Source organism: Mus caroli, unplaced genomic scaffold, assembly GCF_978045245.1.
Source record: "Mus caroli unplaced genomic scaffold, Mus_caroli_1 scaffold_16, whole genome shotgun sequence".
NCBI lineage: Eukaryota > Metazoa > Chordata > Mammalia > Rodentia > Muridae > Mus > Mus caroli.
In genome coordinates, this window is record NW_028227271.1 from 34,004,934 (window position 1) to 34,077,022 (window position 72,089).

Consider the following 72,089-nt stretch of genomic DNA (forward strand, 5'->3'; position numbering starts at 1 on the left):
CTTAGTATGTCTTGAAGAAGAAAAGATGTTTTCCAAGAGCAAAAGGGAAAACTAAGTATGTGAGAAGGACCACAACAAATTGTGGCTTTTCTTATTCCACCTCCAAATAAATTTTGGCAAGGATGTAGACTAACTTATTGAACACGTCTAAAAACATATCAGTTTTTAACTACTGATGTTTATGTTTGAAGCATCTGTGTGGTCAAGCTTGGCCCTCAGCTTGCTATGGGTTGACTTTGCTTGCCCTTCTCAGATCCAAAAATAAACACATGGAGCTACAGAATTGCACGGAGATTTTTTTATTAGATATTTTCTTCATTTACATTTCAAATGAAATCCAGAAAATCCCCTATACCCTTTCCCTGCCTTGTGCCCTAATCTACCCACTCCCAATTCCTGGCCCTGACATTCTCCTGTATTAGGGCATATGACCTTCTCAATACCAAGGGACTCTCCTCTCATTGATGGCCGACTAGGCCATTCTCTGCTACTTATGCAACTAGAGACACAACTCTGGGGATCACTGGTGAGTTCATATTGTTGATCCTCCTATAGGATTGCAGACCCCTTTAGCTCTTTGAGTACTTTCTCTAGCTCCTTCATTAGGGGCCCTGTGTTCTATACAATATATGTCTATGAGCATCTACTTCTGTATTTGCCAGGTACTGGCATAGCTTCACAAGAAATAGCTATATCAGGGTCCTGTAAACAAAACCTTTCTGGCATACACAATAGTATCTGGGTTTGGTGGTTGTATATGGGATGGAGCCCTGGGTGGGGCAGTCTCTGGATGGTCCTTCCTTCCATCTCAGCTGGGCACAAATATGAAAATGTCCATGTCCTCTTTAGATAAAACACAGCCAAATGTGCACAGAAAAGTAACATTCAAGTCATAAATGAGTATTCTAAAAACTGTCTTTTGAGGCCAATTGACTAAAACAGCATGTCTAATGTTTGATAAGGTATCTTTGGAATTTGTTTTGTAGCAATTGTCAAGGGAACTGTAACCCATTACCTTAGGGCAAGATTCATATATATTAACCTTACAATCAGATTGTTATCTGTCTAAGGAATTTGGAAAGATTTCTTTTTCTGACAAACCTTCAAACTTCCCTTTGCTTGAGGAACAAGCAAGAGGCCATCTTAGCCTGTGTGTGAGTTCCATATATTGCAATCTTACTATTTATTCATATATAAAAGCTCATGGTTGAATAATCTTCTCTGTATGTTCGATTAACTTTGACCATAATAAAGACTAACAAGAAAGCATAGTTGCCATCTGACTTGTTTAACACAATCATTAGTTCTTTATGAAAATATCTTCATTTTTTTTAAGACGATACAAACAGAAATCTGAGTGCTTCATTTTGTTGTACTTCATTTTGCTTGGAAGAGATTAAGTCAGAGTGAAGTATAAAACGTACCCTAGGCTCCACCCCATGAAGTTATACACTCAGAGGTTTCCCCAAAGTCTCAGGCAAAGATCACTGATTCTCTTAAAGGGATCATTTTAGTAGAAAAAAATCACTCTGAAATGATCCATAATCCATGCATAGCCACTAACTGGGGCATGGTGGCAAGGAAAGGAAGTAATTGTGCTTTAAACCATAAACAGAAAGTAGAAGACAGATGATTTGAAAATATGCAATGAGAAAATATGATAAATTAAAAGTTTCAAACTGGAGACTCAGACTGCACCAGATGGTTCCTAAGAATAAAAAGTCTAAAATGACTTAGAGAGGATTTTCCATACGGCAAAGTGAGGTATCCTCAAATTTCTCTGCTTGGTAAGTGTGAATTGAATGCAAAAATAGATTTTTTTCATAACTTGGTCTATGTAATCCTATACAGTTCAAACTTTAGGAGAAAACTGGATAATATTAAGTGAAACTATCAAAATGCAGACTGAGCCTGAAGCAATCATGAGTGAGTTAGAGAAATTGCCAAGGGTAGCATGGGCATGTCTTTTATCTTTACAGTCATTCCTCAGAGGACCCCTCTGAATCCTCTCATCCTATACCCACAGTACCTCATCATCAGAAACTATGACCTTCCTGTTTCCTTGATGCTGAAAAAAATCCCATGAGGCAACTGGTCCTCACCACATTTCTTACTTCCCTTTAACTACAGACCCCTTGTCTTTCACTTACATGTAAACTATCTAGACCGAATGATATGTTACATTTTAATTTCTTTTTCTTGTTTCCATATTTCAATCAAAACAACAATATTTAATATTTATGGTATAATAAAATACATATCACCATGTTCAGGGTTGTCCTAGAAAATAGTTATGACTAGGGATTAGAGAGGATGTGCAGAGTTTAATAAGACATTGACCTTGATTAATCTAGTAGGAAAATTATTTAAAATGAGCTGGTAGGTAATGCAATAATACAACTTAGATATGAACCTGAAGTCTGATTTTTACATTTTCCATGGTTAATAATATCCATAATCCATGTTCATTATAGGTGAACAGAGACCATAATCCTGACATAGGAGAGTTATGGGAAATGCTAAAGACATTGTGGATTATACATTTACAAAAGCATATAGCACACTGTAGACATGAAAAACAAAACATGTTTTATTAACAATTCAAGTAAGGTGAACTACAAAAAAGCATTCTTTCTAAGAGCATTGTGAGAAATGGTATCTTAAAAGTACATACAAACAAGATGCTATGAAAGTCAGTGAAGGACGGCTGTGTTAGGAAAGAGGATTATAGAAAATATAGTGGGAAGGAAATTCAAATATCACATATAAGTTAGAGACATATTCAGGTCGAAAAACACATGAACAAAATAAGGTGTATGGAAATGCTGAAATGCCTTATGGTGTTAACAAAGTTTGATTTCCAACTGAACTGATAAAAGGTAAGTGAGAAGGAACCTAGACAGATGGGTCACCTGCTAAGAACAGTTACTGTTCTTGTAGAGGGTCCATATTTACTTATTAGTGCCAATACACGGTGGTTTTCAGCTTCCTTTGAATCCAATTAAAGAGGTCCCAGTAATTACTTCTGGCCTTCCTGCACATGGTTCCCAAAAATCTTCAGAATCTAGATGGTATAATAGAAAAGATAGCTGTTTTGATTTTAAAGTTCAGGTGACTGTGTAATTACCTAGAAAAGGGAGAATGATTTTGAGGCAGAAACTGCAGGGATGCCTCTTTGTAAATGCTGGGGGCCATGCAGCTGCAAAAGCACCTCCTGCAGGAGGACCTAACTGAAGACTGCCTGCGAGACCAAGGATTGTTGGTTCAAATAATACCAGCCAATCAGGAACTGCTGTTTAGAATAGATACTTTCTTGGAAACAATGGGTGTGTGGGTAGAAATGTCTTATGTCTTAATGTTTTAATGTCTGAGTTCATATTCACACATAAATACACATTATTAAAGGAGCTTGCAGCAGTGCTCAAATGAGCTTGCTGCAGCATTTCTCACCTGCTCCCTGGAGTCTGTGCCCTTGACTCTGGACCAGCTCATCTCCAACCCCGAAAAGAACGTAGGCACAGCAGAGAACTGTCCAGGGCACAGGTAACATGACTAGATCTTTAGTGCAGAAGCAAATTTACTACATCTCTATTTTGGATGGAAATTTGCAAGTATCCAATTGACAGTAGTCCCTTGGAAACACACAGAAAAGGAATAGAGGTTTCAACAATCCAGTTGGAAACAACTGTAGAAAAGAAACAACAGTATAAAATGAAGAGTCCTATTTATGCATATGAGGTAACAAATACTTCAAATGTATTTTTCTATCTCATATGTGATGTTTAATCTGTATTTTACAAACATAGGTGCTAAGCCAGGTTAAGGTTAAAAGTGATCTACTAACTAATTAAGAGTACACTTGGATCCAAATGAGGCATTCTTAATGTCTGAATTCATATTCACACATAAATACACACTAAAAATGACAGTGAAGAGCTGAAACTAAAGAAGATCTGGGGGCAATTTTTAGGTATTTTTAAACATCAAAATATAACAAAATAAAATACAGTAAGATAAAACAAAAAATTATCACTTGGAATTTGGACAAGGCAAACCAACAGACAGAAAAGAGCACATGATAAGGTACAAGAATCAAAGGACCACTCATCCACACACTAAGATGTGACATACATCTTATAAAAATACTGAACTGGAAATACATATATATGATGACCTGGTCCATACCTGTGTGTTCCCTGTACTTGCTGCTTCTGTTTTGTTGAGGCCCAATGAGATTTGCTCAGTAGATTTAGAGGGCTTTAAATTGGGTTAGCTCCTGAGTATTTTCATTTCCCTCCACATTTTGGAGAATGTATTCCAAGAGGCAAGCACACAGAATGGACTGCACAGTATGTTCATTTCTTGAATGAGTAAATGAAGCCCAATGGATAGGATTCTTTTTTAAGCTCTGTTAGGGATGGGAGCCATCAGCATCAACAACATTTTCCTATAGCTTAGAATTATCCTCTGCCACCATGTTAGGAGATGCAATTGAAATTTTTCTAGAGCAGCAAGACGAGTTTCCCCATGTTTATTGAGTAATAATGCTGTGCTGATTCTCCATTGCACAAGATTACTTCCAATCTCAAAAAAGATAGAACAGGTCCTTGTGATATACATCTTGATGGCTTTCAAGCCTTGACAGTCTCTAATTCTCCTCACCTTTGGGGTTTCAGTACCAACAAAGTTGTCCCTGAAATACTATCATGTACCTCAGCTTTCACTTGTCAATCCTCTGGCTAGACCACATTAGAGCTTCTTTTTTTTTTTTTTTTTTTTTTTTTTTTTGGTTTCTCTGTATAGCCCTGGCTGTCCTGGAACTCACTTTGTAGACCAGGCTGGCCTCGAACTCAGAAATCTGCCTGCCTCTGCCTTCTGAGTGCTGGGATTAAAGGCGTGCGCCACCACGCCTGGCTCCACATTAGAGCTTCTGTGTGCAGACAAACCATCACTCCTCTGTGGCCTTCAGTGAAAACTCTTTCTCAAACCTTAGTCCAACTCAGGCTCTCTCTTCAATTTACTCCTCTTCCCTCAGTGTACCAGGAGCATGCTGCTCTGCAACTAACCTATGGGAATCACATACAAATATCCCAAGTCTGAATGTCACCTGTAGATCCCTGAATGCTTCTTCTTGTTCTAATTTTTGTTCTGTTTCTCTGATAAAAAGCAATCTGGCCAAAAGCAACTTAGAGATGGGAAGAATTTATATCAATATACAGGTTGGAGTCCATTAATGAAGAAATTCTGGGGGAAACTCAAGCAGCAACATCAAGGAGAAACTATTGAGGGATGTTACTTGCTCACTTTCTCACATTCCCATTCTTGGTTATCTTGCTTATATAGCTCAGGATTACCTACCCAGAGAATAATGTCACCCAGAGTGGGCAGGGCCCTTCCAGTTTAATTGACAATCAAGAAATTTCCTTACAGACATGGGCACAGGCCAATCTATTCTGGGCAGTCCTTAAATAAGGACTCCTTCTCAAGGGACTCTATGTTGCATCGAGTCTAGAGTTAACAGTATGATTCTTATAAATGAATCTGTCTGTGTAAATATGTTTTCTCATATGACAATAAAACTCTGTCATAAAACCCTGCTCAGCCCAGTATCTGTTGTTTGCAGATGCTTGAAACTATTGATTTATCACATGCATGAAAAGGAGTCTGCTCTGAGTGATAGCTGCTCTCTGAAGTCTTAGGATTGTGCTCACTCACTTCATCTTAGCATCACAGTAACATCTGTCACTGGACAAACACTAGCCTTATCACATAGAACCTCTCCAGTGTAATTCTTAGGTAGAAGCCAGAGAACAAACATTGTCCTGCATAGTTCTGAACTGTACGTATAATAATATCAATGAGATATGGATGTGAGTAATCAAATTAGAAAGCAGTGTATCTTTGGTTAAGAACATAGGGAGGATAAAGTTAAGTTGATGTATATAGTCCTTTTGTTCAGTTCATGCTGCTTTCTCAAGTAGATACCCAAATCCTGTCTCAGAATTAAGAAGCAACTCGTGTGTTTGGGGATCACAGGCCTATTATTACAAACATAAATGAGGAAATTGCATTAGTCATATAAGATAATCCTGAGAATTGATGAAAATACACTGCTCAAAATTGAGTCAGAAGGTAGATTCACTGTCCTAGAGCTTTGTGCCTAGAACTTCAGAGGAGCTGTGTAAGAGATGCTTAGTGATTTCCTTTTTGTAACAAAAATGTCTAGGATGAATAACTTCCCTTCTTTTCCTCATAGAAATATCTGTATCTAAAATACATGTAGGGGTTCTAATTAGCATGAAGTACCCTTCCTGTCAGGTTGGTCAAGACAGGCAGGGCCATTATTATTGAGCCTCTTATAACCTAGTGCATCAGCAAAGACAGTCTCCAACATAACTCAAAGTTTTGGGGAAACCTAAGTTTGCCACATAGAAATAAGTCTATTCATTTTCTAAAACTAGCATTTCATGAAAATGATAGGTACTAGCTTTGAAACAATGTACTAAACACTAACATTTTCTATAAATTATAGGTTCCTGAGTTCAGTGTCTCTATCTGAAAATATTTCAAAGCAAATGTAATTTTTTTAGGATATGGTGTAAATGTATTTCCACTGATGAAGTAATAAGATGAGAGAGATGCAAGTGCATGGCTTGGGCTGAGACCAGTATTTCATTCTCTGTTCTAACTATCCCTAGGCCTAGGCCTAGAAGCTTCTAGGCTCCATATAATGTAATCTTTATAACTAAATGACTCAATCTGGCTTTTCTTGACTTCTGACTCAATTGCTCTGCCTGGCCTCATACTAACTTTGGAAATAACTTCTAATGTCCTGGCTTCTTCTTGTTCTCTGAAGTAATGATGAATGGAATAAAGAAAGTGGTGACCTCAGGAAGTTGATACCTCATTTAGCTAAGCTTCCCACTTCTGAAAAAGAATTCAGGAAAAGGTTAGGACTTTGTTCATGGTATGTATCTTTAACCTTAGCACTCTGGAGGAAGAGGTAGAGTGTAGTAGGATCTCTGAGTTCAAGGGAAGCCTGGCCTAGAGAGCAAGGTCTAAGACAGTCAAGCTTAGTGAAGAAAAACAGAAAGTTGATGCAGATGTAAATGCAATGAAAGGGCCATATTCCAGGTCCTGTAAGCTACAGAGCTTGGCAGCTTTGGCCATATAATTCTAGCTTTAGAGTCAAGAATATAAGCAAAAGGTTATGGAATCATCCTCTCCTGCTAACAAAAGCTGCTGAGTCTAGTTTATCCTCTCCTTGTAAAATTTTCTCCCATTTAGAATGGTAATGAATTCTGTGCCACTGTATGTTGGAAGAATGTAATCTGCCCTTTTTTTTAAACTTTATAGAGGATTACAGTTTAGAGATTGACATGAGTCTTAGAAGAAATCTTGAACTTTGGTCTTTTAAACAGAGTTGAGATTGTGATAGATTATGGAAGTTTTTGAAGTTGGATAGAGTGCAGCTTTGTATTTCGATATGTTTATAAGCCTATGGGGACCAGGAGATGTGATATTGTGGACTGAATAGAAATGGCCTTTATAAGCTCATATATTTGAGTAAACACTCAAAAACTCGTCATTACAGAGTGGTGCTACTTGACAGTTATTATGAAGGTTAGCCTTGTTGTGGTAGGTGTGGCTGTAGAGGAAATAGTTCACTGGAAGTAGACTTTGGGACTTCATATGCCTAAGCAATGTTCAATGTCTCCTTTGAATTGCTGCTTGTGAATCCAAATATAGAACTCCCAGTTACCTCTCCAGCACCATGTCTGGCTGTGTGCCACCAAGCTTCTCACCATGATGATAATGAAATAAACCTCAGAATATAAGCAAGTTCTGAGTCTATGCTTTCTTTTATGAAAGTTGCTGTGGTCTTGGGGTCACTTTACTTCAATGGAACAATGACTAAGACAGAAGTCAATGTAAGAATACTAAAGCAAATATATGTGAAGAAACATCTACAACGAAATGTTTAAGTCATCTGATGATTAAATCATTGCAAAAACAATCTTCAGATTCAATGTAATCCCCATCAAAATTCCAACTCAATTCTTCACAGTGATAGAAAGCAATTCTCAACTTTGTCTGGAGTAACAAAAATCCAAGAGAGCAAACCCAATTCTCAACAATAAGAGAATTTCTGTGGGAAATCACAATCCCTGACCTCAAGCTGTACTACAGAGCAATAGTGATAAAAAACCACATCATACTGGTACAGAGACAGACAGGTAGATCAATGGAGTAAAATTAAAGACCCAGAAGTAAACCCACACACCTACGGTCACTTGAACTTTGACAAAGAACCAAACCCATACAGTGGGAAAAAAGAAAGCATATAACATACACTGCTGGTTCACCTGGCAGTCTGCATGTAGACAAACACTATTTTTTCTTTTTTAACCCCCTGTACAAAGTTCAAGTCCAAGGGGATAAAAGATCTCAACATAAAGCCAGATATGCTGAGTCGAATAGAAGAGAAAGTGGGAAAGTGTCTCGAACATATCTACACATAGGGACATTTCCGGAACAGAATACCAATGGCTCAGACTCTAAGAACAACAATTGACAAAGGGTACCTCATAAAACTGAAATGCTTCTGTAAGGCAAACAAACAAACAAACAAACAAAACACTGTCAATAGGACAAAACAGCAACTGACACATTGGGAAAAGATCTTTACCAACCCTCCATTAGATAGAGGGCTAATATCCAAAATATACAGAGAACTCAAGAAGTTAGTCTCCAGAAGGTAACTCAATTTAAAAAATGGGTACAGAACCACACAAAGAATTCCCAACTGAAGAATCTCAAATGGCTGAGAAACACTTGAAATGTTCAACATTCTTAGTCATCAGGGAAACACAAATCAAAATTTCCCTGAGATTTTTCCTCATACAAATCAGCATGACTAAGATCCCAAACTCAGGCCACAAGAGATGCATGAGGATGTCTAAAAAGAGGTACACTCTTCCATTGCTGGTGGGATTAAAAGCTGTTACAACCCCCTGAGAATCTGGTGGTTCCTAAGAAAATTAGAAATAGTTCTACCTGAAGACCCAACTATACCACTCCTGGGCATATCCCAAAATGATGCTTGAACATATAACAAGGACACATGTTCCACTATGTTCATAGCAGCCTTATTTATAAGAGCCAGAAGCTGGAAACAGCCCAGATGTCTTTCAACGCACGACATCTGGATACAGAAAATGTGGTACATTTATACAATGGAGTACTACTCATCTATTAAAAATGACAACTTCACCAATTTGGGGGGCAAATTGGTGGAACTAGAAAATATCATCCTGAGATGGGTAACTCAGAATCAAAACAAAAACAAAAACAAAAACAAAAACAAAAACAAAAACAAAAACATACATGGTATGTACTGACTGATAAGTGGATATTAGTCCAAAAGCTTAGAATACCAAAGATAAAATTCACAGACCATTCGAAGATTAACAAAAAGAAAGGCCAAAGTGTGGATGTTTCAATTGCACGTAGAAGTAGGAAGAAAATAAACAGGGGAGGTAGAGTGAAGGAGGCATCTGTGTGAGAGGAGGGAAGGCGAAAGTAGGGCAGGATCAGGTATAGGAGAGACAGGAGATAAGGCCAGGGGGTCATGAAAATGAATAGAAATATGTAGCAGTGGTGGGTGGGGAACCACTAGAAAGTTCTAGATGCCAGGGATGCAAGAGACTTCCAGTACCCAATGAGGATGACATTAATCTAAATACCAAACAGAGGGGAAACAGAACCTGAAGAGACCATCTCTAGTAGATAGACATGGCCTCCAGTTGAGAGATGGGGCCACCCACTCAAATAAAAAATTTTAACCCAGAATTGTTCCTGTATAAAGGAAACATAGGGACAAAAACAAATGGAGCAGAGATTAAAGAAAAGGCCATCCAGAAACCACCCTACCAAGGGATCCATCCCATCTGCAGACACCAAACTCTGACACAATTTCTGATGCCAAGAAGTACTTGCAGATAGGAGCCTTGTATAGCTATCCTCTGAAAAGCTCTGCCCACACCTGACTAAGACAAATACACATACTCAAAGCCAACCATTGGACTTAACGCAATGGAAGAGTTAGGGGATGAACTACAGGAGCTAAAGTTGATTGCAACCAAACAGGAAAAACAACATCAACTAACTGGACCCCTCAGAGTTCCCAGGGACTAAATAACCAATCAAAGAGTATACATGGGCTGGTCCATTGTTCCTGCAATGTATGTAGCAGAGGATTGTCTTATCTGGCATCAATGGCACAGGAGGTGCTTGGTTCTGTGGAGGCTTGTTGCCCCAGTGAAGGAGAGTGCTAGAGGGGTGAGGCAGGATAGAGTGAGTAGACAGGAGCACACCCTCTTAGAGGCAAGTGGGAGGGAAATGGGATGGGAGGATTATTGAGAGGAGACTGGGAAGGAGGACAAAATTTGAAATGTAAATAAATAAAATAATTTTTAAAATTATGTTAAAATATTGTAGAAAAAACAGAAAAAGTGAGCTAAACATACAGAAAGTTATTAAAAGTTTTTTTTATAAGCTTCCACATTTTTATGCAATTTTACTTTGTATTTATCTGGTGATTACTTCAAGTGAGAGCAACTATGTTTCACAATTTTGTAATCCTCAATTTAGAAGAGATTCCATTGAAAATTGCTCTTCAGTAAGAAAATTATAATGAAGACCTTTTCTTTTAATAATAGAATATTTCAGTCAAATAAAAGAATAAACATCAGTTACACTGTAAGAGGAATTTTACATAAAATTTCTCAAGAAGAGGGATAAATAATGCCAAAAGTCAAACACTAATAATAATTATGGAACTGTTCAGTTGTAGTTTTATCATATTCAACAATGAACAGAAGTTACACACCTTTTCCCTTTCTTTAAATTACATGTAACACTACACATCCTGTAATCACTGAATACTTGTATCCTAGAAGAGTGGAAGGACTTGAGGATTCCTGTTTACAAACACTGGATTCTCATGCTCTAGTGTGACAGTTGATTGTTATGTATCAGCCTTAATAGCAAAGAATGAAATAAAAGTGTTACAAAGACACAGTTCCCAGTCACAGAGAGATAGAGTGCAGGAAATTTGTATTCATGAGAATAACTTCATTAACTGGGTGAACTTTTGGAAAAGCTGTGTATGAAATCACCCTAGAGAAGCAAAACCTGTAAGACATGAAAGGAAAGTCATAAAAATAAAAGATATCACAGTTTAGTAAATATATGCAATGGCTTTTCTACACGTGAAAATCATTAATCCATTAGCAATAACAGGGATATGTATAAGGTAGAATTAAGTAAAATACTGAAAATCTAAGATCATACAATAGCTTGTCAGATGTGCAACACATATGTTAAAGACCTCTATGAGGAAAGTCTGCAACAAATGCAGGCCCTCCCCAAGAAAGGTTTATATCGTAGAATGAGTGAAAAGAATGGAATGAGACCCCACAAGGACTGCAGTTCAATTTCAAATAAGACTCATATCCGAATCAATGAAAGAGGATCTGATCCTAACCTGAACTCTTCAGAAGAAGAGAAAATAAACTCTAAGTGAGGAAGAAGACAGCATCAGAAATTTCAAATAATCTGCAGATAATTTCATGGCATTCAATTAAAATTTAGTCAGCATATCAGAAAAATATATAACACATTAAGTTTAAGGGAAAAAAAACCCTACACTAGCAAAAATTCTCAGGAGAGTCTGGTGATGCTGGTGTGTGCCTTACACCCCAGCACTTGTGAGGCAGAAGCAGGTGAATTTCTAGAGGCCAGCCTGGTCTACACAGTGAATTCTAGGACAGTAAGGGCTACAAAGAGAACTCTTGTCTCAAAAATCAAAAGAAAACCGAACTCTCTCAGGAGATATAAATATTGAAGTGCCAATGCATTGTGATTAAAATGACCATGGGGATCTGATGGTTCATGACAATAAACATTACAAATCAATAAAACCATGCTTAAGCAGAAATTTGAGCACAGAAAATAAGAGAACAAAATTAAGAATTCAGTACATGAAAAGTGTTAATGAAGAAGATTATAGATCAATATGACCATGTTAGGATGGAAAGAATGAGACTGTATTTTCAGAGGGAACCAAGCAAATATAGTAAGTGCATGGTTGCCATGACTCCAGGCACCTAAATGGAAGAAGGAGTTGAAGAGAAGGAACACCTTTGGGCTACACAAATCTGATGTCAACATAGTGAAAGAAATACCTAGAATTTTACTCTGGGGAAATTAAAATGAAACAATGCATATCGTCACAAAGATGTTCAGCTGTGATTTCTATTTTTTTTAATTTTTATTAGATATTTTCTTCATGTACATTTCAAATGCTATCCTGAAAGTCCCCTATACCCTCCTCATGCCCTGCTTCCCTACCCACTCACTCCCACTTTTTGGCCCTGGCATTCCCTTGTACTGGGGCATATAAAGTTTGCAAGATCAAGGGGCCTCTCTTCCCAATGATGGCCAACTAGGCAGCAGCCAGAGACATGAGCTTTGGGAGTACTGGTTAGTTCATATTTCTGTTCCACCTCTAGGGTTGCACACCCCTGGTAAGTGGATATTAGCTCAGAAACTCAGAATACCCAAGATACAATTTGTGAAACACAAGAAAATCAAGAAGAAGGAAGACCAACCCAAGAACAGGGAACAAAATACCCATGGAAGGAGTTACAGAGACAAAGTTTGGCGCTGAGAAAAAAAGAGGGACCATCAGAGACTGCCCCACCCAGGTATCCATCCCATAATCAGCCACCAAATGCAGACCCTATTGCATAAGCCAGCAAGATTTTGCTGAGAGGAACCTGATATAGCTGTCTCTTGTGAGGCTATGCTAGTGCCTGGCAAATACAAAAGTTGATGCTCACAGTCATCTATTGGATGGAACACAGGGTTCCCAATGGAGGGGCTAGAGAAAGTACTCAACTGTGATTTTTAAAAATGAGAATTACTTTTAAAGGATTTAGTACATTTTTCTTGTTTGTTTTCTACCATTATTATTTGCAAAATATAACAAAACCTTTGCATGCAAAATTGTTAGATGTAACTAAAATCAATTAAGGCAAGAGTGTGAAAATGGAGACTATTGCTGCATTCATGAATTAATTAGAGACTCGATTACGGAAAGCACTTTTTGTGCTCACTTGATCTTCCAAATCCAAACATTTTCATACAGAACATCTCTTGTGAAATCAATGGATAACTGAGTTGAATACAGACCTGAAAAACTAGACTCTTTAGCCATGTATAGAGATTGCAATTACAATATTCAAGAAAATTTGGTATTAGAAATAATGGACATTTACAATTTAGAAATAAAGATATTGTTGTGAAATTTTAGTACTATAAAGGTTAAGTGTGCACAGAGGGACCAAATTAAACTTTCAGTGAAAATTATTGTATCATGTGGCCTCTGGTTGTAGAAAAAACAATGCAATGTTCTGTTTCATTTAGAAACATGATCCAAATACAGAAAAATTAGATGAAAACATTAATGTGCCAAGAGGAAAACTGGCACAATGTAAATGTTTTTCAATTGTAAGATGTACAATAAAGTATATAAGGGAATATCTATAATATATATGAACTATTACTGTATTTAACAGTATCAAAATTTTAACCCCAATTTGTCATTAAATAGGCAAAGTCAAAAAGCCATTTCCACTACTGCTTCTACCTGATGCATTCTTTGAGTTTGAAGACTCATATAATGGACTCTACACGCACAGATTTGATGCTTTTATAGTCTACTTTCCTTTTGAATACCATTGTTATTCAAAGGTGTAAGTGTCCACTAAATCAAATACAAGTTTAATTTTCTGTTTTATCCTTTTTTCTTGCTTTCATTATGCTTTATGATTTTATTGAATTATTTTTCAGACAATATATTTTGATCAGTTATACTCCTCCTATTCCTCCCAGGTTCTCATTATCTCTCTATACAACTAGCTTTATATTCTTTTTCTATCATTCTCTCTTTCTTTAAAAAAATGCAGAGAGAAGTCAAAGTCATGTGCATTTTCTTGTAAAAATGCATTCTGTAAAAATGCATTCTCTTTTTACTTAGAATTTGTTTACCTCTTTCTAGCTCAAGTTAGATGGGTAGGTAGATGCATAGATACATACAGGAATTCTAATACATCATATATACAAATGTCTATGTAAATATACATGGTTTAATGTACTCAAACTTCGGTAACATATTCACTTGACTATACATAAAAATGCACATGAAATTCTGCTTATATTTAACTGTCTTCTCATATTTAGGGAGGGCCACCCTTTGATTCTATATGTGTCTATGGTCACAAGTCAGTTCATAATGGAGTCAACTCTTTCTAGAATCAGTTATTGTTAAATAAGAGAAGTTAGTCTGGTTTTACACAGTGGCATTTTCTTCATTTTGATTTGACATGTTCTAGGCAAACTACTGATATGTGCTTCATATGCAGAGTTTTGCTCATTCTTTTTTCTGTGGTTAGAAGCTCACCTGTGCTACAGATTCCATCAAGTGCATTCATGCTTAATTTGAACTCAGGAAGATGCCAAAACAAGAAGGTAAAATACCTATAATTAAATGTACTTCAAAATATATTAAAAGGAAACACAATTTATTCTTTTTGAGACTTCTGGAATCTGGAATGATACTTGCCTTGGCCCAACAAAATCTTATGCGTAGAGCAGCCTATCTAGATTATATGCATCTCTACTTCTCTGATCACTGCTTAGGACAGAAACTATGTTCTGAAGGAGATTATCTACATATGTCAGAAAAAATATTCTCCTCACCATGACACCATGTTACAATCCTACTAGAAAATTCTGGAAAGAGGTCTGACAAGATGCAGAATACTTTTTTGTACTGATTGATTGCTGTTTAGAGAAAGAAGTTAGGTTCTTCCTGCTCTGTCCTGGGAATAGCACTGAAGGGATGGTCAAAAGGATTTTCCTTGGAATATATTTAAACAGAGTTATACACACAAGGAGAGACTGCAAGTATTTTTTAAGAAAACCTGAAGCAAATGTTACTTTCATTCATGGAAAAAAATGAAAGTTAACAAAATAAAACCAAGAGGATAGATTCAGTGATTGTATGGTTGAGTGAAGGAACAGATAATGTTGGATGGAATACTATGTCACAATATGTGTGGGTTTTTTTTTTTTTTGCAAAATATTAAATTCTTTTATATCTTACTCTCTTTCATCACAATAGTGAATGATCCCTTGAGATATTTGAAATCCAAGAATACATCATGAAAACCAGTGAATATAACTGTTCTGGGTAAAAGGAAGATGCACAGTATTCTCATCTTCCTTTTAAATGCATTTAAAATCCTTGACTATTGAATATACAGTAATCCTCAAAGATCTGAAAGCCAAAATAAGTCATTGATTCAGAGGTGTAGAATGTGGAAACTTTAGCCACGACAGAGTACAGAGTTACCTGTGATTACCACAGCCTTCAATACATCAAACTCACAGCAGAAGTACAAACTTTGAAATACCAAAGGAAATAGATAAAGGGAGAGAGAGAGAGAGAGAGAGAGAGAGAGAGAGAGAGAGAGAGAGAGAGAGAGAGAGAGAGAGAGAGAGAGAGAGAGAGAAAGAGAGAGAGAGAGAGAGGATGGAAAGGAAAGGAAAGGAAAGGAAAGGAAAGGAAAGGAAAGGAAAGGAAAGGAAAGGAAAGGAAAGGAAGAAAGAGATTAAAACCTTAGGTCTCCATATAAAGAACCAGAAAGATACAGGCTAGCAATACAGAAAAGTGGTAGATAATAAGGCCTATGTTTCAGCCAAACAGCACTGAAAAAGTTGGGCCTTCACAAACTTTGAGACCATGTACAGCACTGACATCAAACTTAACACCTCCCAGAACAGAGCCAACAATCTCAAAACTTCAAACCTGGTAACACTTAACTCAAAAGGGTTTGTAGTTATAACTTCAACTTTGTAGACAGATACATAAAGGAAAAAATTTTCTGTGATGTGGGATAAGTAAAAAGTTTTTAAAGACAACAGTAAATCCATGATCCATAATAGGAAAAAATGGTAAACATGTCTTAATAGAAAATTCTGTCAAAATATTTGTTCCACGAAAAATATCTTTAAGTGCTCCTCAGTCATTGGATATTCCTCTATTGTAATTTCTGTTTAGTTCTATAATCAATTTTTTCTTATTTTTAGTTATTTGTATATTTTACACTCCATATTTTATTCACCCCCCCATCCACTGTCCTACTGCTCCACATACCATAACTCCTACCACCCCCTATCTCCACCTGACCTCTAAACACCCTGGGACCTCTAGTCTCTTGAGGGTTAGGTGCATCATCTCTGGATGAACACAGACCTGACAAGTCCTCTGTACTATGTGTGTTGGTGACCTCATATCACGTGATGTATGCTACCTGTTTGGTGGTCAAGTGTTTTAGAGGTCTCAGGGGTCCAGATTAATTGAGATTGCTGGTCCTCCTACAGGGTCCCCCTCCTCCTCAGCTTCATTCTTTCCCTAATTCAACAACAGGGGTTAGCTCCTTTTGTCCATTGGTTGGGTGCAAATATCTGCCTCTGACTCTTTCAGCTACTTGTTAGGTCTTCCGGAGTACCCCATGATAGATTGCTTTTTGTGAGTGCTCCATAGCCTCAGTGATAGTGTCAGGCCTTGGGACCACCACCACACCCCTTGAGCTGGATCCCTCTTTAGGTCTGTTGTTGGAACTTCTTTTGCTCAAGCTCCTCTCCATTTCTATCCCTGTAATTCTTTCAGACAGGAACAATTGTGGGTCAGAGTTGTGACTGTGGGATGCCCCCATTTAATACCCTGCCTTCCTGCTGGAGGTGGGCTCTATAAGTTCCTCTCTCTACTGTTGGGTATTTCATCTAAGGTCCCTCCTATTGAGTCCTGAGAGTCTCTCACCTCCCAAGTCTCTGATGCATTCTGGAGGGTACCCCCAAACTCTTACCACCCAAGGTTACCTGTTTCCATTCTTTCCCTGGCCCTCTGGGCTTCAGTCCTTTTCCCTCACCCAATACCAGATCAGGTTCACCTCCACCCCCAACTCCCCCTCCCCCCCAGTGCACGTTCCCTCCCAGAACCCGCCCTCCTTCCCTACTTCTAAGAAAGCTTCTGTAGTTCTTTATGTATTTTGGATATTACCACTCTATTGAGTATGAGGTTAGTGAAGATTTTTTCCCCCCGACTATGTCCTTTGACTTACAGAAGCTTTTGAGTTTTATGAGGTCCCATTTATCAATTCTTGTTGTTTAGAGACTGAGCCATTGGTGTTCTGTTGAGGAAATTTATCCCTACACCCATGAGTTCAAGGCTCATGCCCACTTTCTCTTCTATTAGATTCAGTGTATCTGGTTTCATGTTGAGGTCTTTCATCCACTTGGACTTGAGCTTTGTGCAAGGTGACAAATATGAATTTGTTTTAACTTTTCTACATACCAACTGCCAGTTAGACCAGAACCATTTCTTGAGGATTCTTCATTTTATCCATAGTATATTTTTGGCTTTTTTGGTCAAGATCAAGTATATATAAGTATGTGGTTTTATTTATGGGTCTTCAATTCTATTCCATTAGCCAAGGTGTCTGTCTTTGTACCAGTACCATGCCATTTTTATCATGATTGCTCTGTAGTATAGCTTGAGGCCAGGGATGGTGATTCCCCCAGAAATTCTTTTATTTTTAAGAATTGTTTTTGCTATCTTGGGATTTTGCTTTTCTATATGAAATTGGGAATTGCTGTTTCCATGTCTTTGAAGATCTTCAAAGAGATCAGTGATCACTGAAATGTGATCAGTGAAATGAAAATAAAAATGACTCTGATTACCACCTTACACCAATCAGAATGGCTAAGAACAGAAATTCAGAAGACAACACATGTTGTCAAGAATGTGGAGAAACAGGAACATTCATCCATTTCCAGGAGGATTGCAAACTGGTACAACCACTCTGGAAACCAATCTGGAGGTTCCTCAGAAAATTAGAAATATATCTACCTGAAGACCCAGCTCTACCACTCTTGGGCATATATCCAAAAGATGCCCCACCATGTCACAAAGGCACATGCTTCACTATGTTTATAGTGGCCTTCTTTGTGATAGCCCAAAGCTGGAAACAACCCAGATGTTCCACAATGAAAAAATGGATACAGAAAATATGGTTCATTTACATAATGGAATACTATTCAGCTACTAAGAAATAGGAAAACATGAGTTTTTTCAGATTACTTGATGGAACTAGAAAACATCATTCTGCATAAGGTAAGTCAGACCCAAAAGCACATGCATGGTAAGTACTTACTAGTAAGTGGATATTAGCCATAAAAGCACAGAATACCCAGGATTCAATCCACAGAACTAAAAAGGTTAAAAAGCCACAGGGCCCAAGGGAGAATGCTTCAATCCCACTTAGAAAGGAGAACACTACACATTTTGTGTTTCACTTATGGAAAATATCTCGGTTGTTTACTGGTGAAAATATTGTCAGTGAAGCTACTGCAGACATTTATCTTCAAATATTTTGTGCTTTCATAGTTTTCTTTGAGATGTATATTCAAATGTGTAATATTATGTTGTATGTTAGTTACATATTTAGTTTTTAGGAAATGCTGCATACACTCTAATGTGTATGAACACTGAATTCCCAGCTTGGTAGGATATTTTAAAGGCTGTAGAATTTTTTGAAACCTAGGATTGGGCAGTATTTGTCAATAAAGCAACTATGTTAGCACACATATGATCCTGGCAATCAACAAAGGATTATGCTGAGTTAAAGGCATAATTTTGAAATGTGAGATTTTTTTTCATTTATTTAAAGTATTTAATCAAGTCAACCACAGGAATCCATCACTTATATTTTCCAGGGCTAATGGAATTGGTGGTTATGGCTGTGACTGTGTAAATAATCAGTGTTTGCCCTCAGTATGTTATAACCTAACTTTAATATGGCTGGATAGTTTTTCAAGAAACTGCGCAATAGCAAATTAGACAAAAGGAACAAGAGATATTGTTATATCATTTATCATAACTCCATATGAATCTATAATAACCTTAAAACAGAGAGTTAGATATTTCCAAGGGTAGATATACAATTGATTTTTCTAACTCCCTAGAACCATACACCTCTCCAAGAATGAATCAATGGAAGAACAGGTTAGATGGCACCTGTGTGTCCAGACAAGGTAGGGTGATAAGTGATGACTGTCCTTTTGTTATAGAAATATACCTGGTTCCAGAAGTGCCAGTGATGTAAATGTCAGAGAGAGGGTTTATAATTTATCTTTCCTTGTGGTTTAGTGTTCCTCATCTACAAGGAGTTTATCTCTTTTAAATTGTTGTGTCATGAATCACAGTGATGTATTATATCCAATAACACAAAAAATACACACATTAAAACACTGAATATTTTAATTTATAATTTTACTAATCAAAACACATATTTCTTGAGTTTACTTTTCTTCCAATGTACCAAAACCTTTTCTTTGTAGTTTGCCACAAGCTCACTATTTTACCCAATGAAAGAGTATATCTGGTCTACATTAGATTTTTATTTTTTTTTAATATTTGAAATAGTTCAACAACATTTTAGTTCAGTCATATTTGTATAAACTATAAATAAAGTACAAAATTTCAAAAATATTAATATGTAATGCACCAATTAACCCTTTGCTTCCCCTACTTCATTGTTGTGCCCTCAACACCAGAAAATCATTCATTTGTTATGTATCACTCAAAGTTATTTTTCATAGTCCTCCATAGTACTTTGAATACATCATCATTTACCCGACAAGTCTTCAGTTTCTTTTCTTTCACCCAGTACCTCTCAGTATCATCTGTGCATTGGGTTTTTCTGCTAATGTCCCTCTTCATTTAACTGCCGCCACATATCAAATTTGATAGTTCCATAATCTCAGTGATAGCTCATACTTTGTGTCCTGTTTTAACAACTTTGCAGTAGCTTACTTTCCCACAGCAGATAGAATCTAAATCCTAACAAGGTGTTTCTGGTGAGGGCTTTGGCTCCAGGCCCACTCTTCTCCCTGGAAACCATGGAGTCTCCTGATTTCTACTGAGCATCCTTCAGACACTGTTGCCAGTGGCTGCGATGCTCTGTCCTCAGTCTTCTGTGACCTAGCTTCCTCTGACTTTCTGAACTCATCCAAAATTGCCACCTTTACAGAGACCTGCACACATCCTGTCTGTCATAGGCTATGGCATATTCTAGCTTATGCTACAAAATATTCTACTTAGCTTTCTTTATAGCACACACTCCTTTCAAATAACTTTATTTATGTACTGACTTAATTTTAAATCTAAATCCTCTCTAAATTATGCAGGTTCAGTTGAGACCAAGACAAGAATTTCTTGTCCTGATGATCAAAGGATTTTTTTTTTCAGTTTCTGAAACAGGGAGGTATAAATAAAGGTGTGTGTTTGACATATAAAATAATTCATTTTTTTCACTGGGAAATTATATTTTAATTCATAGAGTTGCCACAAAAATGATTTTGTCAAGCTAGTACACCTTTATTTTAATTATTCTTCTCTCACTCTTCCCCCATATGATTCCTCAGCCTCATCCCCAGTTTTGCAAAATAATACCCATGACAACTTTTCCTACTGCTACAAGAACCAGCTCCCATTTTCTGTGGCTCCAATATATCTTCCCTTTACAATGCTTCCTCCCATTACTTTTTCCCAGCCCCAATCCAACAGGCACTTCCAGCTAACGCACAGGTCACTCCTGCTAGGATTTCCCATAGATTGCCTGCGGACCATCTCTTCTCTCTCTGTCCCCCCAAATACATGTCCAGTTCTACAGCAGGGCACTCTTGGTAGCATTCCTTGTACCCCTGCTCCCATATCTGGTATATGCCATGGACTTTTCCATCTCTAACCTTTTTAGCCCTACTTGTTACTCTGTCACAGACTCCAACTCCAGAGGACAATCGATGCTAACCCAAGAGCTGCAGCTTTCAGGGCAACAAATAGGCTGAAGGTGGGCCCACACTTCTACTCCTCCTGAGATTCAATCATTCCCATTTTGATAGCAGAAAAATGGTTTTGGTCTTCCTTTTTCCTCTGACCCCATCCCCAAGGAATCAACAAAGACCTCCTTCAAAATTGTCTTTTCAAACTCATCCCAGTATCCAATTCCAGCAGGAATTTACCATGACACACCAGCTGACAAAGCCATAAAACAGGCAATTCATAGCCATCACACTCCCCAAAACTTCAGTGAGAAAGCAAAATACAGAAGTGTCACTACCCTGTTTACTGAACCCTGTTTACTGTGCTCCATATCCTTGCCTATGGCTATGCCTGCCTTTTCTTATGCCTGCAAGGATCAAGGACATCCAGGTGAGTCATTTACCCTCCAATCCCCTGCATACGTGGTCACGCTATGGCACCCAGGAGCAGTGAGGTGTCCCCAGTCCCTGAGGTCCATCTCTTGGCCCGAAACTCTGTCTGAGGTCCTTCCAACTTCTGGAACAACAGATAGGACTCTGTGCCAGGACCCTTGCCTCCCAGGTCCCCTTAGGCACACCCAGCAGCAGCAGCAGCAAATTGTGCCTTGTCACCTGCAATACATGTGTACTCCACAACGCTGCCTGCATTCTCTAAGAATTGCTTGCAGTAGTAACATCCAGATTATGTCCTCCTTCAATCCAATCCCTTGCTGCCCCAGCCTGAGGCATAGTCAAACAGGGTCTGAGGAACCACCTGTAGAGAGAATGAGAGGCAACAAACACAAGAACTGACAGCAAGTCTGATTGATCCAGCTGTCAAATTTTTATTAATCCCAGGCAGGTTTTATGCCCACAGAAACAGGGTATGGGGAGGTGGATGACACAGAATTGCTTTGTATTGGGGAGAACACACCTGTTCCCAAAAGCAGGATATTGGCCAGGTAAAAAGTTCAGCAAGAGAAACAGAACAGAATGGGTTGGAAGGTACCTGTCCACAAGATCTATAGCTATTTGTTCTTAACTGGGGAGTAGTAATTTCCCATAGAGGCCTCAACTTTATCCCACAGAAATCTCAACTAAGCTAGTACTTTTCCACTAAGGCCAAGACTTTGTAAATAAGCACTTACGGCTGACAAGACAGTTAACATTCAAACAGGGTTGCTCCCAACACCTTGCTACCTCTTGGGACATTTTCAGCAGATATGAGCTGTGCCCTATCCCTTGAGCTCTATTTCCCAGCCATCAACACTGCCTGCCATCATGGAGGCCTGAAGCCACCGAGGACTACCATGTAAAAGGGCCCATACCAGTCGGCTGCCTGCCAAGTCCCCCGAAAATATACCCAACTGCACCTGCTCCCATTCATTACATTTTCAGCCCATAACTCTACCTGTATCCTCATCTACCTGAAAGCACCACAAAATGATAAATAAGCTGACAAAGAACTCAATGGAACAACACCTTTTAGAAGTGTCACAAATAATATAAAATACCCTGGTTTAGATCTAATCAAGCAAGTGAAAACCCAGTATGAAAAGAAATTCAAATCTCTTGAGAAAGGAATTGAGGAAGATATCAGAAGAGGAATAGATTTCCCATGCTCATGAATCAATAGGATTAATATAATAAAGTGACCACCTTCACTAACACCACATCATAGGATAGATGTGGGCTAATATCCAAAATATATAAAGAACTCAAGAACCTAACTACCAAAAAACAACCCAATCCTAAAAAGGGGGGAAGGGGGATATAGAACTAAACCAGAAATTCACAACAGAGGAATCTTGAATTGCTGAGAAACGCCTAAAGAAATGTTCAAAGTCCTTAGTGATCAGAGAAATGCAAATTAAAACCAACCTGAGATTCCACCTTACACTAATCAGAATGGCTAAGATTAAAACCTCAGGTGATAGCACATGCTGGCAAGGATGTGGAGAAAAAAGGATTCTGCTGGTGGGATTGCAAACTGGTAGAACCACTCTGCAAATCAATCTGGTAACCACAGAAACCTCAGAAAATTGGAAATAGATCTACCTGAAGACCCAGCAATACCACTCTTGGGAATATACCCAAAATATATCCCACCATGCCACAGAGGCATGCGTTCTACTATGTTCACAGCAGCCCATGTTTGTGAGAGCCAGAAACTGGAAAGAACCCTGATGTCCCACGACAAATGATTGATTACAGAAAATGTAGTTCATTTTCACAATGGAATACTCATCTATTAAGAATGAGGACATCATGAGTTTTGCAAGCAAATGGATGGAACTAGAAAATATCCTGAGTGATGTAAGTCAGATCCAAAAGGACATGCATGGTATCTACTCACTAATAAGTGGATAATGGAAAAAAAAAATACAGAATAGCCAAGATACAGTCCACAGAAGTAAAAAAGTTCAACTAGCTGAAAGACCAAGTAAGCACTCCTCAGTCCCACTTTGGAGGGAGAAGAAAGCAATCACAAGTGAGGAGGGAGGGAAGGACCTGGGAGGAAGAGTGGACAGGGGTGAGGAGAGAGAGGGGATCATGATCTGGTATTGGATGAGGGAAAAGGACTGAAGTCATGAAGGCCAGCAGAAAGAATGGAAACAGGCAACCTTGGGAGTTAGGAGGTTGGGGGTGGGGACCGTCTAGAATGTACCAATGACCTGGGAGGTGATAGACTCCCAGGTCTCAAAGGGAGGAACCTTAGATGAAATACCCTACATTGGGGAGAGGGAACTTGTAGAGCCTACCTCCAGCAGAAATACAGGACATCATATGAGGGATGGTGTTGCCATCCTGCAGTCAGAACTCTGACCGATAATTGTTTCTGTCTGAAAGAATTTAAGGATGGAGATGGAGAGGAGCCTGAGGAAGAGAAGATACAGTGATAGTCCCAAAGTGGGTTCCACACAAGGAGAGGCCCCAAGACCCAACACTATTCCAGAGGCTATGGAGTCCTCACAAAAAGTGACTTATCATGACTGCCCTCCAAAATACCCAAACAAGCAGCTGAAAGAGTCAGATGCAGATATTTGCACCCAACCAATGTACAGAAGCTGCCTATCCCTGTGGTTGATTTAGAGGAAAACTGGAAGAAGCTGAGGGGGACGGTGACCCTGTAGGAGGACTAGCAGTCTCAATTAATGGACCCCTGAGATCTCTCAGCTACTGGAACACCAACTAGGTAGCATACACCAGCTGATATGAGGGCCCTAACACATATATAGCAGAGGACTGTTGAGTCTGGAGTGAGTGGAAGCCCCAGCGTGTTTAAAGGTCTGGTGGATGGCAGTAGGGGTAGGGGTGGGGTGGGGACCTCCTTGTGGAGACAGAGTGGCAGGGAGGAGGTACATGATGTGAAATCGTCAGAGGGTGAACCAGAAGGGGAATAAAATCTGGAGTTTAAAGTAAATAAATAAATAAAAATAAAAATATAATGTTCAAAATCCTTAAACCAGGGCGTGGTGGTGCAAGCCTTTAATCCCAGCATTTGGGAGGCAGAGGCAGACAGATTTCTGAGTTCAAGGCCAGCCTGGTCTACAGAGTGAGTTCCAGGACAGCCAGGGCTATACAGAGAAACCCTGTCTTAAAAAAACAACAAAAACAACAACAAAACAAAACAAAATAAAAACAAAAAAAAGAAGAAAATCCTTTGTCATCAGATAATTGCAAATCAAAATGACGCTGAAATAATAACTTATACCTGACATAATGGTTAAGGTAAAAACCTCAGTGACAGCGTATCCTGGCAATGTTGTTGTGAAAGAACAGTCTTCCATTGTTGATAGGGGTGCAAACAACTTTGGATATCAATTTGATGGTTTCTCAGAAAACTAGGAATAGTTCTAATTGAAAGACCAACTCTTCAACTCTTGGACATATATAGAAAGGATGCTCTACTATACCACAAGAACACTTGCTCAACTATGTTCATAGTTGCTTTATTTGTAATAACCAGAAAATAGAAACAATTTAATGTCCATCAACTGAAGAATGAATAAAGAAAATATGATACCTCTACACAAAGGGATATTACAGAACTTTTAAAAACAAGGACATCATAATATTTGCAATCAAATGGATGGAATTAAAAATTATTATCCTGTGTAAGGTAATACAGACCCCAAAAGACAAACATGGTATGTACTCACTTATTAAGTAGATATTAACCATAAAGTATAGGATAATCATGCTACAAACTATAGCCTCAGAGAATCTAAGCAACCAGAAAGAACCAAGGGAAGATGTTTGAATCTCAATGAGAAGGGGAAATAAACAGACATAGAAAGTGGATATATAGAGAGAACTGAGAAAATGGATATGGAGGGAAACAGGAGCAATCGAGTGTGGGGAGGATGGAGGGAATAAGAACTGGGAGAGAGAAATGGGCTGAGATTGGTGGAAGAGGGCATCTCTGAAATAAGCTAGAAATCTAGAATTAGGGAAATTCTGCAGGAACCGGAATCACCCACCTCCTGTGATGAGCCCAGACTTCTAATGAAGGGAACCAAACTACGAACAAAACCTTCAACCCACAATTTTTCCTGCCTATCAGTAATAAAGATGGTGCAGAAATTGAAGGAATGAACAAGCAATGACTGGCCCAGCTTGAGACCCATGGTTTGAGAGAAAGCTTACTCCTGAAACTATCAATGATATTCGGCTTCATCCAGCTGCTGATGGAAACAGACACAGAGACCTACAGCCAAATATCAGGTGGAGCTCAGGGAGTCTTTTGGAAGAGTGAGATTAAGAATTGCCTGAGCTGAAGGGGTCAAGTACATCAAAGAAAACCAAAAAAGTTGACTAGCCTGGGGCCATAGCATCTCATATAGACTGAACCTCCAACAAAAGAGCAGGAGTGAGATGGACCTAGGACCCTACATAAAGGTAAAAGATTTACTGCTTGGTCTTCATGTTGGACCCCCTAATAATTCAAGCAAGGGCTGTCTCTCACTCTTTTGTCTGGTATTGTGTCTGTTTCCCCTAGCTTGGCTGTATGATCTAGCCTCAAGAGAAGATGTGTTTAATCCAAGCCAAGGTAGATTGATATTCACAGAAAGTCTCCCTCTCTGAGGAGAAAGGTAGTGGAGTCATGGAAGGGGATGTTAGAAGGAGGTGCTGGGAGGAGAGTAGGGAATGGAAGCTATAATTCAGATGGAAAGGAAAAATGTATAAAGCCATTAACAAACAATCAAAGAAACTAACCAGAAACCAAGCAACAAAACCTCTAACCAACTAAGGCAATCCAGAAATCAGCATCTAGACCTATATTCACCTCAAACCCAGTTGCCTAGATCCCAGTGTAAAAACACAATCAATGCTATATCTGGCAAAATATCTCTAACTGAACCCAGCTATTTTCTGAATATTCCACCATAGCTGATGCATGAGAAAAAGACCTTAAATCCAACTAAATGAAGATGAGATTTATAAATTCCTTAAGGAAAACTCAAACAGAAACTGGAGAAAATAAATTCATACTTTAAAGAAATCCAAGAAAACACAAACAGACATTTGAAATAAATTAATAAAATTGTTCAAGACATGAAAATGGAAATACAATCAATAAAGAAAACAGAAACAGGAAATTATGGAAATGAAAACTATAGGAATTGGAACAAGAATTACCAAGAAAAACTTTACCAATAGAATACAAGAGATGAAAGAGAGAAACTCAGGATTGAAGATATGATAGAAGAAATAAATATATCAGTCAAGGAACATGTCATAAAACATCCAGGGCATCTTTGACATAAGGAAAAACAAAACCCAAGATTAATAAGAATAGGAGGGGAAAATGTTAGCTTAAACACCAAAAGAAATATTTTTGACAATATCACAGAAGAAATAAACTTCCTAACCTAAAGAAGGAGATGCTTATAAAAATCCATGAACTATACAGAACACCAAATATATTGAACCAGAAAAGAAAGTCCCCTTCTCATGTACTAATCAAAACACTAAACACACAGTATAAAGAAAGAATATTAAACTCTGCTAGGGGAAATGGCTAAGTAACATATAAAGGCAGAACTATTACAATTTCACCTGACATATCAATTGAAACTGTAAAATCCAGAAGTTAGTGGACAGATGTGGTGCAGACTCTAAGAAACTATAGATGCCATCCCAGACTACTATACCCAGCAAAACTTACAACATAATAAATAAAGAAAGAAGATATTCCATAATAAAGTCAAATTTAAACAAAAAGCTGCAACCTAAGCAAGTTAACTATACCTATGAAAACAGGAAATAAATAAGCTCACACCTGGAAAAACAAAAAAAGGGAAGTACATACATCACCGCCACCATCACCACTATCACCATCACCACTATCACCACCACCACCACCACCACAATCAACAACAAAATAACAGGAAACAACAATTGATTATTGTTATTTATTCATTCATACCTCTCAATAGCAATGGTCTCAATTCACCAATAAAAAGATGCAGACTAACATAATGGATGCAAAACAGAATCCAAGAAACACATCTTTATCTCAGAATAAAAGGAAAAGATATTTCAAGCAAATGGAATTTAAGAAGCAAGGTGATATAGCCATTCTGATATCCAACAAAATAGACTTCAAAACATAACTAATCAAAAGAGAAAAGGAGAGACACTACATACTTACTAAAGGAAGAAGCCACCAAGATATTTTAATTCTTAACATTTATACCCCAAATACATGGGTTGTAAAAGAAACATGATTACAACTTAAATTACATATTGATCCATAAACACCAATGGTAGCAGACATCACTACACCATTCTTATCAATGGAGAGTCATCTAAGCAAATACTAAATATAAATAGTGGAATCAACTAAGCAAGAGTGCATATGGGCTCACAGAGTCTGAAGCAGCAAGCAGAGCATACACAAGTCTTCAACATGAGTGCTGTATCCAAAGAGGACAGAAGAGGATATCAGATCTTCTGGAGCTGGAGTTATAAGTGGTTGTTAGTTGCCTCATATGGGTGGTGTGAACTTAACTCAGGATTTCTGCCAGAATGGTGTTTGTTCTTTACTGCTGAGCACCTCTGCCACCCCATATTTATGAGTTTTAACAGATGATATTAAAAGTGTGTTTTATGATTCTACATTGCATGCTTTCTGTTGAAATTAAGAGAGCACAAATTAAATATTATACTTAGAGACTTGTACAGCAAAAAAAAATACTTTTTTCATAAAAATTGAAAGAATATAACATTCCATTAAAACTGATAATATTAAGTTCTTTATATTATTTAAACTATATACATGTGTATGTATAAATATATTAATTTTATATAATTATTAATTATATAATATTATATAATATTATATAATATTATATAATATTATATAATATTAATTATAATATTATTAATTTATTTAATATTTATATTAAGTTCTTTATATTATTTAAACTATATACATATGTATATATATATATATATATATATATATATATACACACACATACAATTTCTCTAAAGCTTAGGAATGTGACAAAAAGTAAAGGAAGAGTGAAGAGGAACATGAAAAACAAGAATGAAGAGGAAGTAGGAAAGAGAAAGAGGGACAAAGGGAGAGAGAGAAGAGATGAGATGAGAGAGGGGAGAGGGGAGAGGGGAGAGGGGAGAGGGGAGAGGGGAGAGGGGAGAGGGGAGAGGGGAGAGGGGAGAGGGGAGAGGGGAGAGAGGAGAGGGGAGAGGGGAGAGGGGAGAGGGGAGAGGGGAGAGGGGAGAGGGGAGAGGGGAGAGGGGAGAGGGGAGAGGGGAGAGAGAGAGAGGAGAGAGAGCAAGCACATGAGCAGCTGGGGAATCAAGTGAAAGATATTTCCTAAACAATAAACCCTGCAGGTGTAACTTGAATAATCACTGAGCCTGTAAGCATTCATTCACTTATTCAACCACACAGAGTTAAATTGGAGTTCTCGCTGAGGCAATGTCAAGGTTTTCACAAAATCTGACATGTGAACCTGTAAATTACAGGGTTGTTAAATAAAAAAATATAGACAGTGATTTGAGTGACAGCTTAGATAGTTTTGAAAGGACAAAAGAATAACAAGTTACTTATTGGAGGCCTGTGGTACTCTTGCTGGGTTTATAAGCTAAAGTCATATAACAATGTATCAGCAATGTAGTAGAAGATAATCCTTGTCAAAATTCACTTAGCCAAGAGCTTCTGTAAGTTGGGTGTTGATGTTTTATGCTCATAGAGTAACAATAGAACTGTAGGTTAAAGACAATGGCAAGCACTTAGTCAAAATAACAGCATGTCACACAGCTGCATTCAACCTAATCTTTAAGATCTCTGAATGCATTCAGGAACTGCTAGTCAAATTGTCATATCATCTCTCTCTCTCTCTCTCTCTCTCTCTCTCTCTCTCTCTCTCTCTCTCTCTCTCTCTCTCTCTCTCTCTGTCAGATACCACTCTAAGGATGCTGCTGATAGGTAAGTTGACTTTACCATTTCTTTCAAAATAGTGACTCTTCAAGACTTAGTAGACCCCCAATGTATCTGTTTGTATTTGACAAAAATATGATTTGATTCTAAATATGACCACTTTTGTTTAGCTGAGATTGTTTCTTCATTTATTTCCTTCAGGATTTGCAGGCACATGAAAAACTAAAAGACAGTTCTGTGGAAAGCATACTTTTACTGTGCAGTTTTACACAAAGAATAACAGGTAACGGTCATAGAACATTTGTTTGTTTTTGTTTTTTTAAGATTTTTTGAATTATGGGAAACTTATCAAAAATACTTAATCTTATCATATAAACTACTTCAATGAGATCTAGGCTGTCCATTTAATATGAACATTAATTGAAAAGTTGACATTAGTTGGTTTATTTCTATTTCCCTTCTCAATTTGAAATTGGGGAAGCATGTTATTAGTGGAGCAGCCATTTAGGTACTTTATCTTGTAAAAATATACTCTAAGTACTGTAGTTTCCCCTAGATTTATTTTTCTTTTATTTATTTATTCTTTAAATATATTCTTTAATCTCTTTTTACAGTCAAGACTTTGTCTGCCTCCTGGTCTACCCTCTGATGGTTCCACATTCCACACTTCCTCCCCTCATCTCCAAGAGTATGTCCCCACACTACCCTCACTCCACTAGACTCCCCACTTCCTGGAGCTCCATGTCTCTTAAGGGTTAGGTACATCTTCTCTCACTGAGGCAAGACCAGACACTCCTCTGCTGAATGTGTGTTGGAGGGCTCATATCAGCTGGTGTATGCTGCCTGGTTGGTGGCTAGGTTTTTGAGAGATCGCAGGAGTCTATATTAGTTGACTGCTGGTTTTACTAGAGGGTTGCCCTCCTCCTCAGCTTCTTCCAGCTTTTCCCTAAGTCAACCACAGGCGTCATCAGCGTCTGTCTATTTGTTGGGTGTAAATGTCTGCATCTGACTCTTTCATCTGCTTTTTAGGCCTTTCAGAGAACAGTCATGGTAGGCTTCTGTTTGTAAGCACACCATAGCATCAGTAACAGTGTTAGTCCTCCTGAGCTGGATTCCAGTTTTGGCCTGTTACTGAACCTCCTTTTCTGCAGGTTCTTCTCCATTTTTCCCCAGCAGTTCTTTCTGACAAGAACAATTCTGGGTCAGAGTTTGGTGTTTGGAGGAGGGAGGGAAGGACTGAAGCCCTGAAGGCCAGCAGAAAAATCAAAACAGCCAACCTTGGGAGGTAGGAGGTGGTGGGACCCTCTAGAATGTACTAAAGACCTGGGAGGTGATAGACATTCAGGTCTCAAAGGGAGGGACCATAGATGAAATGCCCTATATTGGGCAGAGGGAACTTATAGAGCCCATCTCCAGTAGAAGGACAGGGCATCAAGTGGATGAATGGTGTTGCCATCTCACAATCAAAATCTCTGAACATCAGATTTTTTTTTTTAAATAAGAAAATTGTCATAGATGAACTTCAATGATGGTCTGATTTATAATAATTACTTGTTACTTATACAAAAGAGTTGTTTCTTTTGCAATTACATTAAGCTGCTATTAATAATGTGCCATGGTTGTAGTGAAGGCACATGCCACCTATCTCAGCATTATGATATGTTCTGCAGAGTGGAGTGGTATATCAGATTTGCTCCTTTATATAAGATGAATGTTGCACCATTTTTCTGGAGTAATATCAGTTCATGTTCCTTTTTATATCCTACAAGAAGAATTATTCCTCTCATTGTAAAAGCCTCTGGATGTGGAAGGCCAATCATGTTTACCATTTTCTTGATTAGACTTCATTAAGTGTATCTAGGAGCATCTGACAACATATTCATTTTAGAGTGTTTTCATTTTTTATCTGAGGCCTTGGGCATTGCTTGGCCTGCATGCAAAGAAAAGAAAAAAAAAGAAAAAAGAAAAGAAGAAGAAGAAGAAGAAGAAGAAGAAGAAGAAGAAGAAGAAGAAGAAGAAGAAGAAGAAGAAGAAGAAGAAGAAGAAGTTAGACTTAGGCAAATATTTTCACTACTTACTAGCCACATTTTTTTCACAAGTTAGTGGCTAGACCCTCTTTCTGATTCCCAAACATTTACAAAATTAATACTACCTTGTGATTAGGGATGCTCATAAAGATACTGTGCTATTCTGTATTACAAACTTCTGAGTTTTGCTATGCTTGGTAACTTATTCAATGAAGCATATTTCAAAACATGGGGAATTGAGAATATTCCATTCAAAGATGGCAATGTATAAAGGATTTCTCTATACAGTGTTTTATTTTTGAAGTATGCCAATACTCTTTGGAGATTTCCTGACCTCGCATTACACCCTCAGCTATATAATAAAATTACTTCCATTTTCTCCCTTTTTCAGGGGATATGGGATGGACTTCATCACAACACAAACACACACACATGCATGCACGCATGCATGCACACACGTACACACTCCAATCAAGTTGTTGGCATTTAATTCTAAGTAGGGTTCTGGGAGCATTCATGCTTTAGCATTGGCTCTTGATTATCACAGGCTGGAAGAGAAAAGTCAAAAGATCATTTCCTGTTGAAATGTCCATGATGCACCAACAAAATATTACTTTCATTAAATTCTAAGATATGTCTACATATTGTTTTATCATGCAAAAAAACTGATAAATGTATCCAGAGCACTTCTTTGCTGCTTGATGTTTTATCTTATCAGGTTTTACTTTTGAGACATATTGTTGCTATGTAGCCTGGATTGTTTTGAATTTTCAACCCTCCTGCCTCAGCATAAGAATTGCAGTGAGAGTTACTAAATCACTGTATATACAGCATTAACTGTACAGGACTACATACTGAACAATGTTGGTATTAAACATAAATACTGCTTTTTCACTTTCCCAGCAAACCCTATGTCTCTTTTCCTTCAATAGCAGTTGTATTTAGAATATCAGTGACGTGGACCAAGCTGTGTATACCCAGATCAGTATGTGTCAGCAGTCACTGAAGAATAAGCTAGGTGAATCTGTCTTTTTAAATGGAAGAATCCACAGACATTTCCAGTATTGATATGTGAATTTTCAAATATAGTATGGGAAAGTATTTATCAGAAGACAAGCTATATATCTCAAAACATTAATTTGTTATGAAATTATTGACAATATCTACAAAAATTTTCCATGTTTTATAATCAAAACTGTTACTGGTTGGAAAGATGTGTAAATCTGTAGGCTAATGTTTTTAAATGATCAGCGCAGGATCCTAGGAAATCCTGCATGGGTTAAAACTGTATTCCACATATAAAATAGAGTAGTAGACACATTTGTGACCCAATAATATTGCCTATACATTGTTGTACTTAACATGATGTTAGGAAGTTCATGATTATCTAAAAAGTTCTTAAAATGAAGTGTTCCTTTGAACACATATATCTTCTCAATATGAGGTTGAGTGGATATTTTTCTCATAATACAAAGCTGGCAGCAAACTGGATACAAAACATACATGAAAGTCAATATACTTTCTGTTAAGTATTACAAGTTAATTTAAAAATTAATTAAATGTCAGTCCTATCTCAAAGTACATATTTTTCCAAAAATTATGAAAATGGAAAGCACTGTTTAAAAATACAACAGATACATGTAATTAATATAATGTTTAATATGATTAACACACAATGATTTTTCAGTAAATATATGGCAAATTAAATTAAATTTTATTATTCACTAGTTTTCAACAAATTAATCTTATGTAAATTTAATTCTTCTAGGACACTTACCAAAGAAATTTTGAGCTTATACTATTTGAGAAACATGATGCTACTTTAAAGCATATTATTAAATTTAAGAAATATTACCTTATCTTTTTTCTTATGAGTATGCAGCCATTAAAACACAGAAGATGAAAGTAGGGAGGCATATTTTTCTACTTACTGCTACTTTCTTATCTAATGTATGAGAATTGATGATCATAAAGATTTAGAAATTTGTCAAAAGTGTTCAAAGATTCAATCAGTCTTCAGATTGGCTCATTTTCCCTCCAAATTAGAGAGTAATGATTGCTTCAAGATATCATAGGTTTTACTGGCTATTGCAATATAAATTGACATGCTATAAAGTGAACATTAATTTAGTTGTCAAAAAGGCTTATATACACTCATATCTCTGTACTAGGTCACATCCATTGTAAGATTCAAATATGCTGTAAATACAATTTGGAACTAAAACTAACAGAAGTAAATCTAATAAAACTAACAACTACAATGTTGCTCACAACATTATTTTGAAAACTAAAAAACTGGGAATATATCTAAATATACTCTGGGTGGTTGATTGATGCCTCAGTGCTTGAGATAGCTTGTTATACTGGCAGAGAACCTGAATTACATACCCATCAGTTCCTATATCTTAAGATAAGGTGATGTAACACATACTTCTGGCCACTACACTCAACTACACACACACAAACACATTCACAAATATATGCACATGTACACATGCACTCACACATCAGAAATGAAAGTAAAAATAAATCTTTAAATATGAAAAATATTTTGCTATATATGGAAAGTAAAATTTGTGTTTACCATCAGAAAAATTATACCTGCAAAGTATTTATTTAACCCCCCCCAAAAAAAAAAGTTATATTAAGTTCAAAGGTGGTCATGGTTAAACAATACTCAGAGAAAATGCTTCTTTGAAAAACCAGAAAAACATTAAACACATTATACATTAAACTTAAATATTTGAAGAAAAATATCAACATTAAGGAAACAATTTTAAGGAAAAAGGGAGTAAAGGAATGAAAAAGAGGCATTGATGAATGAATGTCATTTATGAATGAATACAAATTTAAGGAGTCAACCTTCAGGGAGGGCTCTAACCCTGGGACTCAGGTGAGAGCACCATCTTATATTCTGGGTCTCTCAGAGACCAGTCTGCTCAGGCCGGCTTGCAGACCCCAGAAGCAACAGAACTTCTTGGACAGGGTGCTCTTGGGCCTTCATCCTCAGCCAGGAGGCAAAGCTGGGACCCAAACCTCTGGGCACCTTCACTGCCAGAGGAAAGTCTGCCTCCAGGGAGGGCTCTGATCCCAGGACTCAGGTGAGAGCGCCATCTTGTATCCCGAGTCTCTCTGCTCTGGAGAGCATGCAGGCTGCAGAAGCAACAAAGCTTCTTGGGCAGGGTCATTTCGGGCCTTCATTTTCAGTCAGTAGGCAGAGCTGAGACCCAGACCTCTGTGCACCTTCTCTGAAAGAGAAGAGTTTGCCTGCAGAGAGAGTTCTGACCACTGGGACTCAGGAGAGAGTTGGACTCCTAGGAGTACTGGCAGAGGCTAAGAGAATCACAGGAGGAAAAAGCTCCAGCCCCAGACAGCTAGAGCATCTAACTCCAGAGATTACCAGATGATGAAAGGCAAACATAAGAATCTTACTAACAGAAACCAAGACCATTCAGTATCATCAGAACCCAGTACTCCTGCCGAAGACTGTCTGGGACGCTTGTCTGCTTGGAACGGATCTCTGGGTGTAGATGGGCAAGGAGTCAGCAAGTGACAGACAGACCAACATGCAAGATTGTGTAGAATCTGAATGTATTTTTTCAGGTCGAGAATCAAACTTTTTAATACAGCAGAATAGCAAGAAACCAGACGAGATACAATCCACTACAATACAAAAGGAATGTATACATCAAAAGAAGGTAGGGACCAGGCTGCTGCCACTAAGAAGGGAGTCAGGTGCAAAGCTAGTCAATTGTTAAGCCCACCACCAGGGTTTCTGCACTAGCACACCTTCTCATGAATACTGCAATACCACACACCCCCCTATTTCCTGGGTCTTCAGAAGAATTCACCAACTTCCTTCTAATATGAAGTTTGCTATACCTGGCTGTAGAGAAGATCCCTGTCTCAGTGGGATTCCGTAGCTCTATTATGGTATTCCCTTGTTTGGGTGAGATTTGCTACTGTCCTTAGTAAATACTTTGCAGACCAGCTCTGAGCTGCTGGCTTCATCTTTTGTAATGCTTAATTAGTTACTGAATAGGTAACTTCCTTACTGCATTCCTGCTAGATTCCAAGCTCTTAGGCTTCTGGAACCTTGGAACACTGGTGAAGGCTCTGGCACTTATAATAAGATAATATTAAAGGGAGCACGTGAATCCATGCACCAGACTAACGCAGGTATAGGGTATGAGTATACAGGTTAATGAGAATGATAAAGCTCCAGGAGGTGAGGTTCCATGAAACTCTTTGCCTTGTGAGTGCTTCCAGGCTTCTCAGACTGTCAAACAGACTTCACTGGAGTGTGGGTGGCATACTCCTACAGCAGAAAGTCCTGGATACCCCAAAACACCTGAAAAGCAAGATTCAGATTTAAAATCATATCTCATGATGCAAGTAGAGGATTTTAAAAAGGGCATTAATAACTCACTTAAAGAAATACAGGAGAACACTGCTAAACATTTAGAAGTCCTTAAAGAGAAAGCACAAAAATCCCTCAAAGAATTACAGGAAAATACTGCTAAACAGGTAATGGAATTGAACAAAACTATCCAAGATCTAAAAATGGAAGTAGAAATAGTAAATAAAACCCAATGGAAGGCAATTCTGGAAATAGAAATCCTAGGAAAGAAATCAGGAACAATAGATGAGAGCAACAGCAACAGAAAACAAGAGATGGAAAAGAGAATCTCAGGTACAGATGATTCCATAGAGAAGATGGACACAACAATCAAAGAAAATGCAAATGCAAAAAGATCCTAACTCAAATCATCCAGGAAATCCAGGACACATTGAGAAGACCAAACCTTAGGATAATATGTATAGTTGAAAATGAAAATTTTCAAATTAAAGGGCCAGTAAATATCTTCAACAAAATTATAGAAGAAAACTTCCCTAACCTAAAGAAAGAGATGCCCATGAACATACAAGAAGCCTACAGAACTCCAAATAGACTGGACCAGAAAAGAAATTCCTCATGACCATTATAATCAGAACAACAAATGCACTAAATAAAGATACAATATTAAAAGCAGTATGGAAAAAAGGTCAAGTAACATATAAAGGAAGACCTATTAGAATTACACCAGACTTCTCATCAGAGACTATGAAAGCCAGAGAGATGTTATATAGACCCCAAGAGAATACAAATGCCAGCCCAGGTTACTAAACCCAGAAAAAACACTCAATTAGAGTACATGGAGAATCCAAATTATTCCATGACAAAACTAAATTTACAGAATATCTTTTCATGAGTACAGCCCTTCAAAGAATAATAAAGGGACAACTCCAACACAAGGAGGTAAATTACATCATAGAAAAAGAAAGAAAGTAATCCTTCAGCAAACCTAAAAGAGGATAGGTACAAGAACAGAATCCCAACCTTAACAACGAAAATAACAGGAAGAAACAATTACTTTTCCTTAATATCTCTTAATATCAATTCCCCAATAAAAAGACATAGACTAACAGACTGGTTATATAAACAGGACCCAACATTTTCCTGCAGACAGGAATCCTACCTCAGGGACAAAGACAGACACTACCTCAGAGTAAAAGGCAGAAAACAATTTTCTAAGCAGGTGGTCCAAAGAAACAAGCTGGAGTAGCCATTCTAATATTATATATAATCCACTTCCAACTCAAGTTATCAAAAAAGACAAGGAGGTGCTCTTCATACACATCAAAGGTAAAATCTTCCAAGATTAACTCTCAGTTCTGAATATCTATGCTACAAATGCAAGGGCATCCACATTCATTAAAGAAACTTTAGTAAAGCTCAAAGCACACATTGCACCTCACACAATAATAGTGGGAGACTTCCACACCCTACTCTCATCAATGGTCAGATCCTTGAAAGAGAAACTAGACAGAGACACATTGAAAGTATGAGAAGTTAAGAAACAAATAGATTTAACAGGTATCTACAGAACATTTTATCCTAAAACAAAAGAATATACCTTTTTTTTCAGCACGCTTATGGTATCTTCTCCAAAACTGAGCATATAATTGGTCACAAAACATGCCTCAACAGATATAAAAATATTGAAGTTATCCAATGCTTCCTATCCGATCACCACAGTCTAAGGCTGATCTTCAATAACAACATAAATAATAGAAAGCCAACATTCACATGGAAGCTGACCAACACTCTACTCAATGATAACTTGGTCAACTTCTTTGAAGAAGAAATAAGAAAGAAATTAAAGACTTTTTAGAGTTTAATGAAAATGAAGCCACAACATACTCAAAATTATGGGACACAATGAAAGCAGTCCTAAGAAGAAAACACATATCTCTGAGTGCTGCCAAAGAGAAACTAGAGAGAGCATACACTAGCAGCTTGACAGCACACCTAAAAGATCTAGAACAACAACAACAACAACATCAAAAAGCTGAATTCACCCAAGTGGAGTAAAAGGCAGGAAATAATCAAACTCAGTTCTGAAGTCAACCAAATGGAAACAAAAAGAACTATACAAAGAATCAGCCGAAGCAGGAGCTGTTTTTTTTTTTTTTTTTTTTTTTTTTTTTTTTTTTTTTTTTTTTGAGAAAATCAACAAGATAGGTAAACCCTTAGCCAGACTAAATAAATGGCACAGGGACAGTATCCTAATTAACAAAATCAGAAATGAAAAGGGAGACATAAAAACAGAACTGGAGAAAATCCAAAACATCATCAGATCATACTACAAAAGGCTGTACTCAACAAAACTCAAAAACCTGGATGAAATGGACAATTTTCTAGACAGGTAACAGGTGCCAAATTTATTTCAGGATCAGATTAACTATCTAAATGGTCCCATATCCCCTAAATAAATAGAAGCAGATATTAAGAGTCTCCCAACCAATAAAAGGCCAGGACCAGATATGTTTAGTGCAGAGTTCTATCAGACTTTCAAAGAAGATCTAATTCCAATTCTCCTTAAACTATTCCCCAAAGTAGAAACTGTAGCCTTCTCTAGCCTTGAGTAGGCTGGCTCAGACCTTGCTGCCACTGTGAATAAGATCACCTGGTGTGGAGCTTTCTGACCTAGATGGCTTTTATTGTTCTGTCACATGCCACTGCTCTTCTACAAGATACTGCTACTGCTGAGAGGCTAAACCTGTTTCCTGAGATATTCCTGAGATAGCCAACAACCTGTGGACTTGGTGACCTAATGCTAATAGCTCTGACAGACTAGTGCTAACAACTTAGCAACAAAGCATCGAGAAGCCTGGTATGATATGCCAGCAAGATTTTGCTGAAGGGAACCTGATATAGTGCCATGGCAAATACAGAAGTGGATGCTCACAATCATCTATTGGATGGAACACAGGCCCACAATTAATGAGCTAGAGAAATACCAATGAGCTGAAGAGGATCTGCAACCCTATAGGTGGAACAAAAATATGAACTAACCAGTATCCCCAGAGCTTGTGTCTCTAGCTGCATATGTAGCCTAAGATGGCCTAATTGGCCATCAGTGGGAGGAGAGGCCCTTAGTCTTGCAAAAATTATATACCCTATTACAGGGCAGTGTGGGGGTCGGGGAGTAGGGCAGGAGGAGGGTATAGGGAACTTTTGGAGAGGAACCTAGAAAAAAGGGATAGCATTTGAAATGTAAGTGAAGAAAATATCTACTAAAAAATTAACATTAAAAAAATTGGAAATTGTTTTACCTGAAGACCTAGCTATACCACTCCTTGGCATTTTCCCAAAAGTTGCTCTACCATATCCTGAGGACACATGGACCACTCTGTTTATAGCATCTTTATTCATAAAAGTCAGAAACAGGAAACAGCCCAGATGTCCCTCAACCAATAAATATATACAGAAAGATGTGGTACATTTACACAATGGAATGCTATTCAGCTATTTCAAACCAGGATATCATGAATTTTGCAAGTAAATGGATACAACTATAAAACATGATCCTGGGTGAAGTAACACAAACCCAAAAAGATGTACATGATATCCACTCACTGATAATGGTTATTTGCCAAAAAGTTCAGGATATCTCTGATACAACCCATAGACCCAAGAAGTTGATCAAGAAAATAGGTTCAAGTGAGGAAGCTTCAGTCTTCCTCACTTGAACAAAGTAGTCATGGGAGACTGAGAGAGATTGGGATCTGGGTAGGTGAGGGGATGGTTTGGGGAATAGGGGAGCAAGATCAAGCATGGGGATAGAGAAATGGGAGTCTGAGACTGCCAGGAAAATAAATGGAATTATGCAGCTGCCAGAAGTTGGGGATGGGGGGAATTCTCTAGGAAGTACCAGAGACCCAGAATGATAGACTCCCAGAAGTCAATCAGGTAATCTTAGCTGAAATGTACAACAGTTGGGATAGGGAAGCTGAAGAGACCACCTCCACAAATCAGACATGACCTCCAGTGGAGAAATGAGGGCACCAACCCACCCACAAAACTTTTGACCCCAAATTGGTCCTGTCTAAAAGAAATGCAGGAATAAAGATGGAGCAGAGACTGAAGGAATGACTGAGCAGTAACTGGACATGTTACCATGGGTCTGCCCAGCAGCTAACTGAAACAGATACCCACAGCTAAACGTTGGGTAGAAGTTGGAAACTCTTACAGAAGAGTTGGGTGAAGGATTGAAGCCACTGAAGAGGATGGAAACTCCACAGGAAGACCAACAGAATCAATTAACTTGGACCATGAGAAGCTCTCAGAGTGCATGTCTTTTACCCAGTAATGGATAGCCGTTTACATAGTTTGAGCAGTGTGTGAATATGAGGATGAGTTGTGGAAATATTTTGTCAGCAAAGAGAGTTTGATTTACTATTTTCACAGTGACCCAGTAAACGGTGGACTATGATTATTATCAATAAAATATGCAAAATACTTCACTCAATTTAAAACCAAATAATTTAGATGCAGTCCTCATTTTGCATAGAGAAAAGAGATAATACTCTGGAAATGGCTTATAGGGATCTTGTAGGAACAGCAGTTCCGTTTACATAGATGCCAGTATTAACACTGGTCCCAGTCTGGAGAACAGGAATCACACACTCTAAGTGGCCACCAAACCACAGAAATGACAGATACCATTTGGCAGAATCAAATAGGAAGAAAAGTCTTGACATTTAGAATGAGATGTGTCTGTGTTCCCTAGCCAATATGCACTTGCATACAATCAAGCAATGCCTCTGTTCACTAGCCTGCTCTCTGACAGAATTTATTTTTATGTTTGGTCATTTGGCTTCTCTTATTAGCGGAGATAGTGCCGTGATGAATTATCAATGTGGTTCCCTGGATTTTATGTCTCATTTCTTCTAAAATGCATGTATCCCTGCAACAAGTAAGTGAGAAATCCAATACAGTTCCTTTCTGTTAGGGATTGTTGAAGGGATTTGATGGATTTTCTGGTAAGTCAAAGGAAAATACCCTTTGAGAGGGTTTCCCCTGCATTTTTCTCTACCCAGATTTTCTCTGACTTCATCCCTAAGTTCTGATAAGTTGCCATCAGTGTCACATGATCTGTCTACAGTAGGATAAGACCTGAAGGGATGTAATACCACAGAGTTATTTACTAGCTGGATACTCATGATGCCTAGAAGTGGCTCAGAAGTGAGGACAAGGGATTTAAGTAAGAAAATGGAAGAATAGTGCTCAAATAAAAATTCTCTATGTGCAAATGCTATAAGAAATGGGTATTGCTCAAGCACTGCCCTTTGGACACCTCTAAGTTCTCAGATAGAAATTTTAAGTGTGAGCTCTGGTATTCTGATCGAATTGTAAATCATTCTGAAATAATTGTAAGACTTCAAACTGATAAAATCAACAACTTAGAGACCCAACCTTGAATACTCACTGATGTACAGGCATGCCCATGGTGGTGGTCTTGGCTCCGGGGTATGGTTGTTGTATAGAATTCTGGAATCAAAGAACTACTCCTGCAGCAACAGAAATCAATAGTAGTGCATAGGTGCCAGAGTTGTTGTGAGAGCTCTTAGCTGATTAAGACTCTTGCTTGGGTCATAGATGCTGAAGGCATAACTAGAGGTTGAGAGAAAAGTTTCTATTTCATCTTCTGCCTTCCTACCAAGTCTTACCATGGAAAGGACCTGAGGAATATATGTAAGCATTTCTACTTCCCTGAAATTGAGAAATCACAAAAATACACAACTGAGACCTAAGATGACAAGCTAATAATTAACACAGTTCCTATAAAAAGGCTGATTGAATTTCTTGTACTGTTGTTAACTTTGCAAGCCACTACTACTATTTAAAAGAGCATTCTGAGGCCCCTAGTCTACCATTCCAAATGCCAAATGTAATAAAAGGCACTATCTTAAATTTCAATTAGTAGAAAAATAATCATTTTTTAAAATAAAAAGCACCAAAAAAGTAAAGTATGTGAATAAAATGTGCATATAAAATATGCAGGCATCCAAAGTCCAAGTAATGCATACAACATGTTTATTAAGTTATACCTTGTTGCTTCTCAGAAAATCATATTGTAACTGGGCATTCTGTAGTTTCATTTTCTAACAGCGTTGATGGTATTCCATAGAGGCTTGTGAATATTGCAAAGGGTAATGATTTCCCCAAAGATTCACAATAATATTTTACCACAAATTTCAACTTCAATAGATTTTGCTAAAGACACTAGAATCTAACTCACTAACTACTTATGTGTGCCAGGTACTAAGAGAAACCCTGAAGATCTAATACCATGGCAAATGGTGAACACTATAACACTCTATCCTGTAATTTATAATCGAAATGTTTGTTTCTTTATCTCTCAGAATGTTGGAGGACATTAGATCTTAAAAAAAACCTTTACCTTGAACTATAAAGAGATGCCTGGCCCATGCCATGCTCAGTCAAGGAGTTTATGGACCCCACCTTCACTGACTAAATAACAGAAAGATACACACCAAGCTCCTTCCTTGCCACCAACAGGATGCTCTGAAGGGATACCTTAGTAGCAAAACTGCTTAGAATCAGTTGGGCCATTGTTATGAAGGTTTGCAAGATCAGCCTCTTCCTTTGCTGAACCACATTTGCATGGACTCCCCTACAGATACACCTTATGCAGGAAACTTCAGCAACAGTTTTCTAAAAGTCCAGTTGGCAAATGTGATTAAGTATGAACAGTAACTGTTCTCAGATGTCAAAAAGGGTCTATTTGGGCTACAAAACAAAACATCTTAATTTAGAATCTAGTTTGTTTTCTTTCCTCATTATTTTCTTGGCTCCCAGCAGGACCATGGAACACAAGTATTAAATGACTTACTGGATAAGAGATTGGGTAACCAAATGAATGATCTATAAATATGAGACAGTCACATAACAAAGGCTCAACATTACCTCCATTTGGCTAGAAGAATACTTTGCAAATTGAGGAATTTTCATTAAGTAAAGCTTTTCTATATCACTTTTCAACTCACAAAATATCATCTCAGATGAAAAACACACCGTTTTTTTTCTTTATTGATTTTTTTATTTACATTTCAAGTGTTATTTCCTTTCCTGGTTTCCCCTCCAGAAACCCCCTATCCTATCCCCCCTCCCCTGCTTCTATGAGGGTACTCCCCCACCTACACACCAACACCGACCTCCCCGCCCTTGGGGAACTAATTTAACTTCATTTCTATAGAACTTAAAACTATGTATGTTCAAGTATAAGAAAAACAAGAAAACACTGTGAAGGAATAGAGAATAATCAATACACACTACAGACTCTCCCATTATTCTTAATATTCCAATATCTTGCTGCAGCACATCTGGCTAGATCAGAAGCACTCTGAGACTTTATGGAATGACTCTTGATACAAATTGTTCTAAGTGGACATGATATTGGAATCTCAGGTGCTAATCCTCAAGAAAAGCCAAGAATTTTTTCTTTTCATCATGTCCTTTAAATCTATTCTTACACTGTATGATTTTGTTAAAAACATCTTTATCTCAGCAATGTCTTTGAGATTTGTCCATGTATCAACAGCTTGTTTTCCTTGCTGTATAGAACTGGGTGATATAAATGTACTACAACTAACTTATGAACACACCCATTAAAATACATTCAAGATGTTTATGGCTTTGGGGGTAATAAAAGACTAATATACATTATGTGAGACCTTATATGAGACCATGAGTTTTATTTATCTGCAGCAGGGTTGGTGAACTACAATTGTCAGTCATAGAGAGGGGAATAATGCTAAGAACAGGCACTCAGCTTTCCAGAGGAATTTATCATTTCTGTATTTCCAGCAGTGATGAACAGTACTTCCAGTTTCCTATTGTTTTAGATGTGAACCCACATATCTAGTTTCTAGACATCTTTGCAAGCCCCTGATATTGTAGCTTTCGTAGCTTAATGTTTTCATTCTCTTTTCATGCTCACACGTGCAGTTCCCCATTGGCTTTTGAGTGAAGCATACCTTCCCTTACAGGTTCGTTTTCCTGAATCTGACCAATTCATGCAGTTGGTTAAATGGTTCTCATTTTCTAAGCAGTGCATTGAATTCCACAAGTACTTTTGATCTTACTGAAGTCTAACTTATCAAAGTTCTACTTCACAAATCATGAGTTGCTTAAAAGCACGTGTTTAATTGACAAGTTTTAGAGGATTTACAGTAATCTTTGCATTACTGATTTTATTTTCTCCATTTTGATACGGATATGTTTGTGATTATAATGGCTCCACACTTGCTCTGTTCTGTTTTCTAACATGGTAACATCTATTTTGGTAAATATTGTTTGTGCCTTCATGGGATCGGTGTTTTACTATTATATAATGAAAGGCCTCCACGTTCATTAAATCTGGTTGTTTGATGGTGTTTTTTTTTTTTTCCCCTCTGCATTCAGTGGCTCTGTCTGTGAATTCTAATCATTATTAAAGCAGACATGCAAGGCCTGTCTTTAGTGGTCTACTTCCTGTCATTCCTTTCAGGATTGCCAGTTGCTCAATGATGCTTCAAGACCCTGTTAACATCATTACTATATCATGAGGCTCTGCCTGTAGGATCACTGTATATTCTCAGAGAATTTTCTCTTTAATCTTCATATTACACGGATATTTTCATTTTTCATATTTTTCACTGATGTTTACATTGCCTGGTGTTAGTAGAAACCTTGTGTTTCTTGTTTGTGGTGCTTGCATCCTTTCTACCTTTTTCCATTTTTTCAAACTACGCATGCAGTTATATTAAACAATGTTTCCCAGGGGTGGCCTGATCCTGTGTATCACATCCTTGATTAGCTTTGTCTTTTTAATTTCCTTCTGCTAATGCCTAAGTTTTAATAGGAATACTTAGCTAGTTATATTCAATGTAGGTCTCTGAAGGTTCACACTTGTGCCTACAGTTTTAATATTTACTTTCTATATGTCATGTCTAGCTTTTATTACAGAAGATCTCCTTTTCTGCCTTCACTTAAATAAATTTAATAATTATTTGCAGTCCATCTTAGTATATCTAGTTACAATGTTATTAAATTTTTTGGTTAATTTTTGTAGGAGTTCTCAGATTCTCATTTTATGTTTAATTTTGAATCTATTTAAAATAAATATTTTCTTATTTCTAAGAAAATTATCAACATTTCATCTAGCAATGTAACTCAATGGGTAAGAACACTTGTGTCCTAGACAAACTGGTTCCCATGAATTATCCTCTGACATTCACAAGCACACTATGGTACACACAAGACCACATACATAAATAAACACATATACACAATTAATTAATGTAATTTTAGTGCTAATGTCTTGTATACTAAAGCCCATCAAAAACATCACAACAGTTACAAGTATAGACTTTTAATCTTAGCATACAGAACTCTGGAGCTCAGTCAGTCTCTCATTTTCTGACATCTCCTAATTGCATGGTTTCAGCTAAGATGCCTTACATGGGAAGTGAAGAAAAATTTTACAATACAATGTTCAGAGATAGAGAAACTAGGTAAGAGGTCAATGAACTGATTTGATGTTTGTCATTGAAAAGAACCCCTAAGAATCTAAATATGTATCTTGTAGAGTTAACAGAAGAAACTTTAATCTGAAGACATAATTGTTGACACTGAAGATCTTCTAAGCTGCAGTTAGATAAAATGCTGGGGAAACAGCATAAAGGACAAGGAGATCAGATGGCACCTAAACTATACATTCATATAATAGAATTATGGAAATGGAAAATCATGGTAAAAAAAATAGTGGATAACTGAGGAAATGTATCACAAAAAACTCTCAGAAACTACAAAATGAGTTTTAGAGGTATAGGAGAAAGTGGAACAAATGGAATGTTATATAATGCCTAAGAAAGATGAAGAGTTTCTCATTTGATACATGGCTTGGTTCTCCCAGACACAAGACTTGCAGAACCATTGCAGCTCTTCCCTTACGCCTTAACCTAAATTTCCCCACACTGTGATATCTTCTCTATGCCATGGACCTGTTTCCTCAGTCCTCCTGATACTTCATGACCTTTCAATTCAGGAGAGTTTCCAGTATCCCTCCTCTTAATAGGGATCCCTTGAGTAGCAATATTAGAGAATATATGAAATTTGAATGAAGAGAGCAATTAAAAATTACAAAAGAAAAGAGAGTAGCAACTAAGAGAAAGGAAAAAAAGGAAGGGAGGGAAGGGGGAGAGAGGAAGGAAGGAAGGAAGAAAGGAGGGTATGTATGGAAGTAAATTTCACAATAAATCCATGATCTTGTAAAATTGCTGAACACTACAAAAACATTATTGCTCACAGAGGGTACATTGGACTTGAGCTAGAACCACAACTTTGTGAGAGTTTATAGGAGACAAGTATGCTGATCACTCTGTGGTTGTTTATTGGTTGGTTTGTTGATTTGTATCATAGTGGCTTGAAGCTACTCTTAAGGTATTATTTCCTTCTGTACAAATCAACACATGCAACTATGACCTCTTTTCCTTTTACTATATTCTTTCCTCTCTTTCTTCCTTTAAATACAATGGATTGATTGGTCATCTATTGAAATTCAACTGCTGAGGAAGAGTAGGTTTCATATCTCAACAATGCTATTTGGTAAGGACTACCCACATTATCTTTCACTATCAGAAAGGTAATTTCACTCCTTCAATACAATATGTGTAAGGTTCTCAAACAATTCAAGTTTAGGACTAAGTGAATGACATTGTTATAGTCGTTGGGACATGCTATCTACCCTCAAATATTCCTTATTCTGCATGTTGTCAGTTAAGAAACTTTGTCCTTTCAAACTCAATTCTACTAGAATGCTTCCAATCCTTAAACTTCAGATCAATTTATTACTGCAAACTCTCTCTTAACAATAGTTCAACCTATATTCTTGTTAGATATAGTGAATTATCTCAGAACTAAAGTTTCTCCCACACTTGCATTGTGAACAAGATCTTATTTTAAGATACAATTATTAAACATTAGACACCATTGCATACACTAGCAAGATTTTGCTGAAAGGACCCAAATATAGCTGTCTCTTGTGAGACGATGCCGGGGCCTAGCAAACACAGGAGTGGATGTTCACAGTCAGCTATTGGATGTATCACAGGGCTCCCAATGGAGAAGCTAGAGAAAGTACCCAAGGAGCTAAAGGGATCTGCAACCCTATTGTTGGAACAACATGATGTACTAACCAGAACCCCGGAGCTCTTGTCTCTAGCTGCATATGTATCGAAAGATGGCCTAGTCGGCCATCAATGGAAAGAGAGGCCCATTGGACTCGCAAACTTTATATGCCCCAATATAGGGGAATGCCAGGGCCAAAAGAATGGGAATGGGTGGGTAGGGAAGTGGGGGGCACTATGGGGGACTTTTGGGATAGCATTGGAAATGTAATTGAGGAAAATATGTAATAAAAATATTAAAAATCAAAAAAAAGAGTTACAAAAAACAAAAAAAAAATAATTTGGGGAAATCTACACTATCGTTCTTTTCTCTTGATATTCCATACTCTAATCTCTCCATGGAATCACTGACTCTTGTATTCTCAACCCTCTATTATAAAACCCTCCATATTTTATGTTTCAATTTCTTCTAGAAAGGCATCCTATTTTATTTCTATACCTATTCATGGTAATAGAACATGACTAAGTAATGATTTACTATGAAACATGCATACATCTTAGCCCAGAGTTTCAAGGTCAGTACCTTTACTAGTAAAAACATTAAAACAGAGGTTGAAGTAAAACCAAATGGAATTTAACTGCATTGCACAAAACAAACTGAAGAGTATAATAAATATTCCCAAGTCCCAATGGGAACAGGATAGCATTAGAAGATGATCTAGAGTAGTCAGCTATACAAGAAAGGTGTCTCAAATGGAGAGGATATAGAGTATACTTTGAAGCAATGATGAGTATATGTCTTTATGTTTATAGAACACAGACCTGGGTTTTCCTATTGTGCTAGAGACTAATAACATTTTCTTCTGCATTGGACATTCTCTTTACCTATTTGGGTAATATTGTTTTAAAAGATTTGGTCAGAACCCTCCATTTCAGGCCTAATTCAGTTACAGTGGCTAATTTGAACAAATTTAACATACTGGAAAAGACAGAAATTCCAAACAAAATAACAAAGTTAACTTAGTACAACTAACATAAAATTCCATAATCTATATTTCTTGAACTTATGACCTATGGGTGCTCATTGTCAAATATTATTTTCATAATAAGTAATGAATTATGCATTGCTATGAATTTAGCACTCCAATGATATTATGTGCTCATCTAAGGATAAATCTTAGTGACTTCCACCAACTAAAAACTAAGACGCCTGGCATCCATTTACAGTCATTTTCTGCTTTCTTACTTTGATTTCTGGTTTTGTTAAGGTACAAGTATGTACAATAGTAGCAATGATCTACTAATTTTCAAAAGAGAGAACTATGAAGAGCCCTAATTCTTTCCATGAATTCTAAGCTTGAGAGTTAGCTACTGTAGTAAACTGGGGTCTTCCCACTCGAGATAAAACCTCTGAAATGTCTCTGTTTCTATTGTAGAGAAATTTCCTTGAAGCTATAATGTGACAGAATTCTTTACTGAACAAATTTGGTTAAACATTAAAAAATAAATAAAAAGAAAGAAACATGCTTAGCTGCATATCTTTCTCAGAAATTAGAGCTGGTAGGTGAGATGGCTAAAAGGGTGAGGCTGAATGCTGCCAAACCTGAAAATTAGATTTTAATTTCTGGAGCCCATGTAGAGAAGGACAAAATACTGTTTTAAAAATGTATTCTAATCTTTACTCCTGTGCCATGCCACTTCTGGGTGTGAACCCCTACCACATCCCCGTGCCCATATGAGTAAACACACACACACACACACACACACATACACACACACACAATTTTACTTGCTAATTTTATAATGTTATTAGAAAAGATAAGAGAGGTTTTGCAAATAGGAACAGTTATGTTCAATGTCATCTAGGGTGCCCACATCATCTCATAAGCCATTATTTTATGAATAATAAAAATCAGTGGACAAAGGCCTATAGAATATATAGTTGGTCAATATTTTTCATGAAAACACCTGCAAAAACCTTACCAGTGTATTATTACAGTAAACCTTATTGTATTTTAGAAGGTTACACTTTTTTAAATTTATTTTTTATTAGGTATTTTCCTCGTTTACATTTTCAATGCTATCCCAAAAGTCCCCCATACCCACCCCCCCAATCCCCTACCCACCCACTCCCCCTTTTTGGCCCTGGGGTTCCCCTGTACTGGGACATATAAAGTTTGCAAGTCCAATGGGCCTCTCTTTGCAGTGATGGCCGACTAGGCCATCTTTTGATACATATGCAGCTAGAGACAAGAGCTCCGGGGTACTGGTTAGTTCATATTGTTGTTCCACCTATAGGGTTGCAGTTCCCTTTAGCTCCTTGGGTAATTTCTCTAGCTCCTCCATTGGGGGCCATGTGATCCATCCACTAGCTGACTGTGATCATCCACTTCTGTGTTTGCTAGGCCCCGGCATAGTCTCACAAGAGACAGCTATATCTGGGTCCTTTCAGCAAAATCTTGCTAGTGTATGCAATGGTGTCAGCATTTGGAAGCTGATTATGGGATGGATCCCTGCATATGGCAATCACTAGATGGTCCATCCTTTCATCCTAATTAACAAAATCAGAAATGAAAAGGGAAACATAACAACAGATCCTGAAGAAATCCAAAACACCATCAGATCCTTCTACAGAAGGTTACATTTTCAACAGCCACAGTGTGTTATTGTTTCTCAAGAATGCGAAGTTGAAGCGTTTTGAAAAGTGACACAATTTATTGTTTACCCATTTATCATTCATTTGTCATAATAATTTAATATTCATCCACCCTATCTCTCAGTATATGTAATAACAAGAAACTTCTTAAATCTGACAAGTTATAGCTATGAAAACCCCACAACTGGCATACTTTATAATCAAAGATAGAATTTAAAGGTGACAGTGTTTATTATTGTCCTTATCTGACAGTGTACTGAATGCTATGAAACAAGAGGAACAAACCCTATAGATTTTTACTTGTCAGACCTGCTTTTCAATGGGTGCAATCTTAAAAACACATTGGGACATATACCTCAGTATCTACAACACTTTTTTTACAGTTAATTATGTGGGGGCAGAGTCCTTGCAACATTTGGGCATGCTGTGCATGCAATTAACAGGACTCAGCTATATACTTGAAAATGAAATATGTTAATAGCTCTTTAATTGTATTGTTAATTGTTCCTCTCACTATATTAATTAATTAATTAATGGTGCAACATTTTTCTACACAGGAAATATCTTTATGTGTGTTAATTCTTGGAAAATACTCAAAAATCTATATGAGTGAGTTCATTATCAATGAACAGAGCCAAAATACAACAGTTCATTTCTATGCATGGTGAGCAAATGTTTTAAAAAATGATTTTAAATAAATATTTAAAATATGTATAGTAGAATATTGATTTTTTAAAACATGCTAAATCAAGAAAGTATGTATTAAGACATGAAACTCTGAGACATTACTGAAAGTGAATAACATTCACACAGAAAATATTCCATCCTGAAACACAAAGACCCAAAGTTGTTAAAATGTCAGTTTTCTTTAGCTTTTTAACTAAGGTCTAATGTAATGAAAAAAAAATGTGCAACAATATATTTCCTAAAATGGACCATGCTGATGTGAAATTTATATAAAATAAAACCCCAATAGCCAGATAGAATAATTTTTCAAAAGAGGCATACGCTGAATGAATTTATCTAGTTCAAAGATTTACTATACTGATAAACAATAACTATGATTAACAAAAATGATAGTAACAGTGATGATAATAACAGTATGCTGGTGTTGACATAACCCACCAGGGTAAGGGAGATGAATAGATATTCCAGAGACTGGACAACACAATAGTCTCTGCTGATATTTGACAAAAACTCATTGTAATTAAATTCAATAGAAGAAATAATATTTTAAGTAAATATTTTTTTCTGTAATTAGATATCCAGTGGAGAAAGAAAACTTGAAGTTATTAAGCCAGCACATAAAAAAAGGACATGAATTTGAAAATCAACCTAAAAATAAAATATATAATTATACAGCTTTCAAGGATAATCACATGGGAAGGGATCCTTGCAACTTTTTGGCAAACATGCATTTCCTAGCTGGAACAGTGAAGTGTAAACCAAAGCAGATCACCTTGGATTTCTTCAGAAGATAAAAATTTTGGCTCTTAAAAATACCTTGGTTCAGGAATGAGACTGTACCTCAAAATTGTAAGAGAATATTCAATTATGATAATCTGTTGAAGGGCTTAAGAACTCTTCTGACTCAATTATAAGAGATAGCATGGGCATGGGAAGAGGGCTCAGTTCATAAAAGCTTGGGTTTCTAAGTTCAGATCACTAGCACTCCTGTACAAGCCTGGCACAGAGATGCATGCCTATAATTCCAGCATTGAGAAGACAGATACAGGATGATCCTGGTGGTTTGTGCTCCAGCAAGTTTAGCTGAATCAGTGAGCCTCCCATTCAGAGAGAAATCATGTCTTGTAACAGAAAGTAGAGAGTAATTGAGAAAAAAATCCACATTATTATATCCACATATTCATAGCCCTACTGTGCACAATCATGATCATTTACATACAGACTACATACACTCACAAAACAGGAAGATAATTTCATAGCTAAGCGTAGGCAGAAAAAAATACTAAATCAAAACTATACTAACGCTCAAACTATATGTATAAACTATATCTATAAACTAATGCTTTATCAAAACTATACTAGCCGGGCGTGGTGGCGCACGCCTTTAATCCCAGCACTCGGGAGGCAGAGGCAGGCGGATTTCTGAGTTCGAGGCCAGCCTGGTCTACAAAGTGAGCTCCAGGACAGCCAGGGCTACACAGAGAAACCCTGTCTCGAAAACCAAAAAAAAAAAAAAAAAAAAAAAAAAAAAAACCTATACTAATGCTCAATAACTACCTGAAAAACTGAGCAGGAATACTGACTTAAGGTGAATAGAAAATGAAGCCACACTGAAAAAATACACATATCTGTCAGAATGGATAAAAATTAACTAGCACCAGTGCTAAGGAAAATGGAACAATCACATTTATATCAATTTATTTTCAGTGGAAGGGCATAGCCAGTTTTAAAAACTGGCACATCACCATAATGCTCCTTACAACTGAGCCTGTATCCTTGTGGATTCAACCCTCCTGGTCACTGAGTACCTGGTATACGCTATACCACGTGAGGTCTTTTGAGCCCTTAAAACATCAGACAACATATTTGCAATATTACAAAGGTCATTTTCATTTGCTTTCTTTGCTCTTTTTGCCTCCTGTCCTAAACTGAAGAAACAGCTGCTAATGGGTAAATTAACATTAGCAATTAGAAAAAAATAGCCAGCAAGCAACACAAATATTTTAGCAAGCTTGAGAAAATGGATCTGCTTGGCCTCATGCCAGCAAAAGTGCTATCTATATATGTCTCAGTCTCTGGTTTTATTTTAGAACAAGACATTAAACAGTTGTCCAGTTTTGAGTTCCTCTTTTCCAAGTAAAGTTTGTGATTTCTTTGTGTCTTCTGCACGTTCTCTGCCTTTGTCCCCACACTCTTTATCTTTCTAAAAGTATAGTAATATACCACATTTAATTTTTTTCTGGGTCCCAAAAGGGAAGTGATTCTGTTACCTAATGTCAGATTAACTTTATCAGGGTGTGGGGGAAACCATGGCTGTGATTTGTGGTATCACCTTGGGAGGAGGGAGTGGCTAAAATTATTCAAGTGTCCAGGAAGATGCCACTGTATCATATTCTTTGAAGATAAGATCTTTATCTGAATGCCTCACAAAGCTTCCTGTGGACTCACAGTGGTACATCTGACCCAGTATGGCGCAATAAACATGAGGACTGACCAGTCAGACAGCAGGTATTTCCTTCTGTATTTCAGCATGGACAAGAATAATGGTGTTCTAATTGTTGCTTTCAGTGTCATAAAAGAACTATCCTCAAGTACTAGGCCTTTAAAGAAAAACTGAAGGGCATCATAAGAACATGGCAATGAGGTGGAGTTAAATGGTTCATTTGCCTTTGAAACCACAGGACTAGTGTATGCAATGGTGTCATCATTTGGAGGCTAATTAAGGGATGGATCCCTGGATATGGCAGTCTCAAGATGGTCCATCCTTTTGTCTCAGCTCCAAACTTTGTCTCTGTAACTCCTTCCATGAGTGATTGTTCTCAATTCTAAGAAGGGGAAATGTGTCCACACTTTGGTCTTCGTTCTTCACTGGAAAGAGAGGCCCATTGGACACACAAACTTTATATGCCCCAGTACAGGGGAACGCCAGGGCCAAAATGTGGGAATGGGTGGGTAGGGGAGTGGGGGGGGAGGGTATGGGGGACTTTTGGGATAGCATTGGAAATGTAATTGAGGAAAATACATAATAAAAAATTAAAAAAATAAAGAAAACACAGGACTGCATACTGTCATAATTGCCAGGGTTCTTTATTCTAAAGAACTATGATCTAGAAGTCTTTCAATTACTTGTACCTGAAAGAATTAGAATGGCATATGATTCTTTTGATGTCCTGCCCTGACTATGCACAGGGAAGGCAGACTTGTGTGGCATGCCTCCTACTTCTACAAAATACTCAACCTTTCTTTTGGCTAACAGCATTGTCTTTTGTGTTTATTAAATTTTTTTTCACACAATACATATTGAACCTACTCTTTTACCATCTCTAACTCCTTCCAGGTCTTCCCATGTTTACTTCCTAACTTCATGTTCTTTTTTGTTTGAAAAGGTAAAACAAAGAAACAAAGACAAACACTCTCAAACCAGACAAAACAAACAACAGTGAAAAACACACAAAAGCATGGACCCTGTTTTGTATTGGCTCTTAGGAATGGGGCCTGTCCTGGACTCTAAGGCTGAGTACATCCAAGTTCTCTGTAGATCACCCATTGTAGGTTTTAGTGTTAATACCTTATGCTGTGAATGTAAGCTTTTCTATTGATGGACAAATGTTGCACTGAACTATGGGTATACAAATAAGCCCTTAAGAGTCATTTTATTGCCATTTCATTTATCAGGCTGATAGTAGTAGATTTTCCTATGCAACCCAAGACCCATATAGTCTCAGTTTTTGGTCAATTTAGCATTGTCAAGTAAGAGTTCCCATTTCATAGAGTGGGTCTTCAGTCCAATTTTAACAATTGGTTGGTTACTCCCACAACATTAATATAACTGTTGCACAATTAAAACCTGCCAGGAAGGGCATTATATTGATCATTACTTTTCCTCTACAGTAGCATGCACAGTACTTTCAAGAACTTTGAACACTAGTCCGTGGGAATGAAGCTTCGAGTTGGACACCATCTAAATTTCTCCAAGTTTGATGATGTATGTAAGTAGTATCTTCAGTAATACTACCTTACCATCAAGTTATATAGGACAATCAATATTATAGCACATATCATATTTTCTGGGGTGTATGGATCACCTCCGGCCAAAGACTCAACATGTAACATGTAACCTGTAACATGGAACATGTTTCTGATACTAGTAGTATTTCTTTGCTGCACAAAATTTCTATATGGGGCATGGTCTCTCACATTATATGATAACAACTTCATCTAAATTTCTTTCATAAATGAACATATTTTAGGAGGCTTCTACAGTAGTTAGTTTCTATATGACTTTTAAAAGTCTTTCATTGTTAACAATTTTGTTTTAAAGTCAACCAACAATATGCCTTAGGTTAAACTAAACCTCAAGTTTCCTCTTCTTTGAGTCACAAGTTAACATATATAGAGGTTTCCTTTTCTGATTCCAACTTTGAACATGTACTGTGATTGTATTTTTTAGCTCTCTATTCCTGTAATAAAATGCCATGACCAAGGAAACTTAAAGAAGGAAGAGTTTACTGGTGCTAATAGTTGTGGAAGAATATAATTCTATCACCATCAAGGAATGATAACTGGAGTAGTAAGCTGAGAATGCACATCTTGAAGTAAAGAGGACACAGAAATAACAAACTTGAAATGGATTTAGAAACCCAAAGCCCAACCCCATTTATATACCTGCTCTAGCAAGGTCACATTTCCTAGACCTTCCCAACTCTTTAAATGTGCTGCCCATTGGAGAACATCTCATTCAAACTATTGCAGTGCTTAACTTTGTCTACTCCTAAAAGTAGTACAGACTTCTTTACATATTTAATACTCTCATGTGAAGGGAAGAACTATTTCTAGACATTGTTGCAACTGCATGTTTAATAGTATTTTTTAACATGTCGACTGTTCTCAGATCATAAGTTGCATAAATTAGAATACAAAGTTAAGTGTATTATAGAGCACATAATTTGAAAATCAGGAATAAAAAATATATGTGAGCTTGCTTTTTTGAAGTTTCTTTGCTAAATATATTTCCATTTATTCCAACAGCATCTAAGGCATCTAAGGTAAAAAAAAAAATAACAAGGCTGATATTTTCAAGACCACCCTACCTCAAATTCTGTTGCTTATGTGAACCACCCTATTTTACTTTTTAACTGCTAATGGAATAAAAAGTACAATGTGACTGGAATATGCCTTAATTTTGAAGATATGTTGAAAAACAAATATCTTTTACTGTTTATGGAGAAAAAATGAATGTAATTTTTATAAACGTATCTGTGAGTGTTATTGAAACTGTGAAAAAGCTATGGCAGAGACAAACCTATGCTAAAAGACCTGTGTAATGGGCAAATAGGCAACCTAAAGAGAATTGGGAAAACTCTTATGAACTGAGATGCTAATGGTGATAAACATCTTCTTCCAATTTAATGTCTTTTATTGTGATACATTTTCTGAAGTGCCTTGCAAATCTCTTACCAGATAAAGATGCTTAGTTAATTTCATGATTGTTGTTTATATTCCATTGTTCTGAGAAAGTCAAGTTAGAATTTCCAAAACCTCTCAAGTCAAAAGCAGAGAGAGATGAATACACACATGCTCATTTACATACTTGTGATCACTTAGATTTCTCCATACGTAAAGGGCAGGATGCTAGACCAGAGAATGGTGCCACCCACACCAGTGTGCATTTATAAAGAAAAATGTATGTATTCAATTGAGTATGGCCAAGTAACAGATGATAATAGAGAAATTTAGAGAGCAAATGTAATTGAAGCTTTGTATATTACTTGACAGATAGGTGAGGTGTTTAGATAATGCTTAGGAATTTAAAAAGTAAATAGACCAACACTAGTTCTTGAGGGTTTCATGTTTGCAGACATGAGGTTCTTATAAGCTTTCTTAAAATAGCAAGGACACTGGTTTATTCCTGTACTTCCTATAGCTTCTATTGTTTTATTCTTTCAAATTGAGGAACCCCTGGAGCCATTTCCTTTAGGAAATGCAATTTCTTATTATTTGATTTTTAAATAAAAATTGGAAATCAATCTAAACCTAATTATTCACTGCATAATTTGACTCTGTAAAAACTGTTAATATTAAATGAGGTTTTGAGTTTTCCTTTTTTATTTGTGAAGTAGAGAATATTGACCTGAATATGAAATTTTCTTGGTTAGGATTTACAAAGCTGGATCTTTCCCTTGAGCTGGAATTTCATTCCAGCATCTGTTTAATCAATGACCTGCTATGATAAAACTTGATGACTAGAAGCTTTGTATAGCTATATAATATTAATTATATATGAAAATGACATATTAAAAGCATGAAGAAAGCTAGAAAGATTGTTAAAGGAAGTGATGAAAGACAGAGGCATGGATGAGAGAGTGTGACTTTTGATAGGAAGTACTAGCGCCATCAAATATTGATCATATGATTCCAACAGGCAAATTTCACATTTCCTGTCTCTCTCTAGGTGATGCGTAGCTGTTTTAGCTTTGTTAGTGCTGCTATCTCAGGATACCTGAGAATGGATAATATATAGAATAAAGATACATTTCTTACAAATTTACATCTTGGAAAAGCCACAGACTCCCCATTTAGTGAGCACAGTCTTTCCATGTGTGCAGGGATGAGGGAAGAAAGATAACAGGTCACACATAACAGGGAAAACAAAGGACAAAACTCATCCATGTCAAATCAACTTTGACTCTATTAAAAGTGATCAACTATTAATGTAAACAGAGTCCTAGGGGATTACTTGTTTCAAAAAATATGCCTCTGAGTATTAATTATTACATGAGGATTCAGTTTCGAACACATGAAAATTTGAAAGTACATTCAGACTATAGCAGTAGCATAGTTCATGAAGATAACGATGACACAAAGAGCACCATTCTCAATTTGACAGATAGATAATACCAGATATGAAAATCTACCACCACATACAGAATTAATGATAGCTAAAATTATTATCAAATAGAGCCTATCTAATATTGTTTCTCTCTAATACTAATTTCAAAAAATATAAAAAAATGAACTAGTCTTTGTTTTCAGGTGAAAATTATTCTTCCTACAGCAAAAGTATATACTAATCAGACTAACAAGGAAAATAATCTATGAAGGCTCTCTTCCTTATGCTTTTTTCTATAGAATTAATTTTATTATAATTTGTAAATAAGAGGGTTGTGCTAGATGCTTCTAAATAGCTAAATAACAAAAATTTGGGACAATGACTATGGAAGTTTGAGAGAAGGATGGATAGAATTGTACTTATAGGAATCAATCCTAGATTTTAGCTCTTAAAACTAATCAAGCAAAGTTTGTTAAGCACTAAGCAAGTCCCCAGGCTATCTTCCAGTTTCTGGAATAAAAAGGAGAAAGATACAGACATTCCCACACAAAGGATCACACTGCTAGTTTGGTGAAGACTTTGTGGTAAGGAAAAGTCATAAGAAGCCAAAACAAATTGGAGTTGCCATGGAAATTCCAGGGAATGGTATCAGCATATAACAACAACTTCCTTTAGGGTACAATAAAATTAATGTTATAATAATATCAGAAAAAAAAGCATAGCCATGATATTATGTCTTCATTGCTAAATGAAAATAAACACTTTGCTCTGGGTCACTGGGTCCACATTTATAAGGGATTCTGTGTTATTTAAAGTTGCTTAAATTAATTGGTTATGGTTTTTCTCTTATTAGCATGTCATTTCTCTTGAAGTGTCATATAAGAGCTTTGTATTCTATAGCTACTGTGATGTTGACTGTCAACTTGACCAGATCCAGCATCCCCTAAGAAATGAACCTCAGCTTGTAAGGTATTAGCCAGACTAGCTTATCTTCCGGGAAGCCAGTGAGCTATTGCCTAGATTTGGTTAGAATCTGGGCTTGTCTGTAAGAGATTCTTAAGATTAAGTTTATTAAGATGGGGCTTCATACACTAAATATTGGACAAACAAAAGGGAATTAGTGTGCTGAGTACAAGCATCTGTCATCTGCTTCCTGACAGTGGATGCCATATGAGAAACTGCCTCAAGTCCCTGCTACCCACTCTCTTTTTTTATTGGTTATTTTATTTATTTACATTTCAACATTATCCCCTTTTCCAATTTTCCTTTCCAGAAATACCCTATCCCATACTCCCTCTCCCTGCTTCTATGAGGGTGCTCCCCACATCCACTCCCACCTCCCTGCCCTGGCATTTGCCTACACTGGGGCATCGAGCCTTAATGAAATCAAGGGCATTTTTTCCAACTGATATCCAACAAGGCTATCTATTGCTGCATATGTGACTGGAGCCATGGGTCCATCTATGTGTACTCTTTGGTTGGTGGTATAGTCCCTGGGAGCTCTGGGGAAGTGGGGAGGGCAGTTGGTTGTTATTGTTATTCATCCTATGGGTTGAAAACCCCTTCAGCTCCTTTAGACCTTTCTCTAATTCCTCTGTTGGGTACCACAAGTGCTCAATCTAATGGTTGGCTGAGAGAATCCACCTCTGTACTTGTCAGGTTATGGTAGAGTCTCTCAGGAGACACCAAATGAGACTCCTATAAGCATGCACTTCTTGGCATCCACAATAGTGTCTGGTTTTGATGTCTGTATATAGTATGGATCCCCAGGCAGAGCAGTCACCAGATGACCTTTCCTTCAGTCTCTGCTCCACACTTTGTCTCACTATTTCCTCCCATGAGTATTTTGTTCCCCCTTCTAAGAAGGATTGGAGCATCAACATTTTGGTCTTCCTTCTTCTTGAGCTTCATATATTCTGTGAATTGTATCTTGGGAATTCTGAGCTTTTGGGCTAATATCCACTCATCAGTGAGTGCAAACCATGTGTGTTCTTTTGTGATGATATTTTCTAATTCCATCCATTTGCCGAAGAATTTCATAAAGTCATTGTTTTTAATAGCCGAGTAGTACTCCATTGTGGAAATGTACTACATTTCTGTATCCATTCTTTTGTTGAAGGACATCTGGGTGTTTACCAACTTCTGGCTATTATAAATAAAGTTGCTATTAACATAGTGGACCATATGTCCTTGTTATATGCTGGAGTATCTTTTGGGTATATGCCCAGGAGTGGTATAGCTGTGTCATCAGTTAGTACTATGTCCAATTTTCTGAGGAACTGCCAGAATGATTTCCAGAGAAGTTGTACCAGCTTGAAATTCCACCAAGCAAAAGAGGAGTGCTCCTCTTTTTCAATGTTATTGCCAGCATCTGCTGTCACCTGTTTCTGATCTTAGCCATTCTGACTGGTGTGAGATGGAATCTCAGGCTCATTTTGATTTCCATTTCCCTGATGCCTAAAGGTGTTGAACATTTCATTAGGTGTTTCTCAGCCATTTGATGTTCCTCAGTTGAGAATTCTTTGTTTAGCTCTGTACCCCATTTTTAATGGGGCTACTTGGTTATCTGAAGTTTAACTTCTTGAGTTCTTTGTATGTATTAGATATTATCCCTTTATTTGATATACGATTAGTAAAGATCTTTTCCCAATCTGTTGGTTGACATTTTGTCCTATTTACAGTGTTCTTTTCCTTACAGAAGGTTTTTTTTTTTCAATTTAATGAGGTCCCATTTATCTATTGCTGATCTTAGAGCATAAGCCATTATTGTTCTGTTCAGGAAATTTTTCCCTGAGCCCGTGTGTTCAAAGTTCTTCCCCACTTTCTTTTCTACTAGTTTCAGTCTATCTGGTTTTATGTGGATGTCCTTGAACCACTTGGACCTGAGCCTTGTACAAGTAGATAAAAATGGATCAGTTTGCATTCTTCTACATGCTGACCTTTAGTTGAACCAGCACCATTTGCTGAAAATGCTGTCTTTTTTTCCCACTGTATGGTTTTAGTTACTTTTTCAAAGTTCAAGTTACTATACTTCTGTGGTTTCATTTTTTGGTCTTCAATTCCATTCCACCGATCTATCTGCCTGTCTCTGTAAGAATACCATGCAGTTTTTATCATGCTTGCCGGATAGTCATTCCCCGAGAAGTTCTTTTATTGTTGAAAATAGTTTTTGCTATCCTGGTTTTTTTGTTATTTCAAAGGAATTTAAAAATTGCTCTTTCTAACTCTATGAAGAATTCAATTGAAATTTTGATGAGGATTGCATTGAGTCTGTAGATTGCATTCAGCAAGATGGCCATTTTTACTTTATTATGTCCTGCTAATTCATGAGTATGAGAGATTTTATCATCTTCTGAGATCTTCTATTTCTTCAAAGACTTGAAGTCCCTGTCATACATATCTTTAGATTGCTTGGTTAGTGTCACACCAAGGTATTTTATAATGTTTGTGACTATTATTAAGGTTGTCCTTCTGCTAATTTTATTTGCAGCCTGTTTATCCTTTGAGTAGAGGAAGGCTACTGATTTGTTTGAGTTAATTTTAAGTCCAGCCATTTTGCTGAAGTTGTTTTATCATCTTTAGGAGTTCTCTGGTGGAATTTTGGGAGTCACTTAAGTATACTATCATATCATCTGTAAATAGTGATATTTTGACTTCTTCCTTTAAAATTTGTATCCCTTGACATCCTTTTGTTGTCGAATTGCTCTGGCTAGGACTTTGAATACTATATTGAGTAGGTAGGGAGAGAGTGGCCAGCCTTGTCTAGTTCCTGGTTTTAGTAGAATTACTTCAAGTTTCTCTCCATATAGTTTGATGTTGGCTACTGGTTTGCTGTATATTGCTTTTATTATGTTTATTTATGGGCCTTGAATTCCTGATCTTTCCAAGATTATTAGAATGAATGAGTGGTGAATTTTGTGAAAAGCTTTCTCAGCATCTCTTTACCCATGGTGAACTGTAACTTTGATCTGTGAATCAGAATAAACCTGTTTCCTTAATTTATTTCTGTCAGGCATTTCATTTTTTGTTGTTTTGTTTTGCTTTGTTTTCTTAAACATGTAACAGTAAAAGTACTTAAGACAAATTTTTAATTTTCTAGTACAATGATTTTTAAAATTAAAAGGAATTATAAATTTCACAAATGTATATTTTAAACTTAATTCATTTAACTATCATTATTTAAATGTGTAACACATCTGAGATTGTTAATAAATAAAATAATGTGCTTCTCATCTTAGCAAATATTACAAATCTAAGTAAGTTTTTGATTCATAGTACATTTCATTTTAGACTATTCCCAAGTATTCAGATATTTAGTGGTCACACACTCAGTGGCATGTGTCTATCAAACTGAACAGTACAAATATAGAATTTTTAATTAAATTCATTATATACCACTTATGAACTTTTGTTATATAATTTAGCTAGCCAGGTTAAAAATTCATTTTATCAATATTTTTTTCTAATATTTTAAACTTTTTCCTGACAATAAAATTAGATTTTTTTTCTACTGCTTTATAATAACCACATAAGGATTACTGGAAAAGTACATTGAAATTTTTTCTTGGATGTAAAAGGCTATTATCTTGCCAAACTTTAACAAAAAGCTAAATTCAGGATTTACCAATATTTCTATCATTATTGTTTTTGAATCCTTTTTTGTTCCAAAAATTAATATAAGTTAATGGTCAGTTTGTGGGAAAAATTCAGAAAGTAAAGAGCATATAGCTGGTGAATTTTGCCTCCTTGTTCTGATCTCTGAGAACGGGTGCAGAGCACTCAAACATGATACCTGGAATTCTCCCAACACTTCATGCTAGTGTGTATCTCTGACAAGACCTCATATCTCAGGGATTTGCTGACAGATGAATATACCATTATCACATTTCTGCTCATCATGTTCCTTAACTGTAGAACTTTATGCCTGTGACCTATTCTGGCAGAAATGCTTTACATACACAGTAAACTGTAGGAATCAGATTACCTTTCTAATGCTCTGGTTTTTCCAAAGCAGTCTTGAGTTTTTCACTTCCATCCCTTACTTTCTTGTCCTCTTGCTCACTGATAAGATGTGAAATACATGTATGTATCTTTCTTTTTCTTCCAAATTAAGAAAATTCACTAAGGAACATATCAACAGAAATGGATCCCATATCTGCTTTAGCATTACCTATTATCTTTTTTAGTGAAATGTATCCTAAGTAACTAACCAGAGTACTTAATCTCCAGTGATGCTGATGCCCCTACACATTGTTCCATAATTTTTTTCCTGAAAATATGAGCAAGATGCTATTAATTTTTTTCTACATCAATAATCTCCTAGATTAAATGCTCTGATCTCATGCCCAAGCAACTTTGGACATCCTCTGCTTACCTTTGTAAGTCTCTTTCTGAACCTCATATTTTTCTGGGTAGGTTACCCTGGAATCATGTATCCTAGGGAGTCAGCATCATCTAGAATCATGTAGCTCAGATGTTTTCTCCATGGTCACACATCAGTGCATACCTCAGCAGCTCCTTCATGCTTCACCTTCCTTACCATTTTACATTTCTTGATTGTGTTGAGGTGAGTATATAGGCTCAAGGTTAAGAATGACTCTTTATGATTGATTTATCAAGGAGGTAATGCTATTCAACTACACACCGTTTCTTCAGAATTTAATTAGAAGAGACTAATACTGTTGACCAAAGCAAATCTGGATCCATTTCCAAAAGAAGATTATCCTTCTATGTACATGAGAGCAGACACTGGGGAATGTATCTGATGCACAGAAGGCAATGGAGAAATAAGGTTCTCATACATATTACGCTTCAGTTTAATCATTTAAGGAGAAAATATAAAGCAACTCAGGAATACTTGGACCAAAACTTACCTGGAACCACTTCTGTTCAGACTGTAATAGGTATCAAGTTACTTAAATACTGGGTCCCGAAGCAGAAGATCCATTGACTGGATTTAAAGAAGTCTTGAGCTTAGGCACAAAAGTTCTTTTACCTTACCTGATTTGTGACCACAGGTGATGCTACCCTATGATATAGATAGTGTTGGGTACCATTACAATTCCTAAAAGAAGGTTGAACCCCCAGTGTGATGATACTTGAAGACAGAATGTACATGAAAACGTTCAGTTTAGAAGTACATACAATGTGGGACTCTCATGCTGGGTATAGTATTTTACAAGGAAAAGAGACAGCAAGGGACCCTGTCCACCAAGACAGAACATGGACAGAAGGCCAAACTTCACAATCAATGTCCAAACTTTTCATGAAAGAATAAAATCTAAAAGCATCTTGAACTTAGGATATATATTCTCTCAAGTTGGAAGAAATGAATTTTTATTTCATAAGGAACCTTGAAGCATCTTGCTAAGATAAGCTGGATTTAATGATATGTATTGCACACATCTCTGTCTTTGATTAAACCTCAATTCCATCATCTGTAAAGTGGAAATCATTCTCCCTAACATGCCTTTGGGGCAGGTATTTTGGAGGGTGAAATTAAGTCCTGGACATTAACTCAAAAGTTGTTAAAAAAAATAACTTCACATCATCAGGCAGACTGCCTATAAATATTGTCTTACATATTCTTATTTTCTGTCTATGGACTCCTTTACTTTCATCATCTTGGTTTCCAGTCATCACTTATTAATATGTGCTTAATATAAGAGGGCAACCTGATCTGCAATCACTCCATTGATTAAAGAGCTATGACAGCCACATATAATCAGTTAAAAGCATTCTGGCAAAGCATCCTTGCTTAAACTGAATCAGCATTATTGGGGAGCATGAACATAGCAAAGATTCCACCAGGCCATCCATCAGGACAGATAGTGGCAGACCTGTAGCACAAAGAGGCCTCCACTGATAGCCTCATTAGACCCTGAATAACTCATTTAACTTCGTGGAACTTGGTTTGAAAGTCATTATATGCTATTAATAGCAATTCTTATCAGATACTCAGAATATCAGCTCTTTCCAGGCTCCAATATCTCATTATTTCACCTGGAGATCCAGAAACAATGCTGTGTTGTGCAGAAAAGAAGGAGCAAGTATTCATCAGTGTCTTATAGAGTCAATGATTGTTTCTCTTAATATGAATAATTCTAGTGGCTTGTGCTACAATGCATAGAATAGAAAAAAATTCTCATATTGAGTATATGAAGCAAATGACATAAATGTATTGCTCTGTATTTTCAGGTTGAATATACTGTATGAAGAAGCATACAGTAGTTAAGGAAGTGGATATGTTAGTACAAATGATATTTGAGATGGTACTATAAGAGTATGATATCAAAACATATCATGTTAAAGACACCATCAGAAGCAGATCCTGACAGAAAAGGAAATTGGATATTTTGAAGAAAAAACTCAATAATTAGACCAGCCCCATGGGAAATTAGAGGTCAGGTGGGGTGAAGGGTGGGGACATCTATGTGGAGACAGGGCAGTGGGGAAGAGGTATGGGATGTGGAACAGTCAGAGGGTGGATTACAGCGGGGGAAGAATAAAATATTGAGTGTAAAAAAATTTTAAAAAGTGACTCTCATATTTGATTCGAAACCTCAATAATTTATTTCTATTTTTTTCTTGGACAAATGATTGCATGCAAGGAATATTTGTCTGGGATATATGTAACTTATCTAGTTGGTAGGCTTTGTCTGAATCTTATGAATTCCTGTCTGTGTGGTCACAGTGAATCTGAATGTTATGAATGAACAAAAGGTGAGAAATTAGATAGGCATGACTCTGCTTCCATCCTCTACATCTGCTCCTAACACTACAGCTGCTTATGATCTGGTACACCTATCTTTAGAGTAGCACTCTGCAAGGGTAATGTAATTTCTCCCAAACATTTCTTTTTAATGTTTATCTGTAATTGCAGATGGAACATTCTGGGGATCATTATGAACATCAAGGTTAGCTCTACTCCTTTCCATTACAGTTGGAAAATGCTCAGCACAAGATAGAAGGAAATCTTCAAGCATAGGGCTACACCTCAGGCATGGAGTGGCCATGAGTAAGTCAATAAACATATTTCTTTGTACAGTGGCCATTCTGGTTTTAATTCTGCTTAAGGAGTGCATTTCAAAAAGGAATTTCCTGCATTCCCTAAAGTGTTAAGCAATTCTGCCTTTGAGAATGAAGCAGATACAGTTCTAGAGAGAAGGGTTGATGTGTCAGTCACTCCATGATGTCTCAACTCAATATCAGATTGGGAGGATGAAGCAGCAGCCATTTATTTTCTCATAGTTCTGGAGATGGAAAGTCATGATCATGCTTTAGTTAGTTTTGGTCTCTATTCACATTGATTTTCATTGTGGGGTGCTTGTGTGTGTGTGTGTGTGGGTGTGTTAGAGATAGAGAGACAGAGATAGAGAAAGGAAGTGCTGACTTCATCTTTGGTGTTTGCTGTCATTTTTTAATGATATAAACCCCATCAAATTACAGATTTCACATTGTAAACTTAGTTGACCTTAATTATCCCTGAAAGATATTTATCTCAAAATATAAAAATCAAGAGTAAAGGTATGAATGTGAATTTTAAGAGGATACAATTCAGTAGATAATAGATAGCTACAATAAAATACAACACACACACACATATACACACACACACACACACACACACACACACAACTAGTTATCTGGAGTGTTAGTGTTTGTGTATAATTGATTTAGTGCATTATAACAAATGAAATTAGTGACCTTGCTCAAAAATAAGAAATGAAGAAAAAACATGATTCTACTACTTTCAAAGTGTTCACAATTGGTATGGGCCTTTGATATATTTAAATTATAGCTCTTAGGTTTTAAAGTAAAGTAAATGTATATTTTATTGAGTTGTAAAAATTAATATTTAATGATATCACTACAAAATTAGATGTCTATCCTCATTCTTTTCATTTAATTTATATGTATTATTTTCTCTATTCAAATCCAAAATTATTAACAAACTTCTTAGGTAACCTTTGCAACTTCAGGCCAATTAACGAATTTAGATTTGTCAATTTAATTTGTTCTAATCAGATGTGTTTCCTGGGTGCTTAACCCAGTCCCACACATCTAATAAATAGAAATTGTAAGAATGTTACATTATTTAACAGGTGTAGTACAAACCCCTTAGACATTTTAACTTGGGATGACAAGCAAAATCAAAATTTTCTATTACACCTTTCAAGTTGGAATCAATTTTGTCTGTTAGACATTGTACAATGTGAAATTATAGTTTAACCTGTCAAAATCATCCTACATTATGGATGATTAAAATGTCAAAAAGGTTTTTTACCCCAAATTTAAGCCCAAAATATTAACAAACATGTAATCCTCCTCATCAAGTTCTGATACTGCTGCATGCGCATCAATTCACAGACATCACGGTCCAGTCTGTACAAAGCATCATCTGAGGTGGTCTTTCTAAAACAGAAATTCAGGAGCAAATATCCCTACTTGTATAATTGTGTCCACAGTGTCTATAAACAGAGAATGAATGAGAGGTTGAATGGGCTAACGTATTTGAGGACTGCAGTGTGATACTCAGTTAAACTACTCAAAGGAAATCAAAGGAAAAGATTACCTTGTAGCTGGCTTCTGAGAGGATAGAACAATCCTTTAAATAATGTATTGAAGGCCTATGGATATTGCATGATTATCTTTTCCTTTATAGCTAATATAAATGTATAAGTGAGTATATACCATGTTTATCTTTCTGTGTCTGGGTTACCACACTCAGGATGATTTTTGTTTGTAGATCCAACCATTTGCCAGGAAATTTTATTATGCTGTTTTTTTTTTTTTTTTTTTATAAACCACTAAGCAATACTCCATTGTTTAAATGGACCACATTTCCTTGACCTTTCTTTGGTTGAGATATGTCTATGTTGTTTCTAGTTTCTGGCTATTATAAATAAAGCTGTTATGAACACAGTGGAACATGCAGCTTGGGGTAGGCTGGATCTCCCTCCAGTGGCAGTGGGGGCTGTCTCTGACTCCTTGGCCTGCCTTTGGGACACCTTTCCTTCTACTGGGTTGCCTTGTCCAGCCTTGATGTCAGAGGATGTACCTGGTCTTATTGTAGCTTGTTTTGCCATATTTAGTTGATGTCTCTGAGAGGGTTTTTCTTTTCTGAAGAGAGATGGACTGGGGATCTGGGGAACGGGGATGTACAGGGAGAGAGTGGGTGATGGTAAGGGAGGGTAAACTTCATTTAGTATGCAATATATGACAGTAAAAAAAAACCACAAAGGGGAAATCTTTCTATATTAAAAACAAGATATTCCAAAATATAGATAGATAGTTGGTTAAAGAAGTACCCAAAGGAAGGACCTATGTGGACAACATGGATTTCTGTGTCAGGATAATTCTATATGAAGAGTGAATGAGTTCAAAGGCCCTGAGAAGAGAGTACAGCCCAAAGCCAAGTGTAGCCCACTCATAGGACAACAAGGAGAGGATAAAGAAAGGGAAAGCAGTGGCAGCTGATCAAGCCCTTCTGGCCATTTAATTTAATGATCAGTAAACAGTGCAATGAATTGCACATAGTTATCTCCTGAGTTAGTATAACACATCTTGACAATGATGGTTATGCCAGGAGAAAAACTGAAGATACATTTAGAGGTAAGTAAAACCGGAAATGAAAATGATGCTTCAAGTCATAGATGGATTGTAGATATGGTTGAATATGCTCAGATTCTGGGGACCAGAGGACTTGCTATAATATTCTAAATATTCAATAATCCTTGCTGAGAATCACTATCAGAAAAACATGACGAAGATATGCCAATGTAAAGGAAGCAAGTGTTCAGTGTAGGATATGTGAGTTTGGGAAACTGGGTGGAGTATCCCATGCTGATATCAAGTTGGGGTTACATATGTGATCTCAGGAATAAAAAGGCTCTATGTTAGGCAAATTTGTGATAGGGGTGCCCACTAAACACACTGAGGTTTCAATTTGACATTTTTCCATGAAGACATTAGGAGTAAGCTGCCAGTTGCAGAGGTGGGTTTTTCCTCATTGTGATTACTATAAGCTCATCCAAATGAACTGTGTCTCAGATTACATTAGAGCTTATCTAGTTATTAATCCAATTATTTTTTGTTACACATAGATTTTTTTCTATGCACACAAAAAAACAAATGTTTAATCTGTATTTTCTAACCCCACACTCAAATATTTTCTCCCTTTCTGATATGATTACGATCTGTATTGATATTTAAATGTGTTTGTTTAAATCTTTTCATTGTTCTTCTTTTGTTCAAAGCCTAACCTCTTAAAGCAGCCTATTAAACAGCAGCAACACAAACACTTCTTTTCTTTTCTTTCCTCTTTTCATCTTGCTTTGATTTGGGAGGCCAGCTGTGCCCTTGCTATGCTTATTTAAAGATGTGAAGTCTGTAGGAAGCAGCATTGTATGAAGATAAAACATATTTTATTTATTTATATTTTTGAGTTGAGAATGTTAAATTACCAAGGAATGCAATTTACTTCTCAAAAAGTTAGAAATATTTCAGTTGAAAAAAGTAATAAAATAACAGGTTGCTCAACGAGAAACTTTCTGCTTAAATATGATACTGTTGTGGCTGCTATAAGATACTTTCAGAAGGCATGTGCAGGCTGTAGGGGAGTTATTAGGCAAGTCATAGAGATACAGACAGCCAGAGTCACTGAATGGCTACTCAAACCTCTGCTTATACTTCAGAAAACAATAAGTGAAGATGCAGAAGACAAGGAAGCATCATGAGAAGCGATATTTGAAGACTCAGATTTTCCTTAAAATGCTTACATCATCACCCAAGTGGTCCATAAGATTTTTCTCTGCAGAGTCAATCAATGCTTGGTAGTGACAGTAAGGCACTTAGCTATTGTAGGAAGAACTACTGGAATCTAGGAGTCAGTTATAAACCCAGCGCTTGGAAGATGGTTCAGCATTTGTGTTCCAGCATGAGGACCTGAATGTGTTTCCAGCACCCGTGTACTGAGCCCAGAGGGGTCATACAAGCCTGGAGTTTCAGCACTGCCCCAACAGAGACAGGAAGAGTTCTGGAGTTTGCTACAAATTCGAAAGCTCCAAGATCAATGTGATAGTCTCAAAAAATATGCGAAGAATGATTGAAGATAATTCCTGACATCAAACTCCAGCCTGGGTGCATATATGCATATTAAATGGCCAGAAACGTGTGTGTGTGTGTGTGTGTGTGTGTGTGTGTGTGTGTGTGCACATATTACATGTCCAAAAACACACCAGGGAAAAGCAAATAACTATCACCTCACTCTTAAGAGTATATTAAGAACAGAAAAGATTTCAGGCCCTGGCAGGCAAGCGTGTAGAGAACCAAAAAGCCCTGGTGTGCTCCTGAAAATAATAGAAATGAATGCAGCTACTATGGGAAACTGTGGGTATTCCTCAAACAAACAAATTTACAAACAACAACAACAAAACAACAACAAACTGTATTTAACTGAAACTATTGTGTTATTCATTCTTCCCAAAGGAAATGCCAGCATGGCTGCCTAACAGAAGAATCTTCACATATATTGCTGCACTATGCACAACAGTCAAAAAGTTGTGATAAAGAATATGTCTGTCAAATTATGAATAAGACAATGAGGTGTAGTATAAAAGTACAATGGTAATTTTTTTAGCCTTAATAGAATATATCCCTGTGGTTGGTAACATCATAGATAGAACTCCAGAACCTTGTATGAAGGACCTTAGTCACAACAGACCATTTAGGAGTCACATTTTAAAAAGCAAGCAGAAGGGACTTTGGGTATTCTCATTATAATAAAAGAATATAGATTTGATACATTTAACACTGAATATCTCACAATATATACAAGATTCTAAATCTAACAGGACCCTGTCAATATCCACTTTCATAATATTTTGACTAAAATAAATTTATGATGAATAATGATATGACTATGATTTGGGCATCAAAAATAATAGTAGTAATAATAGTAACAGTAATAATAATATCAATAATAACCATCTTGAGGTCTTCAAAGTGATTCAATTCATGACAAAAGAGTGTAGTGTCACTGGATGGCACATAAGGATGTCACTGTATGTCACATTAGCATTTCACAGGTGTTAAAAGTCACTCCCATTAAGAACAGCCACATGCACCACTATGATCATAGCAGTCTTATTTATAATATCCAAAAGCTAGAAAGAACCCAAATGTCCTTCAACATAGGAATGGAAACAGAAAATGTGGTACATTTACATAATGTAGTACTTCTCAGCTATTAAAAATGATGAATTCATGAAATTCTTAGGAAAATGGATGGACCTAGAAAATATAATCCTAAGTGAAGTAACCCAATCACAAAAAAACACACATGAAATAGGCGGTGGCGGCACACACCTCTAATCCCAGCACTTGGGAGTCAGAGGCTGGAAGATTTCTGAGTTCGAGGCCAGCCTGGTCCACCAAGTCAGTTCCAGGAGAGTCAAGAAACCCTTTCTTGAAAAAACAAATCAAAGAAAAGCAAAAAACAAAACAAACCAACAATCATGGTATGCACTCACTGATAAGTAGATATTAGCACAAAAGCTTATAATACCCAAGATACAACTCACAGACCACGTGAAGTTCAAGAAGAAGGAAGACCACAGTGTGGATTCTTTGGTCTTTCTTAGATAGGGGAACAAAATACTCATAGAAGCAAATATGTACACAAAGTGTAGAGCAGAGATTGAAGAAAGACCATCCAGATACAGTCCCACCTGGGAATTCATCCCAGATACAGTCACCAAACTCTGACACTATTTTGGACCTAAGAAATGCTTGCTGAAAGGATCCTGATATAGGTGTCTCCTAAGAGGCCCTTCCAGAACCTTGCAAATAGAGTCAAATGCTCACAACCAACCATTACACTGAGTGAGGGGTTTCCAATAGAGGAGTATAAAAAAGGACTGGAGGAGCTGAATGGGGTTTGCAACCACATAGGAAGGACAACAATGTCAAACAACCAGACCCCCCAGAGCTCAGGGGACTAAAAGTACACATGGCTCCAGCTGCATATTTAGCCAAGGATGGCTTTGTCAGGCATCAATGGGAGGAGAGGTCCTTGTTCCTATGAAGGCTCTATAGATGTCCAAGTGTAGGGGAATCAAGGGTGGAGAGGCAGGAGTGGGTGGGTGGGTGGAAAAACACCCTCATAGAAGCAGGGAGAAGGGGGATGGGAGATAGGGGGTTCCCAGGAGGGGGGAAACTGGGTAAGGGGATAACACTTGAAATGTAAATAAATTTTTAAAAATTAAAAACAAAAACAAAACAAAACAAAACAACCAAAAACAAGGACATTGCCAAAAAATTTTAGCACTGAAAGGAACTACTTGGGAAACTTTTAACCTAAGAATCTCAACATACCTAAAGTATTCTTTAAAAGAGGCTATAACTACATAGGGCTGTGACTCTATGTGGAAAGGGGCCATGAAACTCTCTTTAGGACTACTACCATGAGAAGCCAAACCTTGGTGAAGTCTCAAGGCAGAATATGGGAACGTAGAGGGTAGGACTCTCAACTTTATGTGAATGGCTACTGAGTTCTGGTGGTGTCAGCTAAGGTCAAGGGAAAACAACTGCTCAAGAGACCCAGACTAGGCCTAGCAAAAGAGTTTTAGCCAAAGAACCCAGACTGGGAATGGGAAATGAGTCTTTAGCCAAAGAGCTTCTGCACATCCATGCCTCTGACTGCAAAGCGGGTAGAGCAAATAAAGATCCTAAGCCCAAACAGCCATGAAATTGTAAACCAGGAAGATAAAATAGAAAGAAGATACAATTATATCTTAAAAAGTATGATTTCAGCCTGAGCATCTGCAGGAGACATCTTGGTTCCCGGACTCCATCAAGACTACTCTGCACAGGTGAGAGTGTGGACTACAGAAGCTAACAGCTTCTGGGACAGGCAGGAGCCACAGAGCTTCTAAGGTAGCCCTCTTTTCGGGCTCCAGATAT